General features: G+C 40.6%; 1 protein-coding gene, 1 long non-coding RNA gene and 1 other non-coding gene across 3 annotated transcripts; all 3 read left to right on the top strand.

The window, feature by feature from the left end:
- The first annotated feature begins 9,241 nt into the window (after positions 1-9,241).
- LOC111221461 lies at positions 9,242-9,986 on the top strand. The gene is made up of 3 exons (XR_002665093.1): positions 9,242-9,277; positions 9,484-9,519; positions 9,935-9,986. It is a non-coding gene; the product is annotated as an uncharacterized LOC111221461 (long non-coding RNA).
- A 36,591-nt stretch (positions 9,987-46,577) lies between these two features.
- LOC111221629 (probable G-protein coupled receptor 22) lies at positions 46,578-48,272 on the top strand. The gene is made up of 2 exons (XM_022745083.1): positions 46,578-47,664; positions 47,755-48,272. The coding sequence occupies exons 1-2, from the start codon at positions 46,578-46,580 to the stop codon at positions 48,270-48,272; spliced, it is 1,605 nt and encodes a 534-aa protein (XP_022600804.1).
- Positions 48,273-53,121: 4,849 nt separating this feature from the next.
- trnaf-gaa lies at positions 53,122-53,194 on the top strand. The gene has a single exon. It is a non-coding gene; the product is annotated as a tRNA-Phe (tRNA).
- Positions 53,195-72,089: the final 18,895 nt, after the last annotated feature.

Raw genomic sequence — 72,089 nt, 5'->3', positions numbered from 1 at the left:
GTTATACTTCTGAAGGTGAAACTGATATTGATGATACTGTGTTTTCAAATTTTTAATTTTCGTAGAGCACAATATAGTGCTGAATTTCTTGTGTACACATGCAGTGAATATTTCTTTCAACAGCCTTGGTAAGTGTGTTTTTTTCTTATGAAAGCAACTGTATACTGTATAGTTGTAGTAAATAATATAGTACTGTTCTACTCATTAACTTACAATGTGGCGCTATTTAAGCGTAAGAGTGTTAATACATACAAAAAATACCCTGCTCCTGCTTACATTTTAAAAAATATGAAACCAGCAGGATTCCAGTTCCCATCAATGGACATGTTAAGGTTTCATCTTGTCCCTGACCATACCATTCACAGTAATTATTAAAAGCCCAAACACACTGTCGGGAAATGATGTGAGTCATAATTGTTTGTGTGGACGCATGAATAAATATGAAGAGAAAAAAGGGGAGATATTAGACACTTCCTCACATTTCTCGTTTTCCTTCCCTCCATGTTGGAGTAGGGCCCAACAGGGCCCGCTGGTCCTCGAGGGCAACCAGTGAGTAACCAGTAACCCAGCTAAGGGGCCTTCTCTTAGGCTTGACCTGCAGAGTAAAACCATTGGGTTGGCTGCAAGCACGAAGCCGATGGAGCTCTCTTTTCCCCTCCTTGGGCTGAGGCGTCATAGACCTTTAGACAGTAACCTTTTGCAGCTGTGCAGCTAACGCCTCACTCTCTAACTTTCTCTCTCTCCTCATCTCTGTCCATTTCCTTTCCTGTGTTGTTTGTTTCCCCTCTTCAGGTTCTCTGCTGCTGGCTGGCATGCTTGAACTCTGGAGAAAGGAGGGTTGGGAGAACCTGTCCATGTGGTATCAGATACAAGTGGGTCTGGACCAAAGATGAGGAGATACATATGTGTTTTAGCTCAGACAACTAGTAGCATGAAAGATGTATCTGCATTTAGCACCAGGAGACTTGAGCAACCTATCATCAGAATGCTCACACCGTCATGAACCTTCCACCATTTAAATCTTAATTCATTTGTATTGGAAACATCCCTCTGGGAGCTGGGGACTTGGGATAAGAGTTAGAAATTGATCGTTCCTCATCATAAATATTGATCAAGGCCACCTGTCCCAAAAGCATCTGTGTCAAACTCGAGTTGAATTTTGAAGTTGAATTATAAATGTGTAAAACACCACAGATTTTGAGGATATGAAAGGAAGTCAGCTGACATCCTGAGATCAAGCTCTGGCCAGGATCCAATGTACAATAGTAGGGGGAATACTAACCCCAAAAAATACTGTGTTGTCAGTTCGTTTGAGTCTGCTTATGGTGCATGCAGCTGTGCCTGCTGTCTGTTGTGTGTTTATCCCTTGCATCGCACTGATTTTCAGTTTATCATGTGTGTGTCTCTTTGTGTTTGTATTGTCCTACCTGTTGTGATGCGTCAGTCAGATGTTTGTGTTTGTATACAGTATTTGTGTCAACTAGAGAGAAGCTCATGCCAATCAGTCTCTGTGTATTACTTATGTTATAGTTCCATGTTGTCCATATTGAGTCCATAAATGTTTGAACTCTTTGATCAATTTTCTAAACATATTTATGAAATATGTCACTTAAAGGAATATTTTGACATTTTAGGAAATACAGTTATTGGTGTTCTTGCCAAGAGTTCAATAAGAACATTGACGTCACCCTCATGTCTGTTCATTAAATATGAAGCTACTGACAGCAGCCAATGAGTTTAGCTAAGATAGCATAAAGTAACTGGGAAACAGCTAGCCCCACCTAAAGCACTTCCAATGCTCACAAATGAACACATTATATCTGTTTGTTTAATCTGTACAATATAGTGTAAAAACAACTTGTTGCAGTCATATTTAATGACAAATATAAGTGGTATTAACTCTTAGCAAGAAAGCAAATAAGTTTTTTCAAGATGTAAAAATATACCTTTAAAATATGGCCTGTGTGTATTTTATGTGTGAATGTACAGTATATGTTTCACTCATAGGGAAACCCAGGAGAGCTTGGCATAAGAGGGCCAACAGTAAGTATCACACATGATGAAGCATGCATACATATTCACAAACTATTATTTACAATTACAACAGCAGTTTACATGTTGAGTTGTGTTTTAATTAGGGCCCCATGGGTCCCAATGGGCCTCCAGGTCCACCGGGTGTGAAGGTGAGTTCCCTACAGTTTTAACATTTCAGTGGGCTACCTGTTACTGCATGTTTGAATTGTTTTGTTTGTTACTTGCTGGCCAAAGTCATGAAACATTTGCTTTTCACAGGGTAATCAAGGAGAACCAGGTGTTGGTGTCCAGGTAAAACAGCTACAGCAGTCTTTTACATGTTTTAGAGAAGAGATTCCTAGTACCCAGTCATATAACCATCTAGACAGCGCAGTTGTTCAACAAATCAGCAGTGTGTGAGCTTGTTTCCCCTCTCTGCAGGGTCCTCCTGGTGCACAGGGGAGCACAGGTCTGCCAGGACCAGCAGGTCCTCCAGGAGCTATAGTACGTGTTTTCATAAATCACAGCTTCTCTTCAGGAAAAACTGCTTTCATGTTTTCTCATAAAATTCACTGGATACCTCATGGTGTGTATCACATTGTGTTCCTTGATACCACTGTATTTGTTTCTCCCTTCAGGGTCCACAAGGCCCTCCTGGACTGTCAGGGCAGGTGGTGAGTATGCAATCCCATGTGAAGTGTAAATTTACTCCTAAACTCGTGTGAAATCTTCATAATCCATCATTTTATAGTGTCAAAGGTGAATTGGACAAAGAAGTGAAGACAAAGATTTTGAAAAATTTGAAACCCCTTTAGTACACCCAAATGTAAATGTGACTGCACATGTTTGTTATGAAATACATATTACATATAATGAAGTGCATCCTGCTCCTCAGGGTGAATCAGGTAAACCTGGAGTTCCTGGTAGAGATGGGGTGCCTGGCAAAGAAGGAATACCAGGATTACCAGGAAAGCAGGTGTGTGTGTGTGTGTGTGCCTCAGTATGTGTCAGTGTTTGTGTTGCATCTTGTGTATATGTGGTGTGTACTGTGTATCAGGTCATCCTCAGTATCATTGTAAAATTTGTTTCTCAGGGTATTATTGGACCTCCAGGCCAGTCAGGCTTAAAGGGGGAGCAGGGAGACAGCGGCCCTCCAGGAAAGGTGAGAACATGATGTACCTACTGAGCAGCTCCTGGAGAAAAGGACAGTCAATGAAATTGTTTTTTGGTTGCTTTTATTGGATATGATCCAGGCTACAGAACAATTTGCCGCCTGAAGCAATAAAAAAATATATGTAGTATTATTAGCTTCCTACTGTGAGAGTTTTCATCTGATGCACAGCACTAGGTGTCCACCTGGGGCTGGAGCTGCCTGTACAGCAAATGGTGTGCTGTCAGGAGCCCCATTGTTAGTGATTTATGTGCTACATCTAGCTGTCACTATAAACTCTGATATTTTAACTTAGATATCCATGTTCAAAACACTCTGTGGTAATACAGCTTTCTCTGCTATCTGGGCTGTTGAAAGAGAAAACATATTTGGATAAGACCCTGTCTGAATATTTGATTTTAATTCATTTGCCTCAGTGTTCATGTAGCCAAACACACGAGAGACATTTCTTCAAACAGCTAGTGTTAAATTTATTTATGTCTATCAGTGAGCCACCTACAGTAATATTAGATATCCTGCATAAGCACTCCCTCCCATTTGGTGAGCTTTCTTGTGCTGGGATTAGGCAGTAATATAAGAATTTAATCTTTCCATGCAAGCTGTCTCAGTGGGATATCTCTGTTATGTGACTGTTATTGATTGACATTCAAAGAGCATATTCTTTGGCACTTGGTGACCCAGTGAAATGAGTTTTCACATGACTGAAACAGATTTAGTCACTCTTTCCTGCGCTCACACATGCTCACATGTAAATATTAACTGGTATAGTACATCCCTGAAGTTTGTTTTTTTGCAGAATTTTGGCAATATCTGCAAAGCCGTGTAGTGCCTCCCTCTAAAAATAACATGAATATGAATTTTAGCTTAATCCTTTTATAAATGTTTGTGTAATATTTAAGCACTCTACCAGGCCGTAGTGTGGCATGAGCTGGTTTGGATTGTCTTATGCCTTTCAAATCATCTGTAAGATATAATGGTTGTAAATTACAGCTGTGGTTTGTCAGAACGTTATTTTGGACTCTGTCCCTAGATATAACAAGAAAGAGAGCCTGGAGAGCACTCTTGACATGTGTCATTGTGCCGTGCTCGTTCGGGGTATTGTGTGGTGGAGTCTGTCACAGTCAGCACAAAGGAATAACTCTGTACTCTTAGGACCCATCATTTTATCAAGCATAATAAAACTGGTAGGAACTGTCAAATCATAAAGAGCGGGCTGTTCCAGTGTAGCTGCTCCCATCTTCAGGTCAGCAGAACCATCAACTGAATTTCAATGAATTATTTTTTGGTTAAACATTTATCCTGACAAAGTCACAGACATCAATATTTTACTGTTTCTCAGAGCAACAGGCACCTTAGTAGACTGTGCTCAACCTCCAAATATGAAATACCTTAACACTGACACTGAAGTATTTTTGCCTGCCAGTTGTCTGTGTCTGAATGACTGCAAACATCTGTTAATAGGGATCGGCTTGGCTTGACAAAGCCTGTGCCTGTTCTTTGGATCTCAGTTAAGTCAAATTTCAGCTCAGTGAGACTGAAAATGACAGAGATGGTCACAACATCATATAGAGTCTAAATTAATTTGTTCTTCCCACTTTACTAGACATACTGTAGATAAATACAACTTTTTTATTTTCAATATGTATATCATTATACTGCAGATATGAACACTAAACTGACTAATCATAGCCTGTTAACTTTTATTAAACTGCTGCCAAACTATTAGTTAACTATGCATGTACTGGACTTTCTCTTATAAAATGATATGCTCTGTAATATAATTTGCTGTTGCTGTGCTGGTACAACAGATCTCCCCTTGTCTGAGCCACAAGCCATCAAGCTTTTTAGCCTGGAGCATCGCTTTTTGTAATGCAGAACTTGAATTTATCAGGTTACTGCCAGACTTCATGATGTCATTAATAGCACATACATTTATTATAACTGCAGCGTTTTCTGAGCCTTTCAAAAGGAATTCAGAGATGTGCTCATACAGATGTGGGACAACTTCTACAGAGATAAAATGCTAGTTTGGCAGCATGTAGACAAGCTGAAGCTGTGCATTTAAGCACCTGTTTTTTCAGTTGTGGAAGTAAGTAGCTCATCCACACCAACAAAACATCCCACTATTTTCTCTGTTATCTTTGGTTTATTGTCATGTGGTAAGAGTTTCTTTCATTTTTTATTGTTTACAGTAGTGTTTGTTTGTCCATAGCACCTTTTTTCTTGGCACTTATTGCTTGTGATACTTTATTTTAATCTTTTGGATAATACTTTCGCATGTCTTTTATCACGTTTGTGATAGCACCAGACATTAGACTGACTTTACCCTGTCAGCTACCTAGAATAAAGTCTTTGTAATGTCTATTGATACATGAATAGAGCAGGTCATTGTTCAGCAAGCGAGCGGGCATGTTGTTGACATTACAGTACAGGTTATGGTAAGTGTCTTAACCACTAAGCCACCATATATCCCATCCTGTTATTTTTTAAACTCATCACTGCCAACAGTGGCAAGCGCCACTGATGGAGCTTGCTTGTCTGGCTCTCAGTATTCACTGCCATCCCTGCTCTTTGTAAAGCTGACACAAATTGCTTTGAGCATCTCAAACAGCTCCCTCACTGCTGACAGCCTAAGGTTCAGCACCTTGGACAGAGCCACAGTGACACTGTCAGTGAGTTCACCAGTTTGATAAATAACCAGGTAACATATGTCCATCTGCTCAGCAGCTCCACCATTTGCTCATACACACATGCACACAAAAACAAAGACAAAGATGATGAGGTGTTGCGCTGGGCTTCACAAAAAGACATTAAACCTCTTTATCTTTGAGAGCTGGAAAAGCTAATAGTTGGGCTGATGTGATATTTGAATTAGCAAGGCTTTTAAATACATATTTGCATCCTTTAATGAAAAAGAAGCCATACTATGCTGTACTAGTAATTTCTAGTATTTCTCAATGTTTCTGTATTCTTACAGGCAGTGACTGGACCCCCTGGACCCAAAGGAGAAAAGGTAAGTCACTGTAAATGACAATGGCAACATGGATGTAGCTACATCAACCTTTTTTAATGTAATCTTAATGCAGCCTAGTCCAGCAATGAAAGACTAAAAACTTATATATGAGGAACTAGAACAGAGAAGCTGAGTGCAGCTGACAGTACTTTCCTGGTTCTGATTGATGCAGGGTCTTCCTGGTCAAACACTACCAGGCACAACAGGAGAGAGAGGTCTAGCTGGGGAAAAGGTGAGTCTGACCAAACCATTAGCACTGAAGGTTCACTCTCAGCAAGGGACACAAGACGGTGTGAAAATGTGAAGTGCTCTGTCATTAAACCTGTATGGTAACTACTGTCATTCAGGGTAACAGAGGAGACAAAGGTGCTGCTGGCATCAAAGGAGAAAGAGTGAGTATAATCAAGCAGGTCAACACACGTACTTAATGGTAACACAACAACATGTTCATAATCTGTTATCTGTCGTCATACTAGGGAGTGGCTGGTGAACCAGGAAAGCCTGGAGTAGATGTGAGTAACCTTTTCATGGTCTGGTTTTAGACTGGTGTGCTAAATGTTCTCTCACATTTTATATGATTTTGTCATTTATATCTGTGCATTGGTCTGAAAAGTATAATACTGCTTTATCATCTAGCAGAAAAGGTTTAAGGTAAACATTACAGTATAATTACTAACATGGTTTGCTTGTCTTTGCATATGCAGGAGCTGTTATTTAACAGTGATTAAGCCAGTATATTATTCTGTTTAAGTACCTGTTTCTTTTACTTTTTTATTAACTTTTGACAGAATTGAAACAAGCGTGTTAAAAGTCTTTTTCACACCCCCAAATTTGTTCCATTTGTTGCCAGGGGGCACTGGGATCTTCAGGGCCAAAAGGAGATAAGGTGAGGTTTTGCTGTGTGTTTCATTTATTAACCTGAAATGAAACAAAAGCCATGTGACACTTATCACAAAATATGTGTTGCAGGGAGAGAAGGGCATAGGAATGGCAGGTTCTCCTGGTGAGGTTGGGCCTCAAGGTTTAAAAGTGAGTAACAGCGTGTGGTGCAGCAGAGGATAATTTATGTATTTACCTCTGTAATCAGTCAGTGTGGTTTACATGCCACAGTCTAACTGTGACTGCATTTCAGGGGGATCCAGGCCTTCCTGGTCCAGCTGGTCCTCCAGGGCCACAGGGGAAGTCTGGTGATGCTGGGCAGCGTGGTCTGAGAGGAGAAACTGGACAACCAGGACCTCCAGGACCACAGGGGGAGAGGGTCAGTGGAGCTGCTGATCACACAGTGCTGTATGCTTTTAGCCTTAATCTCTTTGGTGTGATTTTCAACTAGTGAGTTTCATTTTCAGGGTCTCCAAGGCGTTGCAGGCCGTGCAGGAAATGTTGGAGCTCCTGGTCCTCCTGGTCCTCCTGGACAAGCAGTGAGTTTAAGTCATGGTTTTATTACACTGTGAGAAGTAGCTAGGTTCAGCCAAGAGTTGCTATATTTAGCACTGAATTTTGATCTTGTTGGACCTGTGGATATTTGTTTGACGACTGCTTTTAGGTAGTTTTCTGAGTTGGGATATGTAGTTAGGTTGAAAGAGTGATCTCTCTTATACTTGGGACACCCCTGGGCAAATTACAAATTTTGTTGGTTATTGAGTAAATACAATCCCTGCATCAAAGTTACCTTTCTTTAAATGTTAATGCACTATTTGTTTATATTTCATGAACTTAAAAAACACAAAAAATGTGAATGTGCAAATGTTTTTGCAGTGCAGTACTAAGCCAGAACTTACTTACAAAGAGCTTTTGCATACAACTACAAAAAAAGATTTGTATTTCCAATAGGTTTTCTTGGTTAAATCAAGTTGTTAAGAAGTTATCTGAGAGAGAATAAGAGAAAAAAGAGGAAGAGCAGAAACAGATGTATTTTATTATTTTATATGATCAATATCTTGTTTTCTAGGGCTCTCCTGGTACCAACGGGGTAAAAGGGGACAAGGTGACTATCTAAGCCAACGTGTTTCTGTCTACCTGCTCAAATGTTAATGGATTTTTTTCCTGAACGGTATATATACGATTCGTGTTGCCAGGGGGAAGTTGGAGTTGGTGTCCCTGGTCCCAGAGGAGAGAAGGGAGATTCAGGGCCCAGAGTAAGACGCCAGTTGCACTGTTATATCATTGAAATTATCACCCAAGAATTCATATATTGACTTGATTTTGATCCAGCTGGACTTGTGGATATTTGTTTGATGACTGCTTTTACCGAGTTTTCTGAGTTTGGATATGTAGTTATATTTAGTTTTCGGTAAATTACATATTTTGTTGATTTTTGAAACTAAAATGAGTAACTACAACCCCTGCAGCAAGAGGCATTAAAATTACTCTTTCTTCAAATGTTAATGTACTGTTATTTTTTATTCCATGAACTTAAAGAACAGAAAAGCATGTACAAAAGTTTTGACACCTCACAAAATCAGCACTTGCTTAATAAGAATTTTTGCATACAACTGTCAAGGGAATGAGACAGAAGAACAGAAGGAGATTTTATATGATCAATATCTTGTTTTCTAGGGCTCTCCTGGTACCAACGGGGTAAAAGGTGACTATTCCAGCCAACGTGTTTCTGTCTACCTGCTCAAATGTTAATGGGTTTTTTTCCTGAAGGGTATATATATGATTTCTGTTGCCAGGGGGAAGTGGCCCAGAGTAAGACACCAGTTGCACTGTAATACTGTATCATTGAAATTATGATCTAACATGGACATGTCTCTGGAGGATAGAAACTAAGTCCGTCATGTTTGTGTATCTTCTTTTGTCTGTCATGTCGTAGGGCGAGGAGGGTCGTGCTGGACTGAAAGGGGAGAAAGGGCCAACAGTAAATATCAAGTGTTATCCATCACTCAGGAACACAACATACATCAACAGAGCCTTTCAACCAAAGCTTTCAGGATCTCTTTCAAGACTCAAAGGAAAACTTGCTTAGGGGTAGAAACATGCATGTTTTTTCTTTTATTGTGAAGTCATATATAATGGAGCATGTGTGTGTCTTTTTTCTTCAGGGACCACCAGGGATTCATGGTGCTCAAGGAGAGAAGGTGAATACTACCAGTCCTTTTCCTTTTATATGTGTGATTGTTCTTGTGTTTCAAATACATGGAGCACCCATGGTCATCAAACAGGCTGTGGGGTGTGGCACCCTGTAGGTCCTAGAGCAGCTGCTGGTTGCAGCATCCTCTGAGCTTTGAGCTCATTTAAAGTATCTAAATGAAATGTATTGCTCTCAATGTTTGTTTTATTTCAGGGAGATGTTGGACTGCAAGGTGACAAAGGAGAAAAGGTGTGTGCATTTTAATATCTAATAAGCTCCACTACTGCTCACTCTCTTTCTCTCTCCCTCTCTTGCTTGTCTATTTGTTCATATTGGTAAAGACGACAGTGAGACAAAAATGAAGGAGAACGAAAGTAAGACATGCTGTGTTGGCAGTGGCTGTTTTGAGAGAGCTCTTTTAAGAGATTTATTGTGTTGGGAGCAGGAGGAATATATGACTATATAGTTTTCAGTACATCTGTCCCATTTCCATGAGCGCAAGAATTCAGTAACACCAGAGGAATATATGAATATGCACCATGTAAATGAACTGTGATACTACAAGTGACACAGCTTAAGAAAAGGCAACATGGTGAAACATTGTGTGTTGATGTTTTGGCTTTGTGGTGAAGCCAGATGTTTACAGCTGTGCTGTCACTCACAGGGGGACACTGTGCTGGTTGAAGGGCCTTCTGGAGAAAAGGGCAACAAAGGAGAAACAGTCAGTGAACACTTGGATGTGCCAAACTGTTTATATAGTAAAATGTCCACTCACGTTCTACTTATATATTCTTGTTCTTAAATGTTTGGTTTCTGTTTCAGGGTGACAGAGGGCCCCAAGGTGTTCAGGGAGAAAAAGGAGTGAAGGGTCAAGAGGGACCTCCAGGGGAGCAGGTAAATTAGTTTGGTCTTGTTGGAACAGATGTGATAGTTTTAGAGGTGCTACTTATCATTTAAATTTTTCAGTTATCTGTTAATTATTTGTCTGAGGAATTGAGTAATTGTTTGGTGAAGAAAGTGTCTGAAAATAATGTAGAATTTTCCAGCATATAATGTAGTAGCTTTAAATCTGAAATAGCAAATAGTGAATATTTTTTCTTTAATTGAGTTAAACCGTAATCTTATTGAGTTAAACAGTAAAGTAAAGTTATTGTCTTCTGACAAGTAATCTGAGGCATTCATTGGCTGTTTAACACTGTAATGCAAGCAGGAAAAGATGACATTTAGGCGATATTGTGATTTTGCAATGACCAAAACCCTTGATGAAATGTCATTGTATTGATATTATAACATCAGTGGCCCTGGTGGACAGAAGGCGAGTGATACTTTGCATTTTATTGTGATTAAATCATTATCATAATTAAAAGCAAAGACAGTGCAGGGAATAATTTCACTGCTACAATCATTGGAATTCTTTTTCCTTGCTACAGGGAGAAGTGGGTCAACCTGGAGTACCGGGTGAATCGGTCTGTGATTTTACTTCCATCCAAATACAGCTTCTTTGTTTTCTCTGTGTGGTTGTCCCCCTATAGTGCACAGAAGTGGAGGATTTTTGTCTTTTCTTCCAGGGTTCACCAGGAAAAGATGGACTGGTAGGGCAGAAGGGGGAGAAGGGAGAGATTGGTATCACAGGAATAAAAGGAAGCAAGGTATTCACAACGCACTTAAACTGTTCTAGTGGTATAACATTTCTGTTATTCAGAATTCCTACAAAAGTAAAGTAAATGTATAATAATACAGGTAAATATATTTAGTTTTTTGCCTTTTTACTATGCATTTTAAACTAGGATTTTTTGGCTCTCACTTTAAAGCCAGTCTAATTATTTAATCTTACCTTAATCAACGACTTTTCAGTCAAAGTGTGATTAAAGTCTTTACACCTTCTATCTAAAAGTGTCAACTGTAATTGAGCCCAATCTCCTCTGAGGCTGGAGTTTTTACCATTTGTCGTCCTTGAGGTTGATGAGGCATGTTAACTGTGATTTCACCGGAGGCACTGACAGTATACACCAGTACTGATGGAACATGCCTTCACCAGCATAATAATGAATGCCAAACTGATATTTGGGGGACATGTAAAAATTTGCCTTGCTATTTAAATAAATTGAATAATCTGCATTTTATTATATATATTAATAAAAGAGCAGCAATTAATGTTTAAAAAAAAAAAATTCAATAATGTTTTATTGGGGTCTTAAAATAAAATCCAAAAACAGTAAATCCTTTCACACGCCCTTATTTGTTTTTCATGCAGGGGGCACAGGGATCTCCTGGGCCAAAAGGAGATAAGGTGAGCTTTTGCTGTGTGTTTTATTGATTTACCTGAAATGCAACAAAATCCATGTGACAGTTGTGTCAAAATGTGTGTTGCAGGGAGATAAGGGCATCGGACCGGCAGGTCCTCCTGGTGAGGTTGGGCTTCAAGGTTTAAAAGTGAGTAAAAGCGTGTGGTGCAACAGTGGATGATTTATGTATTTACCTCTGTAATCAGTTAAATTTTGATCTGTAGCATGTCTGGTAAACCACACTAACTGTGACTGCATTTCAGGGGGAACCAGGCCCTCATGGTCTAGCTGGTCCTCCAGGGCCACAGGGGAAGTCTGGTGATATTGGGCAGCGTGGTCTGAGAGGAGAAACTGGACAACCAGGACCTCTAGGACCACAGGGGGAGAAGGTCGGTGGAGCTGCTGATCACACAGTGCTGTATGCTTTTAGCCTTAATCTCTTTGGTGTGATTTTCAACTAGTGAGTTTCATTTTCAGGGTCTCCAAGGCGTTGCAGGCCGTGCAGGAAATGCTGGAGCTCCTGGTCCTCCTGGAAAATCAGTGAGTGTAAATTGTGATTTTATTATACTATGAAAAGTAGCTAGGTTCAGCCAAGAGTTACTATATTTAGACTTGACTTTTGATCCTGCTGTAGGTTGATTGTTGTTTGATGACAGCTTTTAGGTAGTTTTCTAAATTTGAATATGTAGTTAGGTTTAAGGTTTGAGCTCTCTTATAGTTCGGGCACTCCTAGGCAGATTACATAGTTTGTCAATTTTTCAAACTTCCCTCCACTGTCCCAAACATTTTTCTCTGACAACCTGGAAGTATGGATTATTACTTATGGATTGGGGATGTTTAATCTGCGATCTGATTGCGTTGGTGTGAAGCAGCGTAGCAACACACACAAAGATATAAATGCCTAAGTATTTGTCAATATTGATATCCTATATCTCATTAGTTCAGATAAATTAGCCACAGTTTAACCATTCAGTTCATTTTTCTGTAACAACGGACACAAAAGTATAATTAATTCAGATTCACCAGCATCATAAACCTGCAAGATGGCGATGCAGGGACAACTCCCTACCTACCTTTGAAGCAGTTGTAAAGTCTGATTGTCTGTCCATTCCTAGATTATTTATATTCCTTTAGTCCGTAAGGGTCCAGAGATGAAAAAAATAAAAATGTTTTTTTTTTGGTCAATAGATTACAGTGTAAGATGTAGAGTTTAAGAAAAATAATGTATTTTTCAAACACTGAAGCATGTAAATCTATTTTACTAGACACCATGAATAAAATGATGAACACTAAAAATGGCCATAATATATCCTTAAGTCAAATGAGAGTCAGTGTTTCCCACAGGTTAAGAATTTACTTGATGGTTGCAACAAGACTGTCAGCATCAGGTTAGCACTGCTGCTACCTGGAACCTCTTCTCTGCAGGCCTGCTCACAGCAGACTGCTGCACAACACTAAATTTCTCAAGCAACGAGCTACAAATCAGACTTGGCATTGAACAGCTAACTCTGTAAGAGGAACAAAGGAGCAACCAGCGACCTCCTCAGCAACACAGACGCCACACAGCCAGACAGGACTTATCTCCACCAGGCAGCTGCACAAACTCACATGACACAAACTCACTGCACTTTACAAGCAGAACACTGGAAAGAACTTCTCTTTTGCTCCAAGGACTGGCTAATGTTGACTAGGTCTAATTTCTGTGTTTACTGCCATCTTGTTTATAGTCTTTCTTAAGTAGGCTGTGTGGTCCAAGTGACTATTTTGAATCAGCCATCTTGTCTTTGTTTGTGTCCCCACAGGTGCATGTACACACACACACCTGTATATACTCACTAGACGTTAAACATGAATAGATTAAATGAGTCAGACTTTTATGAGTCATATTATATGGTATGTAAAATGAAAGTAATGAATGCTGATATTCATGGTTGATCATGTCTACCAGTCAATTCAGTTTTTATTTATATGGCACCAAATCACAACAGAAGTTATCTCAGGGCACTTTTCACATAGATGAGGTCTAAACCATACTCTTTATATTACTTATTGAGACACAATAATTCCCACCATGAGCAAGCATTTGGCAAATCGTGGCAAGGAAAACCTTCCTTTTAAGAGGCGGAAACCTTGAGCAGAACCAAGGTCAGGGTGGCCGGCCATCTGCCTCGAACAATTAGATTGACAGAGAAAGAGGGAGAGAGAGATAATAATAATAATAAGCTGGAAGAAAAGGATAAGAGGTATGACTTATATCTGTAGAAAAAACAAAATTAGAAAAAATATATGTCTTTGTGTGTTTCTTAAAGATTGTTTGTCCTCAAATATGCTCTCTGTGTTTTCCAGGGGAATGCCGGACATCCTGGGGCTCCAGGGACCCCTGGAAAAGAGGGGCTTGTTGGTCCCAAGGTATGTACTGTATTATAAAAAAAACTTTGTACAATAACTGTCTCTGAATGTGAAATCTAACTTATTTTCTTTGTGTAGGGTGCCCGTGGTTCTAACGGGGTTGCAGGACTTAAAGGAGTTCAGGGAGAGAAAGGTGAAAGGGTGAGTTTCTAACTTTAACTTGTCTAGCACCGTATACAGGTCAAAAAGTAACCTCTTTATAATCAGACTATAAACTTCATATTCTGTATGTGCTTTCAAAAGCACAGCATCACTTACTCATCTTCAAAACCACACAAAACCTTGAGATACGTAATTAACAGTGTCTGTTTCATGTAGAGTCAGCCTGGTGTACCTGGTCCTTGCGGTCCCCCAGGAGTGGATGGGTCCCCTGGCTCATCTGGCCCTCAGGGACCAGCTGGTACTAAAGGCCCGGAGGGAATCCAGGGACAGAAGGTGGTTATTCATACTTGATGGTGGATAATTCTGTACTTTGGTCATGTTTTATCAATGGGGATAGAGGTCTATTGCAGGGAAGATAAGATAGTATATAATAACATCTAGGGCTGCCCCCGGCCAAAGATTTTCCTAGTTGGCTGGTAGTTGTTAGTTCAAGCCATTAGTTTAGTCAGGATCAACAGGTATAATCGGTTGTTGTGTGTATAGCAGTAATATAAGAAGCTATACTAGCTGATAATTGGACCCAAGGAAGTGGTTTATATTGCAAAGAGAATGGGTCTCACTACCAATCCTTGGGGCACTCCAGTGGGGAGGGAACGGGATAAAGACATTTGTCCTTGCCATGGTACACTGAAGGAGTGCCCAGTGAGATAGAATTCAAACCAAGAAAGCGCTTCGCCTAAGATGCCCAAGTCAGAGAGTACAGAAAGGAAGATGCAGTGATTCACTATATCAAAGGCTGCTTATAGATTCAGCAAGATAAGAACCAAAGCAAGATAACCCACTAGCATTTGGTCGACCATTAGGGGCAGCACTAACATAGTTTCAACAATGCCTTGTTACACCAGCAAATGGATACTGCGTCAGTTATGACTGTGTACAGATTTAATGGTGTTCTAGCAAAGAAAAATACAGTATAATAGAAGCAAGATTAGACAAAAGTATGAATAATGTCACTAAGTGAGTGCACAAAATAGCAGCTGTCAGGTTTCTCAGCAGTAAAATGGCAACAAAGATAAAAGTTTTTTTTGACATAAAAGTATGATGTAAGACTGATAGGAAAAGAATACAGTCTTTTTGTATTTCTCCTTAGTTTATTCTCCTCTTTCTTCTTCACCTGACTGGCAGTTGTGTTTGATTACTGTGTATTGCTTCATGATGATTGACAGTTTGATGGGCCCTGCATTTGACTGACTTCTCTGCTTCATCATCAAGTAAATAAAAAAGTGGGTGACATGTGAGCAGGGTCTTTCACATCAGTGCACCTTCTTTTAGACACGGTGTTGATTTAACCTAGTTCCATTATTTTCAGAAACTATTATTTTACTTTGGTAGAGCATGGAGAGAAGGCAGAGCATCTGATCTACTTATACAGTGGTATGGAAGAGCAATAAATAAAATAAGATAAAAACTGTTAATATACAATGATACAGTATATAAGGATATAAAAGAAAATGTAAAATTTACAGCATACTCCATGTACAGGCTGTGCAAATATTCCCATTACCCAGTTTACAAAGGACTATGTGTACTGGATGTACTTTGTAGTAAAAAATAAGTATTCGTACATATAACTGATATTTTTAATACTGTATGTACCAAAACTGCATTACAACAGTATGAAATCTGTATTCTCTGTAGCCTTGATGTCTGCATCATAATAAAATCACATTTGGATACTATGTGTGTGGACTGAAGCAGCATTAGGACAATGCATAGCAACATGTTTGGAGGAAAGATTCCAATGGAAATAGTGTAACATACTTTTATGTAGGTTTGACTATGTATGCAATGAACATTGTTGCTGTGTGAAAACCTTGTGCCCAACATTTTACTATTTTAACTTTTTTATTTACGTGTAGTGGAAGTGTTATGCTACATGTGTCTACTGTAGATGTGTTGTATGTCATTTGGTTTTGTTTGTTCTTCAGGGAGAGAGAGGGCCATTTGGTCCCTCCTTGGTCGGTCCACGCGGTATCCCAGGTATCCCGGGAGAGAGAGGAGAGCAGGTTAGTATAACACCTTTATCCTTCTGTCTTTTGGTTGCATGCAAAGACACAAACATGCTGCAGATTCAGAAAACATATTCATCAATTTGACAATACATGCACTGCAAAAACTCGCAACACGTGCAATTACACAAACACACTGTAAATTCAGTCCTACAACACAACGGATGTGTTTCCAGGGGAGACTAAAAGGGGATGAACCTGGCTGGGACTTGTTCAATGCCCAATTGTGACTTTTGAAGTTAAAAGCACTGGATAAGAAGTGCGTCACAGCTGGGTTCATCACTTTTTTTCTCTTTAAGTTATTTTTTTTACCTTTATTCCGATAGAGAGAGTGACTCACTACATACTTTTGCTGATTTAACCTTTCACTTTTACTTTGTATTTAGTTCACGTGCTGCACCTACTCCCAGCCTAATGAATGAATGTGCTCTGCCTCTCTGTGGGTTGTGTGTGTCCTAATACCTGTCTGTGTTGCAGGGAGAGATGGGCCCAGATGGAACCAAGGGAGACAGAGGAGAGCCAGGCATGACGGTCAGTGCTTGATCCTTACTGCAGGGCTCAATCTGAAGACGCTGACACCAAACGGCAAACACATATACAGAGTTGTTATTTGGGTCGTGTTTCTAAGTGCGTTTTGTTTCCATCATTCAGGAGGATGAGATCAGAGATTTCATTCACTCAGAGATGAGTAAGCACTGTGGTAAGTCTTTCATGCCGCCTGCATTGTTAATTTATAGTTAATATGTAGTTTAGTGTTGTAATACAAAAAAAGCTGTAGAGAACTACTGTATTGCCATGACTCTTTAAAATAACCATTATTATTCCCTCTCTTTCTGCTTCCTTCCGGTCCATCTGTCTATGCTCAGCATGTGGAGGTGAGTGAGCCATTCGACTGCAGCAGAACAGAGAAAGGAAGGGCTGTGAATTAGCATGAGTCACAGCAGTATACTGTACCACATACTGTATGCTGCTGTGTTCAGATGTATGATCATTAAAACTCATGCACACAATAATGACGTACAATAAGTCATGTTGTTGGCATTTATTTGAATTGTAAAACATAACAGTGTGAAATGTTTGTCCAGCTTCTTTTTCAGATAACTCTTGAATAATCTTAACACAATCTTAAAATTGGCCTGAAATATCTGCCACTGTGTGTGGGTTTTTTGTGGTGTTTTTAATTTTGTCTTTTTGTGTTGCTTCATTTGACTTTTGCAAGCTGTCATCTTGTCTCAGTCCATAAACACAAGTCTGAGTTGTTTTTGGGGGCCAAGCAGCAAAGCTGCGTAGGCACCCATTGTGTTTCTACCTTTTCTTCTTTTTTAAACTTCTTCTTCTGTCATGTTAGTGTATGGCAGTACATCGAAGCATATGGTAAAAATTTAGCACACTTACTGGTGACACTCATACAATGCTTTTCACAAAGTTCCATGACTGCCTCAAACACTCCAGTGCCACCAACAGGTCAAAGTTGAAGGTGTGTTTAGTTATGTAACTTTTGAACAATTTTCTCAATTTTCAGAAAAGGTACCATTTAATTCCTAGAATCAAGCCAAGTTCAATGCACGTTATGTCATCAATTTCCACCATATTGGATTTTATGTGGAAGTGTTTTTTTTTTCTGTTACATTCTTCACTAAAATTGGAACAGATGATCTTCAGACCAAGCCTCGTAAAAGTTATCACACAAAATTTTCGTAAGCGCTTGTTTATCACAGCCATAGAAACATTTGTGGCAATGCACCAAACAGGACGTGAGATCATATTTCAGCTTGTATGTATCCAGACCAAACTTGATAGAAGGTCTTGGTAACCCATTTCGGGGAATGCCAAAATCATTCGCCTCAACTGGCCTCTATGGGGTGCTGCAATAAGTAAAAAATGCATTTTGGCTAATGATCATTGATCTGGTTTCCTTAAAAACACAATTTCTGGTAATACCTTCAAAAGTCAAGAAAGGCAACTTGTCATGTCGTCATAATTGATGTAGCTGCCTCTTTGGATTTTAACCAGAATGGCTTTAGAAAGATTTTTATGCTGCTCCTTGGATAACCTTTGTCCAATCTTTACCGAAGTTGGCACAGATGATCTTCAGACGAAGACTCACAAAAGTGAAAGCATTCAACCATAACAGCCTATTAAAATTTGCGGGAAAGGTGCCAAACAAGAAATCAAGCCATATCTCAGCCAATCTTTAATCAACTGACAACTGCGTGCTTACAATAATGCCTTTGACATAATGACATCATGTTTCCATGGCAATTCTGGCCTGCTGGGCTGCTAGCCCCCACATTGCTCTTTGCAGCTATATTAATGAGTAGTGTTGTTGTTTCAATAATAAAGTGATCTTTGGATACAGTAAATGTATTCATGATAAAAAACAATGGAATATGTTAACGTAAATTAATGTTAATGAAAACCTCAAAATGATGAACTTTCTAAGATGTTTTAACCAATCAATCAAGCAAGTCAATGCAAGCAGTGACTTGAGTCCTTAAAGGATTATAACCAGTTTTTGGAAGATACCTCATGTTAACCAGTGTTGCAAAAACTTGGTAAATCCTTTTAGTTGATGTGCAAGTTGGAATGGTGGAAGGAGTTTTTTAACTTTGCCTTTCTGGTCCTCCTTTTGTTCCCTCCTGTGTAACACTCACCTGGTCCCTCTTTCTCCCCAAAATCTGTCTCTGCTCCCTTGTTGTCCATGTTCACTCCTCCTTGTCCTATCTGGCTCTCTCAGGTTCAGGTTCAGGCCCGGGCACTCGGTCACAGCCTAAGGCCAGGGTTTGGCGTGCACCGGAGCAGCAACTGGTCCTGAAAGGCGAGGAGGGTGGGTGTGTCCGTCCATTGCTCTGCCTGCCTATGTCTGGAGACCTCTGAATACTGGGTGGTTTTCACATCAGAAAACAGAGGACTCCATTCGTTTGTTTTGTGTGTCTGACTGATGCGTCACATATTCTATATCTCTGCATCAAAAACAAATACAAATATTAGGGTATGCTGTAGGTTCTATTTGACTGATAGTACTGTAACTGATAAGGGGCTTTTTGTGTTGAGTTAATGTGGCCCAGAGCCCTCCCTCTATCTGAGGCTTGGAGGCTGGAAGGCTGAGGTGAGACATCTCTGACCTGTGTGGTGCTGCTCTTCTTACAGGCCATGAGGTGCGTGTGGTGGTGGACACCAATGACCCAGACTACGAGCACGTTTACTCCATCGAGGCCTACGATGACCCATTGGATGAACTTCTCTACTTCACTCCTTCTGCCAATCATAGTGACGGTACTGTGCGTTTCATACTGTGTCCATTGCTATCATGCATTAAAGCCACACTTTCTGATGCACTGAGCACTATCTAAGCCAGTCTGGTCTCACAAATGTTTGTGAAATTAGAATTAGATTAGAAATTAGAATATTAGAATATTAACCACCTGTGTCTGTTTTCTGCTCCCAAAATAAAAGTCATAGTTACCTTGTGGAGTTTTTGTAACCAAACAAAGCCATGTTTACATTCACTGTTCCTCACTAAAATGCTTCATATATATCCCTTAAGGGTCGGGTTATGCTGAAGCAGAACCACCTTGTACGTTTTCCAAATCTCTACAACAAAATAAAATGTTATTATGAGCACACATCACAATGGACAAAAATATGAGAATAAGAATCAAGTTGACAAATACCAGGATTTCCCTTTAACCAAATACTTTTATTCACATAACAATGACCCTGAAATTAACTAAATTCATTCATATGCTATAACAACTTATCTGTTTCATGTGGTAAACAGAAAATGGCATGTCAGATTTGTGCTCATGCACATAATATGGTAAAGAAGCATATCTCATATTGTGTGTTTGCATTTCACTTTGTGCTCATTCCATAACATTATGAGACTGTATTGATCTTGCATGTTTCTCACACAATCTGCTACAAGCACACACCATCCTTAGTCTGTGAGCTTTTATGTTGATAGTATAGATTGTGACACTGTCATAATATTAACGTCTTTTTCTATTTCTCCTGTCTGTGTGTGTGTGTGTGTGTGTGGCTAGATGAGGCTGTCAAAGAGGAATCAGAGAAAACAGTAAAAGTGGAACCAAACAAATCAGCCAATGCCGACTTTCAGAAAGCAGTCAGAGTTGCACCTCTGAAAGCAGTCAAGTCCAGATCAGTCAGGTCCAAGAGAAGAGTCAAGGGGGAAGGTAAACCACCGTCCTGATTTGGGATTTATAAAGGTTTAATTCTGCCCTCCTGCCTTCCTGGTGTCTGGCCCTCTCTGTATGTCTCAGGCTGTCGGCTGTTCTGTTGATTTAGAGGCATATATGCTTCCAGTAAAATAACATACAAAGAATAAGGTATCACTGCTAATGTTTTCCTTTTCATTAAAAAAAATACATAAAATAACTGAGTAACAGGTTGGTTTTGATTGAGTTTTAACCTCAGTGGTCATGAGTGCTTGTTTTGGGTCCCCTGTTGGGGACACTCTTTGTGTGTTTCTGCTCTGCAGCTCCAGCAGACCTGTGCCAGGTCTGGAAGAGAGGAGCTGTGGACATTACACTCTGCGCTGGTACTATAACAGTCAGGCTCAGGCCTGCGAGGAGGTCTGCCTTGGGGAGACTGAAGGTACTTAATCACACACACTCTAGTTTAAGTCGGATATTCAATGTATGCTCTCTAACAAATGATCTGTTGTGCAGGTTCTCGTCCCTTGAAGGCAGCACGATGATTGTGGCCAGTTCTTCCTCAGCCACAGGAATGTTCGCCTTCATATCTTTTATACATCATTATTTTGTCAAATGTCAGTGGTCAAGATTTGCTTTTGTTTATTTATTGTTTCTTTAATCCAACCAAATTGTACCCCAGGTTGAGAGCGGATACCAGAGGCCTCCTTGGTTTATGTTCTTAAAACTATGCAAAAAAATCTAGAAAACAATCTGCCTGTTTCTACCACTGTTTCTTGTTGCCTTAAAAATCACCAATAGAAATGGTGATGATCAGACATCTGTTAAAGCTGACACATACTGTTAATTATAATTGAACTTACTATGACTCAGTTGTGTAGTTGTCTTTGTAATCATGATTTTAAATACATGTAGCTGTTGTCTGAATTGTAACGTGTCGGAGAGGAACGAGAAAATGTAAAAATATAAAAAAAAAAATAATGACAACTAAACACACATATATACATATATAACAGGACATTTTGTTCAATAACAGGACAAACTACACCCTTTATGAACTTACCAAACTGGTACGTACTACAAGGATGTTGTATAATAAGGTTCTTTAATTATTCTTGGTCACTCCTTGTAGCAGAATAGGCTGAGTTGTGGGTTCTGGAAGTATGTTCTCCTTTGTAAATGGGCATTTTTAAGTTTTCTTGTAATGTTCCTCAACCTAGAAACACGTGAGCTACCTGGATAACAACAATATTTCAGCTTCAACGTTGTAAGAAATCATGTCTCTTCAGTCAGTTTGGTGAGAAAATGCCTCTAAAGTATTTAGTAGAAACCTCCACAGCCATTCCTGTAGAGAAGACAGAACCCAGAAGTGTAAATTAGAGCTTCAGTAAAGAATTGATACTGAAGCCAAAAATTAATCAATTTAAACTGCTATATGTATTAACAGGTTGCATGTTAACAGTGCAGAATAATTGAATTATTTATACAACTAGGCTTCAGCCCTTAGCAACACACACAACACACAAATTTTAAGTTCTTTGATGGTTTCTTACTGCAGTGCACCTTGGGAGTTGAAATTGACGTCTCTCCCAAAATGTTTATGTGAACAGGTTTTATGAAATAGGCAGATTTTTCTAATGCAACTCAAATGAATTAATCCAACTTGATGACCCCATGCCTTGAAAGTGCTCTAACTATAAGTCATCAAATGTTATCTATGCAGAAACTTTTATTCCTAGAGCCTGAGATGCTGGAAATAACTCCTCATACCTTGCCACCCAATAATAACTATGCAAGCACAAATATATTGGGTTATTATTATGGATATAGGTGGGTCTATGAATTGTATTAAGTATGAAGAATCAAGCAAAATATTCTGAAAATGTTTTGCACCTAATGTTTTTGTTATTTGGGGGAAGTTGTGTATCATGACTGCATGTTTATCTACCTGAGAAAAGGTGCTGTTCTTACACTGTTGATTGAAGGTGCAAGCTTGTGTTTTTGTGTGGTACAAACCATTTTGTTTCTATAGCATTATAGGAAATTTTAATAAGCATTTCTGAAAAAAAAAAAAATGTTTGAGGGGAAAAAAAGGTATAATCTCTCATTTAAGTCATTAATCATTAGTGTACACTTAACTACACAATTCAAAACAGGGTTTTGACAAACCTAATTGACAACTAAAATTAAATGATTAGGTCTTGGTTTGAATTAAATAATGCCGACTTTCTCTTTCTTGATGAGATCTGATGTTCATGTGCACACAAGAGTGGAATATCTCCAGTCATGGAAATTTATTACATAATTTTTCAATTTAGGGGTTAATGGAGATGATAAGGAGATAAGAAACTGTCAAGTGTATGAGCTTGTGTGTGCGTGGGTGTGACTGGTCTAGATGTTCTAATTTCATCAGCAGGTTTTATTGAAAGGATTTTCTGCTTGTTGGCCATGACTCCTCCTCCCTCTCAGTTGATTTGCCCTGGTGGGACACACACTCACTCCATCTATCCAATTCAGCAGGCCTCACACAGCTTCATGGACACCTCATTCCTCTCCCTCTACTTGACTTAATATGAAAAGTTATCTCAGTCAGCATCTTATCATGGTGTAGACTTGCACGTGTTGGCAGAGGCTGTGTGACAGCTTTAACAAATTATGCACATTGTGGAAAGGACAAGATCATGACACACTGACTGATTGTGGATGTAAAGATAGATTGATGGAAGTGGCTCAGGTGATGGACAGAGACAGGCCGTTGTGCAAACTGCAACAATGTCCCCTAGACTGAATAATAATGTTGGCACTAGTATTTTTTAATATTCAGGTTTTCAGTATGGAAATTAGTTGAAGAATGGTATCAGAGTTACTTTGCAATTGGTGCTTGCTCCCATTCAGCCACCAGGGCATTAGTTAGGTGGGGCACTGATGACTGGTAATATAGCCTGATTCGCTCACTCCGCCTCACTCAGGCCAGTCAAGTTCTTCCACACCAAAGTCAGAAAACCCTTTATTATAAGGACTTTGCTTTGTGTACATATTCATTGTCACACTGTAACAGGAAGGGGCCTTCCACAACTGTTGACACAAAGCTGGAAGCAAACTGCTTGAGTTGTTTAAATATTTCATATACATTTTGGTTAGTTTAATCTATAACAGCGCATCATATTTTGAAATCTGGTTCTATATTTTTTTGTCAAAATTTTAATTTGAAGTGTTGTAACTAGTCAATAAAGTTGCCAAATAAATGTGGTGGAATAAAATGTATCATATTTTCAATTGAAATGTATTATTGTATAATATTAAGTAGCAAAATGGAAACACAAGTAAATCACAACTACCTCAAAATTGTACTGAAAGATAACACGAGTAAATTTATTCATTTTCAACTACCAGCAGTAGAATCAAGGTTTCCCGATAAAAAAAAAACAACCTGAGGCTCATAGTACATTCAAGTAAGACTGTAAATAAATTCATTGACGTAAGACTGTGTGCATAGTGGATCAGAAAACCTAACAACGTAAGAGAAGTGTAACTGTCTCACAACAGTTTGTGAATGTTTTGTGATCATATGTACTTAAAAAACACTTTCAAAGCATCAGCATTCTGTGATACCACAGCGTGAGGCTGCTCTATCTCAGCAGCAGTTACCTGTGCTGGGCCTGAAGCAGTGACGCTTCACCATCCAGCCCGACCTACGTAATGAACTGTTTTTAAGACTCGATCAGCTTGTAACTCATTTAAGTGTTGAGGATGAAGACAGAGGAAATTTTTCTGAAATGCTTTGTTTTACACAAACGCTGATGTATAACATAATATACATAACACACAACACATAGTTGTGGTTGTGCCCAAGATACATAGGCTATGTATGAATTTACGTTTCGCACTCTCTGCTGCCTGCTTTTCCTCTTATCTGTTACGTGTATATTTGTCTGTGGGTGTGTGCGTATTCCATCATGATTCGTGCGGTAGAGATACATTTCACATAATTCTATGTAAGAGACTGACTGCAAACTTAGGTCTCTGACACAAGGGGAGCTTTAATAACCTTAACTAATTTGATATTCACTCTGCTACATCTGGGGCTCCTAAGGGCTCGCTCACTGAACACAGACACATAGACACTATGATTTTGTGACTCAAGGTTGTCCTTCACAGACCTATGCTAATGTGTGTTTGATTGTTGGATACAACTGAATTTTAATTTAATATGAACTCAGCGCCTGCCTCCCTGCTTTCATGCACTGAACTATATCAATGTTATTGTAATTCCCACCATCAGAGCGGTACTGCAGGCATGTATGTTTAACCCAGGATGGACTATTAGAATACAAAATAAGAGGCATGTTAAGAGATGTTTCAATCACAATTTTTCAAATGTGAAAAAATGGATATTAGGTTATATTGTTCTTCCTATAAAACTGAGAATGTGCAAGATATAGCTCTGCAAATGGAGTACAATAAGGATTAAATCCCCCTTTTTTTATCCATGACCCTTCAAGGGTATTTCTGAGCCAACATGAGCCTTTTGCCAGTAAGTACTGGGTTTGTGTATAGGACAATCATGATCATGTTGTGAGCATGATGATGGCTCCCTCTGTCTGTGTGAGCCAGAACTGCTCCTCCTCCCCTCTCTTGGATGTGGGCTATGCAGGAACACGTTGAGGAGTTGTTCATTTTTCCTCTTCAGTGACCTTGACTGTTTAAAGCCGCGGGGCCTTAGGGTTGGCAGAGAGCTGGATTGGAGGAGCCTTGCCAAGAGAGAGGAGCAAGCCAAAGTCTCTCTCTCTCTCTCTCTCTCTCTCTCTCTCTCTCTCTCTCTCTCTCTCTCTCTCTCTCTCTCTCTCCGTCACTCCTCTCATTCTAACTCTTGCTCTTTTTTTTTCTGCCACCCACTTCCCTTTGCAAGTACAAAGGCTGTTGCTATAGCAATGAAACATGCTAGAAATGTGCTCAATCTCACTTTTAGCCTCTCAGCCATATTAGCATATGATCTGTATGACTTGCTTGCACATATTGCTCATCAAGCAAAACATAGGAACCGTTTGTGTGTTGGTCCTGTTGAGGTAAATATATACACTTGCTCATCTTCATGCACGTGTGTGTTTGTGTGTCAGGGGAAAAAAAGTATTGCAGGATTACTGTAAAGCTTGTGTGTGCTGTCCACAGCAGATTCCCCTGATGCCTTGACCCCATGTTTTATCTATTTCATCTCCTGGAGTTTGTCAGTGTGGACGGGGCATCAGAAGTTCTTTCTGTCCTATAAGTCTTTCACTTGAGTACTCAAAGTTGTGCCAGTCTAAGCATTTATTCAGCCTATTGATCTGAGCGTTTGGGTTAACCTCTCTGCACTCCTGGCTGTATTGAGCACTTTCACACACGATCCTGTCTCCGCTCACTCCATATTTTACTGACTTTAAGTCCAGATTTTTATGCATGGCATATTTGAGCTTAATAATCTGTTTTGAAAAATTTTCAAGACCTTTAAAATGCAAGATAAAGGTCAGAGAGGCATTAGCTGTACATTAACTGTGAATTCTAATGTCAGGCAGCACCTCCACTCTCTCTTTCTGTCTCTCTCTCTCTCTGCCCCTTCCTCACTTTGTCTCCCCTCCTGTCCATCTCTGCCATGAACTAACAGAGAGCAGCAAAGGTGTTGTTTACTTAGTTAAATTTTTCCTCCAGCAGATGAGTCAGCTATTAGCATATTCTCTTCATCACAGCAGTGATGAGCACGGGCCACCTGAGTGTCACAATGCCTCAGCCTTATTAAAAGACTCTCGTGGGATATCTCAGGCGCATAAACCCAAATTAGCATATGCCATTTCTCATCTCTCCCTTCTGTCATTCAGCAGCCCATGGTCGAAATCAGTGTATGCTCAAACTACTGATGGCCTGAGATTTTTTTAGTTTCTCAGCTCTCCCCATCCATTACTCTCTCCCTCCCATCTTTTGCCACTTTCCTTCAATCTTTCTCCCCTCCAGTGATCCACTTCCCTCTCTTGACTGTTAGCAAATCTGTAATCTGTAATTTTGCAGCTGACTAGGAAGCAGAGAGTGGTGGAAATTGTTAGTTATTACTCAAAAAGAGGGGGAGATGGCAATAAGATAGGATCCTGTAAGGCACTTCCTGCTCATTGGAACTAGTGCAACACCTTGACATATTCCTGATAGTGTGGTGTTACATGGTGGCAAGATGGACCTATGGTTTGACCCTGCAGCATCAGCATCCTAAGTTTTCATATGGCTACCATTTCAGTCAGAGACACTGACGTCAACAAATTAACCATTTACAGTAAATGTTAGACAGTTAAGAGTTTGTTAGAAAACTTTCTGTCCTTTGAGGAAGCTCTCAAAGAATCAGAAAAGGGAAGCTAAAGCAGCTAAACAAAGTTATACTGTGACCAGCGGCATTCACACAGCATAAACAATAACCTCAGAGTGTTGCTAACATGGCTCACTCACATTTATGATACTCTTACTTTCACAAACCTTACCTTCATCAGTTTGTTTGTGTTACCAGCAATGTCACCCTGCTCTCTCAGAGATGGTGCACAGCACAGTCTGTTGACCTCTGACCCCACTTAGCCACTAGCCTGAGCTGCCAGACATCCCTGTCAGTGAGATCCTGCCGCAGCTTCCAGCTCACATTTCAGTCTTGATTCTTCTTCACTTATCCATTTGTGGAAATTGCTTTGAAACAATCTCCAATTTAACTATTCATTCCCTTAATGGCTTGGATTGTGCTGTTGCTTAAGATCCAAGGGATCGTTACCTGAATGACTTTTCTGGTCTCTGGTCCCTAACTGATCAAAGTAATTGCCTATTGATTAATTAAAAATTGTCTGAAGTAGGTTCCTTTGTCTGAAAATTGCTACGTTACAACACCTCAGCTTTAGATCACAGAGAGAAAGGAATGACACCAATGTAGAGAAACTGTCATTTAGTGGAGATGGAAGAAGACAACAAGGTAAGACAGAGATTATTTCCTCCTCGTCTCTGTAGATGGATGTATGGCAGCTGTCTGTGAGGATGTATCAGCTTGGATTAGTGGGCTCCAGGGCTCCATCTCTCTTATTCAGCATATCATCTCTGGCAAGCTTCAAGTTATATCTTCATTCTGAATCAAATGGCACCCTAAGGCTCCGGTGTAATAAAAAAAGAAAAAAAAGAAAGACAGCACAGATACCAGTTTGTAATAGTATTGGCTCGTTTTAAACTGTTTGAGGATTATGGCCACAAGTCTTTATCGTGTTTATGCATTCAGGTGGGGTTCAGGAGGGGCTGGTGTTGCTGTGCTGGAGAAGTCATGTGTAGCTGAGTGGGGAAGCGAAGGAAGTGACAGTCTTGTACATGTGGCTGAAGAACAGGAGGGCTGGGCTTGAGACAGGACCGTAGATGTCAGATGCAACCATGAGAGAGCAGACTGCACAGGCAGGGGTCAGGACGGAAGGGGCTGGGGGTGGAGGTAGAGGGGGAGGTTAAAGTGACAGGTCAGTGCTCGTCTCATCTTCCATCCATCATACAGTCCCTCTGTGGTTCAATCAAAGTGGAAAAGGCTTGACTGACTTTGACTGCAGCACTGCAGGTGAATGCATAGTCATGCAGACACCTGTGTCCACTTGTGCATAACAGACAAAAATATCATCAAAACAAATGAGAAGAGGCATTTCTCTCTCATTGAATCCTATACATGCTGGCCAATTGTGTTATTTCTTTACTGAATCATGTATATGTAAAAAATTGAGGGTCTAAGCAATTTTGTAATGGCTACACTTTATGTAATTTAGAGTGAAAATGCATTTTCCAAACCCAGCCTTTAGGGAGACCTGATAGTCCTGAATTGTTCTGTAGCTATATTGTGTGTGCAGAGATAAAACTAATTTCACAGCCCATTAGACTTATTTGAACAGCAGCAGCCAGTGGACTCACAGTGGGCATACAGCATCAAGAAAATTATGGTTTACAGTCGCCACCAAATACCAGCTGATGGTGATTGGCCAGCCGCCGCAGGTCACACAGTCATAGTGACACAGTCAATATTAGGCCCACTGTGCAGGTCCACGGCTACTTCCTGGGCACACTAATGAGAGGATAAACTGAGCTGTCAGTCTACCCCCTTCTTAGGCAGGGCACCATGAGCTTATACAAATATACTTCAGAGGTGGCATTTAGTGCGCTGCCCTGCTCCCCTTTCCTCATGCTGGTAAAAGGTAAATTTGTTTCACCTCATTCATAATGCAGGGTTCTAATTGGCTGGACTCTTACCAAACAGCTTCTACAGATCTTTCTTTTGTCGTTTTCTGCTCTCTCTCTCTTTCCTTTTCTTTCTTTCTTTCTCTCTCTCCAGCTCTCTCCACTCAGCTGGATCAGTCGAAATCTGGTATGTGTGAACTCCTTTTTTCAGATTGGTCTTATTGCTTCCTCTCCTCTCCGGTCCATCCGATCAATTCTGCCTCTTATGTTGGTCTTTCATTTGAATAGGAAGTGTAGCTGTAGTCAGTGGGTATCACTGTGAGGCATCGTGACATTTTAATTTGCACTGTCTCAGTTTTACGGGACACTCCAGCTGGCCATCTTTCTGTTTACAACTGTAATGAGGTCAGATTCAAGGATGTGTCCACAGCATGTTGCTGTCAGATTCAAGGACACACCTAACTATGTCTAAGTGTAAATCAGTGCTTAAACTTATCACAATTATATTCTCAATATATTTAATACAAAATTCAGTTTTCAGGCCTTGGGGAAGTAAAGGCTGTTATCCTTAGAAGCAGCTCACTGGTCTGTGGTAGTTCTTTGGATTTTTGATGACAATAAAGGATGAGGTTCAGGATTGTCTTATCTGCTGTGCGGAAGCTCCCATAGGAAACATCTGAGAAGTTCACACCAACACATCGAGTACCCGTGGGCCTCTGGCTTCATGGAGCAGTGATGAGCCTGTTACAGTTTAGTAGAAAACTTACTTTATTGCAAGTTTTGAAACTGTATTTTTTGGTTTTATGACAGAAAAGAAGCCAAATTTAATTTTATTAAAATAACGTGATGAAGAACACAAAAAGCTGTCTCTTGTCACAAATGTTACCAAATTTCTGGTGTGCTTGATGAACATCTGTAGTTTTAACCATGCTATAGTGGTTTGGCTCTAAGGATGGCAATGTTGGTCTGTTGGTCGGTCAGTCCACCACTTTGATCCAGACTGAAATATCTAGAAAACTATAGGATAGATTGCCACCAAATTTTGTTAAAATATGCATGGTCCCCAGAGGGGGAACCACACTGACTTTGCTGATTAGTCCACCATTCTCTATAACACCACCATGAGATTGACAATTGTGGTTCAAAAGCAATATCTCGACAACTTTTGGATGGATCGGTATAAAAGTTGATACAAACATTCATGGTCATCAGATGACGAATTGTGAACAACCTGATTTTTCATCTAGTGCTACCATCTGGTCTTTTAGTTATCCAAACCTTTATTTTATGCTCAAATACCTGAAAAACTATTGTGACATTTACATGAGCCTCAGCTGTTCTTTGTGTTTACTGCTAATTAGCACGCAAAACACAAAACTGAGATGGTAGACATTATACCTGCTACACATCTACATGCTAGCATTAACATTGTGAGCATCTGAAGTCACTGCTGTGCTTTAAGGTCCCATACTTTTCTTGTGTTTTATTTAAAGTTTTGTTATCCAAAAGAAGATAAATTGGTGGTTTTAAGTACCAAAAACCATCTCAATGTAGTTTTACATTCCCTCTTTCAAGCTTCTCTCTGGAGCTCTAGTAACAACAGGTTGGTGAGCCAATCAGAGCAGAGACTCAGCACCTGTGACATCACAAAGTTATGGAAGTCCTAATGGCTCGTTTTAAGGCACAGTTTCTGAATATGGGCTGTGTGCATTTCTCTGTGGACTGAACAGCGCTTTGATACTTTCACAGTATTAATATAGAACCTGCGTTACAATCAAAAAGACATGGCAATCGCACTCATTATATAATATAATATATAATATATACAATTTTTCTTTCAGTGGGGTTTTGCTTTCTGTATAAATTTTGTTGACTTGATTGTTGAGAGAACTCTCCTCTCTATATCATTCCCAAATGAGTCAGATTCATGGACCTTTTTCACATGTTTTGACTTGTCATAGCCAAAAAAGCACAGGTGTAACTAATCATGTAACTCACTGGCCAGTGGATCTGATGCCAGACTGGGCCCCAGGTCTTGACTTGTGTCCAGGTTTACCAGAGGTTCTGCCGAGGTCTTTGATGCTGCACCCAACAGACGGAGATACAGACCCCCTCACTGCCAGGCCTGCTGTCAGACAGGACACAGGGGATGGACTCAATATCCCACACCAAAGAGGCTACAGTAAGTGCACAAGCCAATGCATATTATCACTCCAACAAATCTTTCATTTCGGCATTGTTCTGAAAACGTGACCACAGCCTGTTTACATTCACTACCTTGTACAAAAATAACTAGAAGGAGGAGGAGAAAACTGATCTGCTGCTTTATTGATGTCTGTAGAGAAAATCACTCTCAAGGGATGAAACCAGGAGGTCACTGTACATTATTAGCTACAGAACAACATCCTTGGATCAGGGATTCAGTTTACAGACTAAAGACAAAAGTTAACAAGCATCTTGTGGCTTGGTGGTATGTTTTTTTCCTTCCGGTGAAAAATTAGACAAATGTAGACAACCTGAGATGTTTCCAGCGCAACTACAATGAGGCTTGACAGAAAACTTCTCACTGCTCTGACACATCAGAGAAAAATATTACATTTTGATATCACACCTTAAAATCAAAGAGCAAGGGGTTTCTTTTTTCTTTTTCTTTTTTTTTGCCTTAGCATTTTGTATTGACATTTAACAACCATAAGGGGGGGAAGAAATCTGAATCTCTGTAGAAGGAGCGATATGTTATTCTCCATAGACTCAGTCACAGGTTGCATATTGAGTTTCTCGACTGGAATACCTTGTGCTCTACTGTTGCTACTGCTCCTTAACCCACAGATGCATGCGGCAAGTTCATGCTGCTTGTTTTGTTTCCTGCAAGGCATTCTAGGAAATATGGGAAATCAGTAAAATAGCTGAGGTGGTAGAGTACACAGGGTGACATTACAGTATTTAAGATGAGAAGTGCAGGATTATGTTGAAAACCATGATGATATATTTTCCTTACGCATGCATTTTTCTTTCACTTGCTGCATATAAACTGCAGAATGAGTATCAGCACAGAAGTGTTGACTGTATGAATTTTGTGAGTGTTTTAGCATTTGCACATACTGTATCTCATTCTGAGCCTTTCTGTTGACATTATGTCAATGTGTGTATTTTTATTTGCTTTCTAGTATTTTGTGCATGTTTAGATTTTTTTCTGTATTTTCCCTTGGCTGAATGACACAGACATATGGTATGTGGGTGTTTGGCAGATGCTCCTAATCACTAGCTAGCTTTGCATTTGCGTGTGATTATTTTCACAAGGGATTTAGATCAGTAGCAAGGGCAATTCACTGTGTTTTTGTGTTTGTCGAAAAAAGAGGTGGGTGCAGGTTCACAGTGGGGGTGGGGGGTCCTTGGTGTGCTGTAAAATGTGTGATGCAGTGGAAGGAAAAGGTGGGCTACAGAGAAAATATGTTGATGCAGAGGGTGGTGGGTGGGTTGAGGGGGGCGACAAATATGTTAAAAAAAAAAAAAACTGCTAAAATCTATCAAGAGGAACCATGAGGTGATTAGTGCAATCTGGGATCGATCACACAAAATCAGTGTGCTCCACTGTCTTTTCCTCCCAAGACCTGAGTACTTACAGTCCCTTTACTCACATTTCTTTGTTCCACCCAGACATGAAACTTCGGATTGATGCACAGCAAATGTATATATTTGCTTTTTTGTTGCGAGTGAGATGAGGAAATACATACCACTCTCATGTCTGTATGGAGCTACAGCCAACAGCCGGTTAGCTTAGCTTAAAGATTTGAAACAGGGAAAGTCAAAGGTGATTAAATCATCCTACCAGCAAATTAGCTGACCAATGTTAAATCACTCTCTCAAAATGCAAAAATGACAAGGTGCAGTTTAATCTTATATCTGTATAGTATTGTAGTCTTGAAGTTGCAAGGCAAGAGTTACTGCTTCCAGCCAAGAAATAGATCATCACATACCTCCTGTAAACCGCAATCTGTTGTTTTTAAGGTTTTTGTACAGATAAAAAAACAAACAAACAAAAGAATCAGGTGTCACATGTTAATGAGTGAGCTTTAGATGTGTTGCTAGGCAGATTTTCTAATTGCTGGACAGAGCCAGGCTAGCTGTTCCCCCTTGTTTTCAGTCTTTATGCTAAACTAAACTAGCCAGCTGCTGTAGCAGTATAATTGCTGGACAGATACAAAAGTTCTATTGATCTTCTCATTGAACTCTGGGCAAGAAAGTAAATAAGTGTATTAAGACTAAAACTATTGCTTTAAACATAACACAATATGGAGAGGTAAAACTGGAGGAAAATTAAATCACAATGATGTTGACACTGATGCCACAAAGAAAAATGCACAAGATTAAAATGGAAAATAAATGCTTCCGGGCTGGATGGAGGTGCAGGACAGTCTCCACTGATTTAATTTAGTTTCAGAGGCATGAAATGTTTCTTGTTCAAGGTTACATAAACCGCAATTAGATCACCATCTGTTTATTAGCATACTGGGGTCAAACAAATAAATTTCAGATGCAGGTGTACAGGAGCCATTTTCAAATTCAAAATAAATTCAATATCCAGAGGTTTTCTAATACATCCAATTGATAAAAACAAATATATAAATCCTTAATAGTCGATTTTTCTAATTTTAGCACACATTCCACCATGGGAGTTTATAAACAGCTGACATCAACGGCTCTGGCTGTCTTCAGAGACCACAGGTGTTCACACCTTTTATCTAAATCTCCCTCTGTGCAGTTTATCTCACATATTCATCTGCAAAGTAATCTAGCCCACACCTCTTGTTAAAACAACTGTCTGCGAATCAGCGTGAGAACTGCAGTGACAGGGACCTTATATTTATCCAAGGTCATATTTTCAACATCATTGACCTTGATCAATGCACACCGCTCATGCTGACAGAGTGCTCATATTATAGCAGATGGAAGGCTGCACCTTACAATGAGTTGATAATTCCAGGTGAAATATGGCTTCAAGCCTCATGAAGCTCAAGCTCATCCTCCACTGGAAATTTGGAGTCTGACATGAATGGGCCAGACAGTCACTGTACAGCCCCCAGTGAGCAGCAAAACATAGACAGAAGCCTCCAAAAGCCTCCTCCACAATGAGGAGAAACTGATATTATCAACTCATGCCTGAATGCAGTCATTTTCCTTGGAGGGAGATCAGGTGAAGTGTGTGTAATATGTTTTGAAAAAGGGAGGCAGAGGGAAACGCAAGTAATTGGGAAATCACGTTGAATTACTACAGAGAAACGTTCACCCTTGAGGAATCTCAGGTCGTCCTTGTGAAAGACTACCCCCCCACCCCCCCGCATCCCTGTCTCCTCCTCCTTCCAGCAACCCCCCCTACTCCCCACACCACCCTCCCCTCCCCTCCCTTCCACCCTCCCTCCCTCCCTCCGCTTGCAGATCACCGTATTGGTCGCAGGGATGGAGTCACTGCGCTCCAGCGAGCGGTTAGCGCATTGTCATGCGTGTGGCCGGTCCGTGTTTGGGATGCTGTATGAGCCCGCTGCATAGAGGTGGACAGGTGTAGCGCGCCGTGCTGAGTGAGGAATTAGAACAAAAACGCCAAAACACTTTGATATTAGCTGGTTTGTGAGCGGGCACCAGCCACTGGCGCGCTTCTGTTGACTGCACCGCTGGACCCGCGCCCCCCTCCCCCCTTCCCCACCTCTTCGGTCCACCCCTCCCCTCCCGCTGTAATATTTATGACAAAACGGAGGCAAATTATTCCGGTCACGTTTTTTGGCTGACAGCCAGCTGTCCCGGAGAGCGCTGGAGTGAATCGGGGTCCAGTGCTGGAGATAGCGCAGCGCGCCGACACCTGCAGTAGGATGTAAAGGGAATTCCCACTCACCAAACTGGTAAGTTCAACACTCAACGACAGCACTTCTTCTAATAACACTGGTTTTATAATTTCAAGTAAATATCTTCGGTGTCACCAAGATCACAGAAGTGTTTAGAGACAATTGGACTTATAAGGAATATTGGTTTTCAAATGAATAGACTGCATATCATCTGCAAAATGAAATAAATGCTGGGCTGTCTAGTGGAGGGACAGGACAGTCCAAACCCGTTTTGATTCCGGAGGGACAATAACACATCACCTCATTGTCAGACTATATGAGGGGCCTGAAAACAGCCTCCGGACTTGTCACTGGCTGATGTTCACCGCTTTTTTGCATTTTCGGACATGAAGTGACTGATCTGTGGGACACACATCTTTCAGCAGGTCATGATCATTCTGGCTTTCTTGTCATGTGCAGTAACAATCAGATGACACTTGTACTAGAGAGAAAAAGAAAATCTCTGTTAAAGACCTAAACAAGCTGGGCTATATTTTTTTTAGAAATTACAGGCTACTACACTATAAAACGATTATGATCAGTCGTCGTCCTGTAGATTTTGTAGTAATTTTGATACTCCAAGCCATTTTCCAGGGACCCACAGTGGTTGTTGATATGCTTCAGTCACATGGATGCGCCACGGAAGGTGTCCCGTTTGATCATTTTTAAGAGCTATGGCTCAGTTCACCAGCTATTTTTTTTCTTTGACATGTCATGTTTTAATTAGATAAATTAATTCCACCATGCACATGATGAGTTGGCCTTGAACTGTCTTAACGATCTGGATTTCAAAGGACTGTTTATCTGGGCTCCTCTGGATTTATTTAGCCTATACTTTCAGAGGGAAACTGTCTCTGTATCTTCTTGCCTGATAGAAAATTTGCATTTTATACACCTAACTCTCGCTTTTATGTAATTATTAAATCTGAAATATGGTTCCCAATTTGAAATTAGTGTCACTGTGCAACACAGTTTTTTTTAAACCTCCAATAAGTAGCGATTTTGAAGGCTGCAAATACTACTGTATATTTCCTCATGCAATCTCTAACCCTGGCTCTTCTCTTTCTCGAATGCGGAACAGTGACAAATATTGTATTGAACATTGCTCACTCATGAGATGTGAAGTGGGAACACGTGGGATTGGAAGTGATGGGTTTCCTCCTGCTCAACACTGGTGCAACATTAGTTAAAGTTATGGCTCCTGATGGATTAGTTGATCAGTATCATATGAATGGTGAGGCAGGGCTTTTCATTAAAAAAAAGAAATCAAATTCTTGGGATTGGGTGCAGCAAAATGTTTTGCTTCCTATATAATTGTTTTGCCATGTGATTTCCTCTGTTTAAGTTGTAAAAAAAAAAAAAAAAAATACGTTTTTCCATCAAAGACCTTTAATAATAACTTATATTTTCTCACTTTACTTTTGTGTTACCAATGTGTTCACCTGTGACACTTGCTATATTCTTTCACATGACTGAATTTCCACTGTCACACCTTATGAATTCACTAATCCATTATTGCATTCATTGTTGTGTTATTGCTTACTAAGCGTGAAATTTGTGAACTACTGGCAGATAAAGGTTTCCTAAAATAGCCTATAGGAATGCTGTAGAGGAAGTCAGTTTGTCGGTTTCATTTTTAAGGAACTATGGTAAAAACTAAATGTTGAGAATGCAGCTTGAAAAGCGCACAGTATTGCAAAGTAATGAAACCCTATTTTACAAGAAAGTTTTTCCATTTTATTCCTGACTATATCCTCAATCTTACTTTCACTGTGATTTTTACCAGAATCTGCAGTTAATTATACACATCTGAAAATGTGTCTCGACAAGCTACTTAAAGGCACTGACTACCTCCTCCTGATATTAGGTATAATTAAGTGGCCTATATTAGGGCTGTTCGCCTCCAAATGAACTTTTTTGCTGAGTATAAACATGCAGCAGATTGAAAACAGATTGTTAATTCCCACCTTTTCTGTAATGTTTCCTGCTTGCAGTTTATTTTTATGCACGTGTGTTTGTGTCTGTTTCTTTCTCTTTCTCACATAAATCCCAGCTATGAATCCCAAAGGGACAATTGTTTTAGTGTATTCACATTTCCATCCCCCTGTGTGTTTGCTTTGCATTGTGTACTTGTGTTGGTGCAATGTGTTTATAGAGAAGCTTTGATGCTGGTGGGGAAATATTCCCACCACACGTGTCACTCTCCAGCTAGCTGCTGCAGCGTGGTTGAGGTACGCTGTCATATTTTGTTTCAGCACGATGTGCTAAGGAGTACTCTACCTCTGATCTCATGTTGATTGAGAGGAGATAGCGATGGTGTTGTTGTGGGTATTGCAGGACAACAACAGTGTGAGAAAAGCACACAAGATTTATGTAAGAGCAGCTCCATTGTCGTGCAAAGTTCCCAGAAAGCTTCTGTAGTGTGTTAGGTTTACAGTGCATATCAACGATGGCACAGCTGGAAAAAAGTTTGCTTTCCACAGGCAATTCAAAATCTTCAAGCTGTTATGTTAATACATCATAACTGTGTCTGTAATTTTGTCTTGTAAACAAATGGCTGGATTGTTTACTAGCGTGGCAGATGTCGAATGTGTACAAAATCCCACGGTAGTTGCAAGAAACAATTATATTTACTGCTGTAAAAGCCTCTGGCGACATTATTTTCTTTATTTAGAGCACCATTTTGACTGGACTGGACACACTCTTACTAATCAGCGTAGTTGACCCAAGCCAAAGTCATCTCACAAACCTTGGTGTTCCTTTTAGCATTAAAAATACAAGTTCACATGTCCTTGCATAAAAGGTACAAAACAAGAAGCAGCCTCTGAACAGGTATAACAACAGAAAAAAAAAGCAAAACATGATAAACACCAGTGACTGACTTCCACCCAGACGCATTGATAACTGACAGCTTAGACTGCTCATCCTTCTTGCCAGCTCACTCATGTTCACCACGTGAAATTAAAAGCACACTACACTTTAATTCCTATCCTAATATAGTAAGTAACAAGGTCCCTTGAAGTGTGTGAGTGCGTGGCGAGATAGAGATGAAGGAGATCTCAGCACCAGATAGAACTAAAGCAGGAGGGCGACAGTGAAAAAGCAAATCATGACGAGCAAACAGAGAAGAGATGGAACTATAAATCATCAGAAGAGCAGAGTGGAGTGACCACGGTGAAATAGACAATCAAGAGGAGGGATACAGATGCAACGTGGAAGAGAAGACCCATATACCAAGACTTTATACACTCACTGTGGCCACAGTAACACAGCTGCTTCCTCGCTTATGTCTTACATGACATAATTAGGAATGTTTTTAAATATAATTAAATGTGTATTTTCATGATGCTGCTGCATCTGCTATATTAGCTGGAAGCTGACAGACATATGATGTAAGTGTGAATGAGGTTTGATTGACACCACAAGTATTTAGTATTTACTTTGCCCCTCTTAATGGTTTTCTCATGAAACCTCCCCATGTGGGAATACAAAATGAATCCATGATTTTTTGGTTGCGTGTATGTGTGTATATATGTGTGTGTTGGTCTTCCCGTCCCTCAGGTACGACCTCTTTCTGTCATTATGGTGATAGTACAGATGCCTCTTGGCCAAAGATATCCTGTCTGCGGGAGATAAATGGCTTTAATTGAGCTCTAATTGCCCTCTGGAGTGAAAAACTTTAATCATTTTAACCGGAAGCAGAAAACTTCAGTCTCTCTTTTTCTAGCACTCCATCAGTTCCACTTATTCCATTGCTCAGTCCATTGTCTTCAAATCTATTTTTGAAGTTCTCTGACCTCCTCCTCTGCTCTCTACTTCTCATGATATTTTGGTGCAAAGAGATTTCTCTCTCTGCAGGCACTGATCTGCTGAAGCAAGGTTTGATGAAACAAAGAAATACAAGAGTACAAAATTGTCAAAAAATATTTTCTCTGCTGGGTTTCAATTGGTTTCACTGGGATGCCTTGTTTAAGGTACCCTTTGGACTTTCTGACCCATAATAGTGATATGGAGCAGTGTTTGAATATGAGTAGTCCCCCCCCCCGCCGTTTTGTGCAACACCATACACATTCCTGTCTATGGTTTCATGCTACTTCACTGATATACAAGTGTAATGCAACAAGGAAAGCAGCAATGTACCAACAAAAGGCACGGAAGAAAAAGACTGCTGATGGTAAAAGTAATCAAAGAATGCACCATCCAATTTCTTATCCAGTTGTCTACACACTCAGTCATATAGACCATTGCTGCATCATTGATGGAAAGTTTATATATTTGATCTGTTCAACTGGAACAAGTGTGGGGATTCTTTGAATTTCTTTTAATTTACACTGTTTCTTTTTACATTCTGCAGCATTTAGATTTATGGTGCAGTAACTCTTTAAATTATCTTTCAAATGAAAGAGCTGGAAAAAACAAATTAATGTGCTAGTTGAAGCATGGCTACTACTTCAAAACCATGTGGCATGCCTCACCAGAAAGGGATACTCCAGCAATATAGAATCACACTCCCCTAAAGATAGAATAAAATAAAATAAAATAAAATGATGACATTATCTGGGTTATGTTATTCAGACTTTGATGAGGCTCCCCCCCGAGCCACAGTAGACACGATACGACTGTGTCCACGGTCTGTGTAGTACTTCTGTGACAGGTAATTAATTTTCATGTGTAAAATCTGCAAAAAAAAAAAAACAAAAGAAAGAAAGAAAAGAAAAGAAACTCTACAATTCTGGGTGAGCATCTTCTATAAGTGTGTGTACGATTACATTCAGGGCCTCAATCTAGCCATGTGCACATCAGTAAGGGTCAAAGTAGCGAGTTAGGCCTGTTATCATACAAACAGCGGCTGGTGCTTTTTCACGAGGGCAACATTAAAGCGACCACAGACCCCACACCCCACACTGTGACTTGACTTTTTATCCACAACACTCCAACACACGCATCGTCACAGGTTTGTACAGCACAGGGGCTACTTCAGTTTGACGACTGCATTCGGACAATCCATTAACTCCCGATCAGGAGTGCTATTGAAATGCTGTTCTGTTGAGAGATTGGAGGGAGACATTGCTTATTGTAAGCAATCTCTTAAGAGCACATAAGGAATGTAGGCGCAATTACTGGTATAATAGAAATATAATGAACACTGTTATAATTCTCCATTTTATCCTGTTTTATCGTCTTACCATCATTATTACTAATCATAGCTATTCTGTTCAATGGGCCAGTGAACAGCCTTGCAAAGCGCTGATTTACGTAACAGTCTCCACTTTTACTTCATTTCGCCAGCTTTCACACTTGATTTTGATTTCTTCTTGTTTTAAAGAACTGTGATTGCATGGCAGCCTTGATTACGGCTTATTGATGGGTAGCGCCCGTAATAGCAAAATTACAGGCTTGGGATGTCATAGCTGGATATAGGGTACAGAGGAGTGTCCTTAATGAATGGTGAAGCCAAATGAAATCCATCAAACATGCTGTCAAGTGGTAATGCTCCAGAGCTGTCTGTAGACCAAGGCCTTCTTTCTATTCAGAGCTGTTCCTATGGATTACAGGCTGTGATAATTAACCTGCCCACTATAGCTTCCTTATTGATGTACCTGTAACAGCCTGTCAGAGTTGAGGGATATGAAGTGACTGGACGTATGAGTTTTTATTTTACTTACAAGGTCTCTGATGTAATGACATCAATCTGTGAGAAGCTACTTGTACGGCTGCATTATGAAAAACTACTTTAATATTCAGAATCACAGAATAGTCTATCCCGGCAATCTGAGGGGGCTCACACCAGGATATCGTACAGTTAAGAGCCATGTGCTGGTTGTAAGATGGATGGTGGGGGGAGGAGGCGAGGCGGCACAACTGGGACTATTCAAAAGAGAGATGGATAGAGGTAGTGAACAGGGAACAAACATTCCCCTCCAGCGAGCACACGACTCAGCATCCATCTGCACACCCCTAAGCCTCCTTCTCATCCATCACTCCTTCACTGCACCTACACCCATTTTCATCTTACCTCCCGTTACCTCCATCCCTTTCTCCCAAACTTGTCTCAGACATAAGTGCAGATGGGATTCAGCAGTTTCTTAAGCACACAAGATGTCATTCACCTCCGATAGCAATCCATCTTCCACTGTATCTGTGGAGAGCATATGGGCAGGGAGCGTGTGCACAGACGTGGGCTGGCAGTGGGTGGCTGTGTGGGAAGGCGGCAGTTAGTGATGCATTGTGAACTACATGGTGTGCTCGTGTGTCTTCGGCAAGCTTGGCAGGAGTTATGATAACCCATTTTTAAATGTTACAGTGTTAAGTGTTGCCTGGCCTTACCTACAGTGTAGCAGTGTTGGTTTTAACACTTCCAGAGTTACACACCCACCTGTAATAAACATACAGTATTCAGCTTGTTGTGTGTTCTCAAATTCAAGCTGCATTTCACCTGAAGTTGATCAGAAACACATTAGATAGGCTGGGATGTTGTTGCTCTCCAACTGAGCGGGTTGTGTTGTTGGCCTGTCCAGGCTGGTTTGTTGGTAGCCTGCCAGGGATGCTGCTGCCCAGCTGGTGGCTGCTTGCTGTTAGCGCTGCTGGGTGAATTGAGTGGGAAAATTAAGCCTTTGATCGATTGTCTCACTGCAGACATTAGGAACACCTAAGACAGCCATGAGTCAGCGTGCTGCATGCACCATCATCCTCTTTGCTTTCTGTCTTTTTCCTCTTTTTCTCCTTCACTCCCCCATTCTTTTCTGCCTCTGTCTTCTGTCCCTTTCTTCCCTAAATGTCAGCTTTTGGTGTCAGTCCAATAGAATTAAAGAGCAAAGGCAAAGTCTCACCATTTTTACTGACATTTTACAATTTTACAAGTAAAAAAATTAACCAATCAACCATAACAGCAGCTACAGTGCCATTTTTGTGCATCTGTAGTCAGATCTTTGTTTTTTGTTATCAGAACAACCAGAGACTGATTACCAGCCAAGCATTTTTTTCCAAATCTGATTTTTGGGGAAAAAGTTATAAACATCTACTTTAGTTATTGTTGTCCTCATGTAAACAGCACTGATGATCCCCCTCCCTGAGGTGGACCCAAGCGCAGGCATTCATGGAGGAGCTGGATGATTTCCAGCATCTGAATATAAACAGCAGCAGGTATGCAGATTGAAAATAAGGACTCGTGGCAACAGAACAGACTAACAAGACTAACTTGAAGCAATCTATTGTGGAGCTTATTCAAACCTGAAGCGAGGTGTGGTCTACCAAACAAGACTTTTCAGATAAACATTATATGGCCTAGACAGCAGTGCTGTTCATCATTTTACACCCTCAGAAATAAGAAAACTGAGTGCATAAAGTTTTATCGAGGGCACGGGCGGTGCTTACATTTAAATAATTAGCTAACTACAGCCTCACGTGTACCAACCACATTGTCACAGTGAGTTGAAAGGGGGAGAGTGCCCTCAGGCTTGGTGCAGGATCAGCACTTTCAGCAACAGCAGGTTGAGACCTCGGCACGCAGCAGCACGATGGACAACAGTCATGGCACAAAGGACCAGATTTAATAAACTGTTTCTGCCTCAATTCAGACGCGCCCAGAAACGTGTGTGTGTATTATTTATCAGACAGGTTCACTGGCATGGAAGTGCCGTTTCCCTGTCATCTGAGGTGCATCTTGTGTGAAACGAAGTGAAGTGTGTCTCTATCCATTAAAGGGAGGATCACGCAAATGCTGTTTTAGTGTATTTACTAGTTGATGTGATTTGAGAGAGTGGGTGCGAAACAGTCTGAGGGAAAAAGTAGGCAGACGTAATATAAAAACAAAACACAATGTGTGACTAAACATGGAGGACAAAGAGTTGTGTCATTAAATTTAAGCTTGAATATGACCTTGGCATCCACTGAGCTGCTGCATCACTATGCTGACGGCAAAGAGTGTTTTGCTGCAGTTATCTTGGGAGTCTAGGGAAGACATCACCCGTATCACTTCCATCTACATCCTCCACCCTGCTCTGGTTTGAGCATCTGCTTGGCCAGTTGCTCTGTCTGTGTCAGCCTCCCCTACAATGGTGGGGAAAATTTTATCACTAGTATTTCCTCAGAGGCCAAATCTGTGCACCTATATAACCACGTCACTGTTAGTTGGAGCCTTCTTCATGACCTGGACATTATCCATTCTGTTCTTCTGACATATCCTCTCTGTGTGCTGGTGATGTGTGTTATTTTACTAAGACATACCAAACAAACAGGCCAGGAGAATGAAATGCTTCACACTGGATGTTGTCTGGGCTAAAAGAATGCCTGCTGTTTGTCTTTGTGTTGGGCAGAAGTAATTTAGCCTCTGGCAGGACATGCGTCATCAGGGGAAAAACTAAAAAGATGGATATCTTAGAGTGTGTGTGCAAAGTGTATGCAAGATTGCAAAAGAAAAGAAAAAATTAGAAAAGAGAGAGAAGCTCAAAGTCTCACACTGACAACAGAATCTGCTCTAGCATTTACCCTCTGATATTGTGAAAAGGAGCTTGACAACCTGTCATCTCCTACCCGACACGTATAATAACCCTGACAGCTGCGTCCGGGAAGTTGTGCAGTCTAGGATACTGTCAGTTTGTTGTGGTTGTTTTGGAGCAGAGCACAGAATCCACAGTAATTGAGACACCAGATTTGATGAAAACACAAAGCCAAAGTAAAATCTGTGGATATAGTCAATCATTTGATTCCATACTGAACCAACCAGCCACATTATGTAGCTTTCATGCTGTTGATTGATGAGTAAGGAGGGGCAACATGAGTTTTCCAAAACCGTTTTAAGGCTGTGACTGAAATTAAGTCGTCCCCTATGACGCTCACAACAGTATTCAATAGACCTGTTGGTATAAAAAGATTTTTTTGTCTTCAGATTAACTACCAAAGCAGAGCTGTCAGAAAGCTTGTCAGACTTTTTTTAGATTTGAATGTTTGTTTGTTTGGGTCATTTCCTAATATAGCATGTTTTGTAGTCCATGCCTTGAGCTCCCTCTCTGCCTTTCCCTTCTGTCTGACTTGTCAGTCACAGGATGCAATTCATGGTGCCAAAGTTTCACCTTGTTTCCAGCTATTTTCTTTTGCCACAACTTCCTCAGCCAACTTGCACAGAAATACACACATACAGTACATACACTCGGGTGGGTTGCAACGGTACAATTATTAGAACCAAAACATTATTACAGCAGACAGCAGTGCACTGACATGGACCTCTCTGTAGCTTGTTGTTGCTCTGAGTTACCAGGACCACAAACCGAGTAAGATCTGTAACCTCAAATGAACCTGACTTTTATTGATTTCCCACTAAAACACACTAACACTGGTGATCATTATCCAAAGTTCAGCACCCAGTCTCCACATTTTAATTTTCCTTGTCCCTCTCTTGCTGTAAAAACTAGAATATCGTGACTTTTCCTGCCCGCAGGTCAGAGTCACAGCTGCTCATATAAAGAGCTTCTGACATTTTGTCTTGCCCCCAAACCACATGCAGACAGACACTTTCTACTCTTTTGTCTGTGGTTCTTTGCGTCTCTTACCAGTTCATCACAGGACTGATTGTGGCTCATTGTTTCTCTTCAGCATGAATGACTTTTGCTGAAAGCTTCTGAGTCTGCTCATTTCACCAGTACACAATCATCCCCTTCTAATTAATGGCAGGACTTTTAAGAGAAACGGATGATGGGCTAATGATTGATGAGGCTGATCAAATCAGTGACTGCAGAACAATTTACTCTTGTCAAGAAGTACTGAACATGTCTCTGTTTTGTTTTTCACATTATCTGCGAATAATGAAATTTAGATCATAGTTGATTGTGTTATATCATCCCATTATTCTGCTCTGGAGTTTTCAAAGCTATTTATTTAGCACACATCTTTCCCTGATATTCATTTACTGCAGTGTTTTAGACAACCTGCACATGAGCTGGAAGACACTGCTTGGTCAATGTGGTATTGACATGTATGTTGCCTCTGTGATCGGTATAAGTGACTAATTGTCTAATATATCCGAAGTGTTCCTTTGTTTGCTCCATGATCCTCTGTTGCACCATCTTGTCCGCCATACTGAACAAAAAGAGTAAACACAATTGATTCTGATGGCATTATACAGTCAGGGCGCACTGAATATTCTTGTGTTAGATGCTCAGTGTCTTAGTCTTAAACACATGGGTGGATCTAGATGAAGAAAATTTTACAACCTGGACACTGTCTGTGAAATCAGATGATATTGCTGTAGTTTCGTAGTTTTAGAGTCAAAATTTCCATTGTCAGTTCAATACTTTCTTGACTGTTTTGGGCAAAGGGGAAATATTACAAATACTGAAGCTGCCTCCAACATTTTTTAAAAACGCTACTTTTGTTCACTTAAGCCACATACTTTGTGATACTGTGATCAAACAATTAAGAACCCTTTTTTTTAACGGCAGCAGGTGTTAAAGGGAGGGAATAGAACAAATTCACTCGCAACTGTTTTATGCAGTGCTCAAAATGAGACCACAGGTACCCGTGAGAGGATGAGATAGCAAGCGCGTTTGTGTGCTCCCTTGCCTCAGGCTTGTTAAATTGGCAGATCGATGACGCTTTAAATCAATGTTCCAGCAATACTGCAAACCCCATGGAACCCATTAGTGGATTAAGATAGACCACTGTTCCACACTGAGTCCTGTTCTGCCTGCAGGTCCTTTCCACATGACAAATGGGAGGAAAAACTGTGAAATGAAACAAAGGGAAAAGGGCAAACAAGAGGGTGAGAACAAAAGCTGTGGCAGGGGAAAGGTTGACAGCAAAGGCTGGGGTCAAAGCTGCCAGTAAGGACACACCTGAAGCTCTTCTTCATTCAGAGGGCCAGGGAGGGAATAGCTTTCTTTCTCACTATATACAGACAAAGGATCTTCTCTTGAATCAACCAGCACTTTAGGAGCTTTATATGGTTCCTTCCGAGGCACAGGAGATCATCCAGCCGGCCATGAATAACATGCTCTACATGCAAAGCAGCTTGTCTCAGCCAGGAAACTGAAAAGGGAACGGGGAGTAGGAAGGGATGTGAGGGATGTAGCAGAGCACAGGAGAAAGGGGGTGTTGAGAGAGGATGCCAGGGGAGCTGGTCTTCCTCTGCTAGCATTGTTTATGTGCCACTGTCTGTGGATCATTGATCCATTCGTCTTCATTATGTCTCCCTGTGAGAACTATTAACTGCTGCCACCCTCAGTTGGGTGCCTGCTATGTTGACACGCACTACACGGTCTCTCTATCAGCGTACCAATGTCCCTGCCACCTCTCGTCTCGGAGGTAAAAGCTGACAGTTTTATACCGCTTGTGAAAAAAAAAAAAAAAAAAAGATTTAACAGGAGGGATGTATATTGCCATTTACTGGATTTGTACAGGTATTAATTGTCTTCACAAGACAGCATGTAATATGTCACTGCCATCTTAACAGTACAGGTGGGGCTGATTCTTGTATATTTGTGTTATCCTGCAAGCTTCCTCTCTGACCCATATAATATATGTTGCATAAGAATGAGTCAAACATCCGCCCACTCATGCTCATGAGAAGCATGGCTACGTCTTTGTAACAGAATTCAACATAGTATAAGAACTGTAAGCATAGCCAGGAAATAAATCCCCATTGGTTTATTAAAATCTGTCGACCTTTTAGGGATCCTCTGCTGAGTCCCTGCTTAATGCATTCACACCTTCAAATGTCAACCAAGAGAGATCCTGCTACAATTCCTCTCCTCTCAACTGTCACCATTGTCTATGCGAAGCATGTTGTTGTCAAACTGCCTGAGCCCAGTGAGACATCATGGGTCATCAGCAGCAGCTTGAACGGCACCCCATGATTCCAGTCGACTGCCAAGATCGCTTTCACCTCGCTGTGTCAATTCGTAGCTTCTCTTCCCTTGTGAAATTTGACACGTTTGACTTGTACTTGTTGTACAGGGTTATTTCTGAGTAAATATGAGACAAGCTGACTGCTAATCTGCCTGATCTTTCTCTGTCCTCCCTCTGTCTGTCTCTTCCTCTTCTTCTTTCTGTATCTTTTTTTAAATTTTTTTTATAGAATCAACCACAGATCTGGCCAACATCCTCACTGCTGTCTCATTTGACCCAGGGGAAAAGGAGAGACAGAGCATGGTCTGGTGTGGCGGCCACTGTTGCTATGTGTGAAGGAGTGCTGTGGCGTCAATGGAGACCGAAGGCTATCGTGATCTCCTGGAGACCAGCGATGGTCAGGGGGTAGGCCTGCTGGATGGAGGGGGTGAGGTTGGGGTGGAGGAGGGCTGGAGCACGCCCTACCCTCTGGGCTTCCAGGTGTCTTTGACCACTGTGCTGATGCTGGAGCTAGTGTTGGGCTTCAGCAGCAACCTGACCGTACTTGTGCTCTACTGTGCTCAGTCCAACCTGGTGGATTCAGTCAGCAACCTAGTCACGGTCAATCTCCATGTGCTGGACATACTGGTCTGTGTGCTGTGTCTGCCACTAACTGTGGCTGTGATCCTGCTACCAGCTAATGGAAGTGGAGTCGGCAGCCTGGCCACTCTGTGCTGCTTTCATGAGGCCTGTGTCACGTTCACTAGTGTCGCCACAGCGGTCAATGTACTCGTGATCAGTTTGGACCGATATGACATCTCAGTGCGTCCAGCCAGTCGCCTGCTGACCCCCAGGCGTGCTGCTCTGCTCCTGGCAGCAGTGTGGGCTGTGTCTCTGGCTGTTTTCTTCCTGCCCTTCCTAGAGGGGGACTTCTTCTCTTCGAGGGCTGAGGACGGTGACGATGAGGAGCCGGAAAGGCAGAACAATGTCTCTGAGTTCACCACTGGACAGACGCCCATTTTTTCCTCCATTTCTCCTTCTTCGTTACCCTCCACTCACCCCTCCTCCTCTTCACATCACCTGCCTCCAGTATGGCAGAACAGGACACTGCTGTGTGTCGGAGGGCAGGGTTATTACACAGGCCTCGCTATGTATTACCACTTGTTACTCCAAGTGCCATGCTTCTTCATCGCTGTGGCCGTCATGTTGTTCACCTACTCCAGGATCCTACAGGCCCTCAACATCCGCATTGGCTCTCACATGATGAGGGGTACACGTACAAAGGACTCCACCTGCAGGATACGCTGCAGGAGGCAGAGGAAGAAGGACCTGAGTCTGCCCACAGAGGTGGTGTCCTCCAACCAGAACCAGAACCTCAGCCATCCTCCCCTCATCCCATCTCCCACCCCTACACCCACATCACCCCCACCGCTCTCCTCTATTCCCCAAGGGATGTCTGACAGTGGAGCAACAGTCACTACTGTCAGTACTGCTGCTACCACCCCCATCGCGACTACACCAGCCACCCCTGCTTCTCCAACCCCAGCTTCAGCTTCAGCCTCAACGCAGACCCACGCCACCTCACCACTGCCTGCCTCCTCCATGGGTGTCCAGGCCTCGGTTTCTGCCATCATCGCCTTGAGACGTGCAGTGCGCAGACACAGAGACCGCCGAGAACGTCAACGCCGCGTCCTAAAAATGTCCCTAATCATCATATCCACCTTCCTGGGCTGCTGGGCCCCTCTGTCTGCAGTCAATGTTCTGATCCTGTGTCTGGGTCCCAGCGACAGTCTGGTGCGGCTCCGACTGTGCTTCATAGCGATGGCTTATGGAACCACTATCTTTCATCCTCTGCTCTATGCTTTCACCAGACAGAAGCTACGCCGTGCCCTCAAAACACGTGTCAAGAAAAGGGTAGTGTCCCTTCTTCAGGTGGACCCAGCTCTCAGCGGGGGCACAGTTATTCATAACTCCTGGGTGGAGGGGGGAGGCCAGAGGAAGAGTCGCAAGCCACGGGTGGAGGCCAGTGATGGCACTGATCGATGTCTCACAGAGGCAGTGAGGGAATGATGCTGGTCTTCGGCGTGCACATGTGTGTTTGCATGTGTGAGAGTGTGTGTGTATGTGTGTGTGTGTGTGAATTTGAAGAATTGTATGTATCGTACTAATTTGCGGGAGATGGATCCTGTGTATATTCATGCATGGGTGTGAGAGAAATAAGAGAGCCAGTTTGTTTACAAAGGTCAGGAGAAAATCCCATGACCTCTGGTTCCATGCAGATGTGGAAACAGGTGAGTCCTGAGCTCTAATTAGAGGCAGCTTTCTGCTCTTCTTACACTCACCTTCATTAGTCCACATCCTGACCGACAAGGTGGCCACTGTTTCACCATGGCAACAAAGGCCAAGCATTATAACACCATAACCATTGCTACTGAAAATACTAGTGTGCACCCCACGTGTAGGGTAAGGGGTAGATTACAGCAAATGCATACATTATTGCTCCTACTTGCACTTTCAACTTGCATGTGCATGTGTATATGCACAGATAGAGACACACACACACACACACACACACAGACACACACACACACACACACACACACACACACACACACACACACACGCAATTAATGCACACTGATCTATTTTTAGTCATTATCTGTGAAAGCACACCAATAACTACCTGCACAGATATTCTCAGTGAGAAAAATGTAAATGTAAGTCTATATTTCTCTTTCTTTCCCTTTTTTTCATACCTTAATTGAGTTATTAATATATTCTCATGGTGCTGAATGTCCGGCTGTATGTTTACAACAATGTGTCAGAGCGAAAGAGTTTGCACATACTTTATATGGTATAGCAAATTAATGGCAGGTAAATGCAAGCAAATCAGATTCAAAGTTTACAGGCTCACATGAAACTACTGGGAAACTGCAAAAAAACTGATTCAGATTTCATTTCCAATAAGCACCATATTTTAGAGGAATGTGTGCAAGTTAAAGCTAAAAGGCATGACCTTTTTCTTTAAAAATAAACTTCAATGGTCACGATGACGTAGGCAAGGATATTTGTGTGATTGTGTTTGTATGTTTACATTTGTGCATGCATGTGTGTTGTGCGTGTGTAACAAGTGTGTGTAAATGAATAAACGAGCGTGTGCGTCCATGATTATGTGCAATAAATCGCGAGAAAAGCAATGACCCCTAGGATGTGAACAAAGAGAATGTGAACACAGAATTGTTGGTTTTCTATTTACGCTTTAGATAACAGGGGGAAGGGAGAAGAAAGAGGACTTTATCTTCTGAGTGACAGCAGAAGGCCACTGGGGACAATATAAAAACAAACTATATGGAGCAATTGTAACTATGTGTATATGACAGGCCACTGTAATATTACTGAAATTGTATCAAAGTTTTAAAGTGGGAATCAAAGGGCAATATTTTGTGAAAACTTCATTAAAACTGTCACTGTAGTCACTGCAGGTTAACTAGCATCTTAAACCAGAGAAATCCAAACATGGAAAAACAACCACTGACATGGTAGGACGTCTCCTCATGTCAGCTGTTTGTTGCTCTGGAGGGCAGAGTCACTGCTTCTGGACTGCACTTTGAATGACTGCAGAAACAGACGCATCTCCGTCAGCTTCTGGACTGAGTCCTGGACACGTTACACTATATCTGTATCTCTCTTTCTCCTCAGGGCTTCATGTCTCTTATCCAGACATGCTGGACATAAAACAATAAACCAGTCCTCAATCAGCTCTTGTATTATGGGTGTTACAGTAGGTAAACATTAATGTCAGTTAGTAGATAGAATACACTTTAAACTTTATATGGGCTCAAGTCTTGGAGAGCTCCTTGGGCTTTGGGCTATCTCCTCTTTCATCCTCACCTCTTTTACACTATTTGTGAGCCAGACAGAAGACAGTAATTCTTGTGTATTCATGTACATTTTTCAGGGATGTAAATATTTAAGTGTCTGTTTTGGGTTTTAGTAAAACTTGATCACAATCATCTGCCGGACAGAAAATCAGCCATTGTGATAAACTCTGAGTGAGTTGGAGTGAGTTACTGTAAAGAGAAATCCATGTAAGCGTATTTGTGTTAATACTGTATGTGTGTACACTGTACTGTACATTTATGACCATGTGTATAGAAATATTAGTATTGTATAAGATTTATATTATGTGTTATTGTATAGAACAGAACCGAATCTGTATTAAAAAGGTGATCTATCTAAGAATTGATCTATCTCTGTTTCAATGTGTTAATTCACACATGTTTCATGTTCATGTTTTTACTCACAAGGAAATTTAATTCCAGAGGAAAAGCAATTGTACAGTGTTTATATTTCATACAGATGCATTTTATCTGTTATAATATTTAAAATAAGAAAAGTGAGTGTCTCCTTTTTCTGTTTTACACATTTAACACAATGGAAATGAAAAAGGAAAGGAAATATGATATAAATCATGAAGAAATGGCACCTTGTTTTCTAATTTAATAACCTGGAAGACCTTCATAACATGTTTTAATTATAGACTTAATAATTCAAATCATTTACAGTATAATTGTGCAGACCAACTTTCAACCAAACAACCTTTTTGAATACAGTGATGTCTCTGAAATCATTAGAGAAGGATATGATCTGTAAATGAAAGAATATGCCAATTTTGTCACTCTTTTATTATCAGTAGGAGGCTTTTTAAAAATAAAGTTTCATCACAAGCCTTCCATCACAATTGCCACTATATATTTTCCAAAGGGAACTGCTTGGATTCATCCTCGTGACTTGGGATGTCCTTCATCTCTCATCCTCTGCAACATACTGTCCGAATCTGTCTTTTTTTGCAGCTGTCCCTCGCTTTCTACATTTCCTGTTTCCACTCCCCATTTCTCTGATCCCTAAATTTAGAAACTCTGTCCCAGATAGTTGCAGTATTTAGTGCTGACTGTAGTGAACCCTCAGTATGCTTGTGTGCCTGTGATGTGGCAACTGTGCTCATCACCAGTACTAATGAAGATGAAACTTGTTAGTCAGGTAAGCATCTGTCGGGGAATCTCAGCCTCTTGATGTTGACACTTCAATTTTTTTATTTTTTACCAGAACAAATCTGTCCGTACATGTGGTGTGTGTGAGAATTTGTTGCCTTACTGATTTGTGCAGTGAATCAACACTGAAGATTCCTCCATCCTGCTTGATAATCTCATCAGTCCTCTTTCACACCCACGTTTCCTCCCTTGGTTCTCCTTCTCTTTATTCCGCCGGTCTGCATCTCTCTCATCTCTTATCCACACTCACTCCTTCCAGAACAAAGCGAAGAACAGCTGCAGTGACGGTGAAGGAAGGAAAGTCACCTTGGGGGTGACAGAGGAACAAAAACATGAGACAGAGATGGAGGGAGAGAAAGAGAGGGGGGGGGAATTAGAGGCAGTGTGGAGGGGAGATTAGGGGGAAAAGAGGGAAGGGAAGGGAGGCATAGAAGCTGGCATTGATCATCATATGACTAATAAAAGGACAGCACTGCATCACTGCAGAACCCTGTTAGAAAAAAGAAAAACAAATGCTAATGGTAAGTGCAGAATGATAAGATTAGAGAGCTACACTGTTTTCTACCACTGATGGCTCAGGAGTCTTATATATTGCTCCTGCCTATCATACTGTGAAAATATCTTCACATTTGGGTGTCATCCAAAAAACCCACAAGTCAATAGCGAACAAGTATTTAAAGTCTCTACCCTCTTTTATGATTTATGGCAAATAATTCAACCAGTAGTTTTGGCCATTGTCTGAGCTCAGTAATGGATGGACTGTAGAACAATAGACTGGCAGCACTTTATCAGGCCTTTATGTAACTGTTGGTCCCAGTTCTTGCAGTTCTCATTTCTTGCAGTTGATGCCATATTTAATGAGCACTAAGTGACATGCTGATTTTTCACAGACCCAAATAAGAGAAAAGTAATTCAATATAGAGTACATGTACACTGTAAGTTTGCCAAATACATAGAATATTCTAAAATACACTGCACTTAATGTAATTAAACCTACGAGGATGCAGATGCATGCTTTCCATATCTGTTATTTAAATAAATGTATATTAAAGACAATAAGTAATGGTATATTTACTTTTTGTATCGATTTAGATTTTGCAAAATGTTTGTTCCTACAAACATACAGTGGCCCCGAGAGCTCAACACAATGCCAATTAAGAAAACACATGCAAACATTAAAACCCAAATGACTTCATAAAACATCTTTATCAATTTGACAACATGTTCTGCAAATACTGACAACAAAACCAAATACACGAACATGCTTCAAGTACTCCCAACACAACGGAAGTGTTTCCGGGGGACTCTAAAAGTGATGAACCTGGCTGGTATGCACTTGTTCAATACCTAATTGAGACTGTTGAAGATAAAAGCATTGGACATGCGTTGAGCTCTCAGGGCCACCATAAAGTGCATCCCAGCCAGATTCATCGCTTTTTTCGTATTAAGTTTTTCTCCATGTTTTTTCTGCCTTAATTCCGATAGCGAGAGAGAGAGAGAGATGATATGCAGCAAAGGGCTACGTGTTGGACTCGAACCCGCACCGCCACGATTAGGACTACGCCTTCATGGTAAGCTCTACCATCTTTTCAAGGGACAGAGGTTCACAGTGAATAGTATGGCGACCAGCGTTTTATGGTCACTAGTGGCGCCATCTTGTGTTCAAACGTATGAATAACTGCAGCTGAACATGGATAAAATGTAAGACTTGTAGTTCTTTGCCCTTACTTCCTTACTGTGGTGTTGCCAGAGTTGGATTGGTAGCTAGGTACGACTAGCTTTGACCGATATCTACCACCATATCGCATAAACAACGACATATCAAAGCATTTACATAAAAAACTTTCTACCTATATAGTATGTATCGCGCCGAAATAGCTCAGTTGGGAGAGCGTTAGACTGAAGATCTAAAGGTCCCTGGTTCGATCCCGGGTTTCGGCAGCAGATGTGGTCATCCTTTTCCCAGGCTTTTTGTGACGCCTTTTCAACATGCAATATCGCCAATTAGCACAACTAAGGACAATACGTTAAACAAAGACATTTTAATATGCCACTAAAAAGACTTTTGCAGAAAGATACATATATTATAGAAACTTCATTACTCCATAACACGCGTACCTAAGTACTTAGTTAAGTACAAATCGGCAGCAAATTTGGCAACCTAACGTTGAATGTTTAGGCGATGGGAGTGCAGCAGGAGCTGTGAAATAAGCTGTAGCTGTGTACTTTTACGGCACTGTTCACCTTTACTTAACAGAAAGTGCGATGTACTCCGATAACCTGCAATACTACAACTAGTAAACAATTATAGTAGTAGATAGTAAGTCATAATCACGAGATAAGGTCTATAAGTCTCTTTTTTTTAAGCTTCCGTAGAGTGCTGTAGCCTATATTTGGGGACAAAATTAGAATTATATTTAATTTTTCACAAAGATGTTTTTATATTGTGGTTAGGTTTTAGTTTTCTTTTTTTGTTTGTTTGTATTTTTAACTTTTTTTTTTTTTTGAAGTGCCGATTTTTTTTTTTTAACTAACAGAACTACAACTGAAACGGTGAGGAAAACAACAGCATTTCCCTCTGAAATATAGTTGAGTAAAGGTATTAAGAAGAAAAAGAAGTAAATAAAAATAGTAAACGTACTTCAGGCATGTACTAGAATACTTTCCTTGATATTTTACTCCTCAGTCAAAGATTTGGGTTATAATTCAAAGTTTCCTGTGTTCAGTGTACAATTAGAGAACATTCAAAGCCCACACACCAAGCATGGATGTAAATCACCTAAGTGTTTACAACCAAAAGGAAACCAGTTCACATGAATTTTCACCAGTGGGCGATCTTGTCCAATAAATCCTTGAACAGCACAGCCTCATGAGAGATTCAGAACAAGTCTGCTTTCACGTCATCTCAGGGCAGTTAACTATGTTAGTTTAGCAAGTTTACACAGATATTGAACATTAGAAATTAGTTGTAGATATATATTATATTTCATATATTAGGGGTGACACTCTTGACTCACTTGGTAGAATTTACACCTACATAATATTTTTTATATAGAAGCAAACCCTCTGAATTTGAAAATTTATGAGTGTTTATTCTAAGCTTGACCATTGTCCTTTTTATTATTCTATGATATTCACATCCACAATTTACAGATAAATACATCAACAAGAACAGAACATCTCAACAACTATGAATGTATTAACTAAAGAAACATAGTTTCAGAGTCAGTTTTCTGAATTTACTTCCAGGGGCTCATTTGTTCCTTGATTGTGCTGTAAGTTGTTTAAAAGGCCTACTACATTGCACATTGATTGCATGAAGCAGGGCGGCATATTAACCACTACATATTACAATTACACGTGGGGACCGTGACAATTTATCTTCTCCATACAGCATAATGATTTTAGTTGAGACTAGTTTATTAGCATATCACCTTTCATCAAGAAAGCAGTTCACAGTGCTTTACATAAGACAAAAAATGCATTAAGACAAGATATGGAAGATAGAATGAAAAGGCACTTTATATTTTGCAGACATGCCAGCTTATTCTTCTTCAGCCTGAGAGAGGTGTAACCCTTGGAACACCGCTGGGGTTTCATCATTAGTGTTGGCTAATTTAACGATCAAGTAGAATATCCTCTAGCATGTATGATGTGTTGCATGGTGCTAACTAATTATTTACCTCATGAACAATTATTTTTCCTTCCATAACTTTCCAGAGTTGTACAATCCCATACTGCGTTTTAGTCTTCAAATTGGATCCCCTGGGTTATATCTCATCTCCTGCTCTTTAGTGGCTAGTTGTTGTCGTCTTGTTGTTGGTTTAAAAGCACTCTCATGCCAAATTCAGCGATTCACCTGGTACCATTCAGTGACTCCTGTGTGACATCATTTAACAAAGACTAAATGTTCATAATTCATGATCACTCACTGCTACTGTGGACTCAGTATAGATCAGATAAGTTGCAACATTTTTTGAATCTTACATTATCAGTATGGAGTTTGGTCTATTGTTTGGACTGTTTCTGGTTCTGGATATTTCAAAAGGGTTTAAGCAAACACTTCTAGTCCTCTCTCTCTGTGTGTGTGTGTGTGTGTGTGTGTGTGTGTGTGTGTGTGTGTGTGTGTGTCAGTATACAGACCTCAAATGAAGGTAGAAGCATTCCTAAATGGCTACACAAAGACTGTGATATCTGTATTATTGAACTTGCGACTGAAATCCCTCAGTTCACACATATTTCATATTATGTATTGCTTGTCAGCAGCAACCTGACACTCCTCCTACACTCAGAATCTCTCTCTCTTTATTTACTGCAGTGGCTCTCTCTCATTACTTACTCACGTGTTGATTTTACGTGATGACTTTTACTAGTTGTCTTATAAGTCTTGTAAACTCATCAAAGACAACGCCTTAGCACAAGGTCATTTGTCTACCTTTAGCAGTATGTCTTTAATCACAAAATAAATAGAAGTTTCAATGGAAATACTCTTCCAGGACCGCCTCACTCTCTCCCTGTCTGCTTGCCAACTACCACGTGTGTCTATGTATTTTGACCTTTGTACAGTAAATTTTATCTATCTATCTATTCGCCTTCACTTTTGTTTCGGTATTTCAGTACTTCCTAGACCTGTTTCTTTGCCTGCAGAAGTCCGCCGATTAAGACATTCGTTGGTTTATTTATACACACCTTTCTCAGGGGAGATTGAACCCAGTGCACTCTGAACATGACACGTGACATGTTTTTTATGTGTGTGTTGGTGTGTTTGTGAGGCAGAGGTAGTGTTTGAACGTGTCTTCGATTTGCAGAAATTGTTTACATAGATTCTTCTATATTTAACACAATTTACTCAAAAGAAAATAGTTAAGGAAAATCCATTAAAAAGATTTTGTTTCTTTGTGATTGTGAATGTGTAGTATGATGTGTCTTTGTTTAATGCAGCTTGAATGTTGACTAGTATTAATAACTTGATGACATACTGATGTCAGCTTCACATGAATGATGTAGAAAAAGCTTGAGGAGTAGACCATCTGTGTAAAGCATATTTGCTATTAGCTCCTAACATGTAACTGAAGTGTTGTTATGTAACAGACTGTGACCATGGTACAAGGCAGTGGTTGTGAAAGTCTGGCAGTTTCCCCAAACCGTGATATTTTTTTCTTTAACAACATGTTGTTTTGTGATATTGTCACCCATAACTATGTAACTGTTGCATTGACAATGCAGGCTAAGATCATGCAACTGGTCTGGCAACTGCGTCACATGGGTATAGTTGCAAAATTGACTCTGAATTGATGATTCAGATACAACTCACTTGCTTCACATCATTTTGACACTTTGTGGTTATGTGGAGATTTTGAAGAGACACACTGCGGTGTTGTGTGTTACAGTAATCCGTGTGTTTGTGATTGTGTAAAATAATGAAAAAATGAATTGTGATCTACTATTATTTTTAGGACTTACATGGTTTCTAATCTATAGTCGTGTAAAATTTATATTTTGGGGCATTTGCGAGCTAAGACTTTACACTCACACTACACAGGTGGATATTTATTCATACAACTGAACTAAAATTGATGTTATGTCTGTAGAACTTGAGGAATAGCAGTGAGTATGAAATCCCTACCTATTTACTAAAACAAAAATCCGAAAGTAAAATCTAACTTTGGCGCTATAGAAAACTACCAAAACACCTAATCTGAATACAGGCCATTGTTAACTAACGCTGTTAATTGCACCTGTGTCTTTCCTTCTGTGACACAGTCAAAACCTCTGCTGCACAAAAGGCCCATTGTGTTCTCTTGTCTCAGCCATTGTGTCTTGTGTTTGTCCAGTAGTGTGACTAAGACACGAGAAGACTCAGATATCTTAGACTCAGCAGTTATGTTGAGTTTGTACGTCAGCACTACAGAGGGAGAGGAAAGCACGAACGCTTTGTTTCGCTGTGCTGATGCCCAGAACAAGCCCACTTCCTGTATTTAGCGAGCCCACCCCAAAAATTTACTTCCTCTTTTGAGACCTCAGGTTGAAAAGAGGAAGCCCTCAGTGCACTGGCCTAAAGAAGCTATTGAACCTGAGGAGGAAACAGGATGACTGGCGCCCCAGAGTAACACATGAACTGAAGTCAGTGAAGGTTAGAGACAGGCACACAAAAAGAGCCAGAGACAGATATTGTTGCATTCAAATGTGCTGTCATCAGGTACAGACTGTAGCTGCTCTGTTACATCACAGGCATGGTGCCAAACACACAAAGATCAGCCTGATTACTTGATGTCAGGAAGGAATGAGGCCTCTCTACCTGTTCTAGTCCCACCTGTCCTGGACAGCTAACATTTAGCAGCTGCCGTGATACCTCAAATGTAAAATCACCATTGTCAGCCACAGAGAGTAAAACTTAAGGGCTGGCTAATGTGCTTATCTATCCAGGCCAGAAGCCAAAATGTGTTTATCCATATTTTCTGAACTTGATTAGACTCTAATAGTAATATATATATTCGGTATAACTACAGACTCAGTCACTTTTATTTATTTATTTATTGGCCCAGTAAGTTGTGTACGTTACTTGAGACAAAACATAGGCCTCTAAGTTTGAGTTGAAGACTTCATAATAAAAAAAGAGGAGCATCAAGGTGTTTATGTGCTATTTATGCACAAATTGAGCATATCTAATTTGCTCACATATCTGCATTCAACAGCTCCCCTCCACTCTGTGTGTGTGTATTATTATTGTTATTAGCCCATTTGAAAAACCATTCCCCCATTTTCCCTGAATATGTGAACAGTTAAAATCTATAGAGATGTTTTCAGTAATTTTGTTTTATTTTAATCTTTTATCCATCTTTGAAAATCGTGTATTTCTGGTTGTCAGACACGTTTTATTAGATTTGTTTTGCTTATGCTGTTTGATCTGAAGAACAAAATGATTATCGGCATGGCTGCTGTCGTATTCACGTTATGCATATGTGTATCATGATGACCAAATGTGGTCCTGGAGACACCTACTGTAACAGACACTAACACAGAGATTGGTTCAGCGTACTTTGGCAGGTGTTCATACAGTGTGATCCAAAAATCAGAGAAAGTGGTCTCACTGTCTGTCTATGGACAAATTTTGCCCTCAATTTGAAATCCTTAACTCGGGAATTTAGTCAGCGTCATCGTTTCATAGATGAAAAAAAGACAATTTGGTTTGTTTAGAAACCAAAGGTACTTTCAGCAATATTATCTGTGCTCTCAGGGCTGATGTGAAAATGTACAGTGGTTACATTTGGTCCATTGTTGAAAAAAAAAAGTTTCTTTCTCACGTATGTGGTAAATAAAAAAAAGGCAGGTGATGTAATGGGAGATCTTGGTGTCCTCCAACCATTCCACTCTCTTGTACTCAACTCTTCCCAGATAGCCACAGTTTCCCATCAGGTATATCAGCACAGAACTACCTCAGTAAAACTTCCCTTTTCATTTCTCTTTCACTTTAATTTCCCAGGGAGTAACTCATTTTTGTTTTAAGTTTAGTGTTGTTCTTTCTCTTATTTCACCATTACACCTGGGTCTTTGGAAACATGCCCAAAATTTTCGAGCATATAACCTTTGAGGAAGCCAGCAGGAAGTTCAGCGCATTCCGGACGGCAAATACAGAGTAGCTCAAATGTTTCCTGTCGGCAACAAACAATGAAGTGAAACCTGTAGTTAAGAATAGCCGCAGCTCCTATTCTTCTGTTATTTCAAGATAAAACGGACAGTATGAATATCAGATCAGGTGTTCCTAAGTAAAAAGGGTTGGGGTGGATGACAGCAGTGTTATCTGGGTATTTAGATTGCATTTTGTAATTATAGGTAATATTCTTAATCAACAGATTGTCAGAAGATCACTTAAACCAAAGGAATGTGGAGCTTTTGTCATTTGTAATGTTTTTAGAGAGCGTGTGCAAATAAGCGTTTTTTTTTCCAGTCCAGACAAGGATTCAGTTTAAGAACGATTAATATCCTTTTGGAATATAACGTTCAAACCACACCCTGCAGAAACACCTCTGGAAAGCTGGGAAGATGCCAGGACGTTTAGTCTGAACCTTCTCTTGTATGTTATCTTGCAAACCAAGCAACTGATCTAGTGCCAGAATCTGTCGCGCCCCTGGCAGGAAATGTGACTGTACGAGTACAGAGATGTCCTTTGGTAGAAAGGATTTAATGTCTTGTCTAGGAGTGATCTCTGGTCATGTACATATGTCCCCTCTCCTCTTTCTTTCCAGCTGTTGATGGGCAGTGGTGTAATGTGATCCAGTTAGACGCATGCCACAGTGGTACAGGCTATTTACTGAGAGGGACTTGCAGTACTAGGCCTTCTATATGGGGTAAGAATTCCCATTGACGAGTGCATTGGAAAGTCTTTATTTATAGCATGGGAATGAATCTTAAAAGAGTGCTGGCATGAGTGGCTGCTGATGTGTGTCGGGTGGTGGTGGTGGGGTTACTGTTGCTGTGACCCCTGGATCGATGTGTTCCTCTCATAACTGTGTCCTGTTACGTAGACCACGAGGATACACAACGAGGGTGTTGTCAGGGTGCATGCGCACATTTTTATGAGACGGCCAGAGTCTTACTCAGCACTGACTCCAGCAAAAAGAAAATTATTTGCAAAGCCCTCACAGTTCTGCGAATCGTTTGACAGAACATAGATAAACGGTTGAGGATTCCTGTAAGTCCTTTGATGACAGGGGACCTGGTGCAGCCAAATCCCAATGATACTCCAACTCTGATGTTTCAGGGATTCACAGAGACAGCAGTGTCATCTGTTAAACACCTGTGGCCAGGGAGTCATTGGCAGCGTTTGGAATTGCAGGTGACATCAAGTGTGGTAGGACTGTCAACTCAGCAGATATGAGGTTTTTATAAACACCAGGTGACGCAACCGCATCTTTGCAAGCCTACCAATCATCCTCCTACCTCTGTGTGTTTATGTAGTCCTAATGTCATGTATTCAGTGGCGCTGGCTGCTGTTTACACAGATCAGACAGTTTCTTGAGCCAGAGAACGGAGGAGAGAGCTGGCTGAGAGCTCAGTTATGTTTGGTTAAGTTTGCCAAAAAGTCTGGGACAACACTGCTAGATCAGACAGTAATGCATTGTCTCATGAAACACACGTTTGTAATATTAGATTAAGCTTAAACATTTCATCAATATTTCAGCAAACGTTAGATTTTATGCTTCTGTTTTTAAGGTGGGAAATCTTCAGCTCCAGTCAGTGATATTCCTGCAGCATTTTATTTCTATTAACATTTGAATGTGGACTAGATCTTGATCTGTCCTCTTTAAAATTATCCTTGGCTAAGATCACTAACTGACAGCAGTGATGCCCCAATTATCAGGATAATTGTCATACCCTCAAGCAGCTCTCGTCTTTCGCATGTTTTGGAACAGAGCTGAGGTCAGGGTGAGATGAGCTCATTTTACACTTTTCTTACCGTTTCTCTTGGGGGCCTCAAAAAAGAGCCTATTGGGTCGGTATAATTATCACTATGAACTCATTCTTTCTTTCTCTCACTGACTGGAGCATGTGCACACAATAGTACGCCGGCATATTGATCGTATGAGGTGCTCTGTAGTGTTAAGTGGCCCGCTGAATCCATTGAACCATCTCAGATCAGAAGGTACCTGGTGTTAGATTTCCACATCCCTGAGTCTCAGAACACAAGCCGAGGAGGTTAAGATGAATAAGTGAAGCACTCAGGGCCCGAGGAGACGCACACTATCATGTAACACCTGCAGAAATCCTTTTACACGTCAATAAAGCCTTTGTGCCGTATAAATCCTGTTGTGATTCTAATTTTACATAAACAGTAAGCATATTACATATCCAGATTTATAGTTCTAGGTAAATTAGCTCTGAAATTTGTTTAAATTAACTTTAAACATCTGTTAAATGTACTAATGGACAAAATATATTTGCAGGAACTAGTTGCAGACATGCAGAATGAGCATACTCAGACGCACAGGGAGCAGTATACAACATCTTCAATGCAAACATATGTACCAAAACAGTTTATCTTATTCATGGAAACATCATTGCCCCCCTTGTTGTTGGGAACATCTTATATTAGCCACAGTGTTAAAGGGAACTCTAATGTTCTCATACTATGAATAAAAACTCTTAATGAGGATATTCAGAAGATTCTCTGCTCCTTCATAGAAATCAAAAACATGTATTCTTGTGATCCCAAACTGCATTCATTCAGACATCTGAAGTAATCAGATGATATACATCTATCTCCTGGTCAGATTTTCATTAGTGTAATTTTTACACCATTACAGCGTGAGCACATATGGTCTGAATCACAACTTTACATGCAGACCCCAAGGCAGAGTTAAAAAAAATTTAAATTTACATAATTGCGTAAATTACCTTACATGTATAGTGCATGCTTGAAACAAACCAAACCACAAAAACAATTTACATCCCCTTTCATTTTGCATGTTTTAGAGAATAATATCTCACTCAGTAGCACCATTATAAATGTGTTGTCCCATGATGAATATGCTGTCACAGAGGAGATGAATTTTAATAGGAAAAAAACCCTGTGCTGTCAGAGTACGTCCCTGAACACATCTATCGTTATTATTGAGCTCTCAGTGAAGACAGTGAGGAGGGAGTGTCAGGCTGAATTGAAACCCAGGTGTATAATGGGATGGACGTTTAAAAAGCTCTTGTCTTTGCATGCTACTGAAATACAATTGGAGTTTTTATTATAACTATCTTGTAAGTCTAGCCCAGTTCATAATCATTATCTTCAGGCATTTCAGCATTAGGCAGTCTTACATGTCTTACATATAATTATCCCATTCAAAGAATCTCTCATCCTCCGCTGTAGAAAGAATAAATATTACTCATAGCTCTGTCTACATGCTTCTTTCTTTATTCAACTTCGTAAAGAATCCGCGGTTTCCCTTTGCTGCGTGCTCGTAAGACATAGATCAGTTTCCCTGAATCTTATGTCGGCACAAGATCTCTGTGCTGCAAATCTCAGCACTGCCGCTGACCCTTTGCTTGTGCTTATATTTGCTCCTTCCTGGTGATGCTTGAAGGGGTTCACAGGTCAACCAAGCTCTGCTGACAGACCGGCTGGCCATGCACACACACACACACACACACACACACACGCACACACACACACACACACACACACACACACACACACACAATGTATTCATGCTCATTTTCCTTTTTTTTTTTTTGCATTTATTGAGATCAAGTGAAACATGCAACATACATCATTAGTGTCCTGCTGTTGCCAAAGTAAGAGGAGGTTGAGTGTTGAGTTTGTCTGGTGACAGGATATCTGACATCTCAGGTTTCATCTCTGTCTTATGCAAGAGGGATTTTCTGTGGGCCTCTGCGGGACTGAGCGTGCTCTTTGGGAGAAGGTGTGGCATGAAGAGAACGAAGAAGGAAGGGATACAGCCGTAAAGACTGGAAAGATGAGATGGAGCCATGCATGTGCAAATACCCCAACTGATCACTGATCACTCTCACTTATGCTTGAAAAAGTGGTTTCAGATGCTGGTTGATGAATTGACAAGCACTTCTGTTGGAGTATACTGTTGCCTTCATACTATAAGGTGGCCCACTTGCTGTTTTTCTATATTTAATATACAAATACACTATATTACTTGTTTCCAATCTTTGCCTAGAGATAAGGACCATAGTACGCTAGCAGAGATTTTATAATGTACAAGTGGATGTTATTCCACTAGATCATTGCTTGCGTTCACAGTATCGTTCACACTACGATCCCAATGGCCCGTTTCAAGTGTTTCCATCAGGGTATAGGTGTATGTGTAAGGTCACTGACATAGGATATGTATCTCTGTATCTTACTTGGGAGCAAGGGTGAAAAATGTTCTAAGAGATGATCGAGAAAGTGATTGCAAAGTCTGTGTCAACTCCCCCTTCCTCTCTGGCTACACCGAAGATGTTCTTGCTTCTAATCCTCTGGTACAGGCTGTAATTTACCTCTTTCTCTCTCCTTCTAAAGAGCTGTGCTGTTTTTAGCATCATCTCTGAAGGTTACTTCCACTATCCCTCCCTCCATGTTGCAAGACCTAAGAAGATTTCTGGGTTACTAACTTCACACAGATAGTTTACCTTATGCCCAGGGAGGCCTGTCCCAGTTCCCAGCTTCTTTTTATGCATCTGCACCGGTGACAGTCAAGGCCAGAGGCATTATGTTTTCGGGTTGTTCTTCTCTCAATCCATCCCATTCTTGAGAACGCGATATCTCAGTAACACATGGAGGGAATTTCTTCAAATTTGGCACAAACATTCACTTGGATTCAAGGATGAACTGATTTAGATTTTGGTAGTCAAGGGTCAAAGATCAAGTTCAAGGTCACTGTGACCTCGCCAGACACAGATTTGTCCTATTTTGGCCAAATTTTGGCACAAATATCCATTTAAACTGATTAGATTTTTGGTGGTCAAAGGTTAAGGTCACCTCACATTCTTGTGAATGCGAATACCACAAATGCCCAGAAGAAATTGCATTACATCTGGCAGAAACATTCACTTGGACTCAAGGAGTTTTGGCAGAGCTTCTGTCTGAAGACTTTGTGTCCCATCAGTGAGAAAAGGTTGGAAATGCGGATTAGCTAAGAAAATCTTCTGACTTCTCGTCTGCCTCATTTCATTATCTCATGCAAGTGCAGCTCCTGCTGGCATAATTAACTCTTCACTGGACTTGTTTGCTGAAGCCCCGCCACCTTCGTGTTCCTCATAGCACAAGGCAAATGGACACGCCATTCATTGGAAGTTGGTGTTCTGTTTTCACAGCGCAAGCCACTCTTTTCTGGCAGTGTCCTCTGTCTGCTGCCACAGTGTTCTCACCCAGTCTGTGTTCTCAGAGGAGAGGGCCAAATGCCCTTTGCTGCCTGCCAGTCAAACAGCTTTACATCCACAGCCCCTCCTATTTCATCCTGTCTCTTCATTGTTCTTTCTGTCCTCCTTTTGTCTGATCCCTTTCTTGATCTCTGGGATTTACCGCGGGTAGTCATGATGGTGGGCTCGGGGGTCAGGGTTATGCAACCCTGGGATTATTCCATGGGACAAATTGAGTCAGACAGGCTGAAGCTACAGTACATAGGCCAGTGGTTCAGACACATTCCTATAGAGCTGGTCAGAAGAAATAATGCATTTTTATTTTTACACATTTTTATATGAAAAGCTGAAAGATGAATGCTGTGTTTAGAGGAATGTCTGATGTAAGGTTTCTTTATTTGTTTCTTGTTGAGGATTTACCTAATATGCATGTGTTAAGATTGTTACCTAACTATGACCTTTTTCAACCTTCTTCCTCTTCTCCTTTGGTTGCTTTGTCAGTCTCCCTGAGCTTGTGCATACAAGGACAGATGACCTGGCACCTGTGGCAGTGGCCTACCCTGGCCCAGGTCCCAGGCCCCTCGGGACTCCAATAAAACCTCTCCTGTCACTGAGGCTCACTGGGTCTAGTTTCCTTTGGCACCAGAAAGTGACAGAAAGAGAGCAACGAATGATAGGGGGATTCAAGGAGGAGTGGCTGAGGTTTCTCACACGCACATCCATCCTGGTTGGTGTTTGTTACCCTGGAAATATCTCATTTATGTCAAACCTTCTCAATTAATGTTTTGTCAACTTGCTGCCAATTGTTCCACTCATCTGTAGTGTTGGCCAGCATAGCAACCTCTGTCACAAGCTTGACTGGGTGCCAAATAATTACGCTAACATTTCCAATCCAGTTTTGAACGAGTTACACGGTTTCAGATGTTGCAGAGTTCACAAAGTACGGTTACTGTCATTGACTCCCAAATTAGCAGTGTCCAATACAAGTTAATTTTAAGTTAAGACATTTTCCAGAATCACCTACCAATCTATGTAGCGTAATCCTCCCATCATGAAGGTTATAATATCCAGTTTTTGTTGAAACTGATGTAGAGAGTTGTTGATTCAGTTGTATTGGGTAGTATTGATAAGTATTTCCATTATTTTGTCCACCCCATTTATATCAATGAGTGTTGGCTAAATAACATCTCTCTGTATAACACAATACAGTTCAACAGCATCACAAACTACAGCCTCCAAAATGACAATACAGTTGAATCAACGCGTCTTTAACACAGTTTCAACATTATAACCTTCATGAAGGAGGATTTATTTAACTGCAGTTTTAACTAGGTGTTCCTAAAAAACTTGCAACAGTATATACTTTATGTCTGCGTCTCCACTGATGTCTCCACTAACGTTACTGGAGGTGAGGGGTCATGAGCAGTGCCAGTAGCAGGGTGAATGCTGTGTCCCACGCTTCACCGGTAATGTGATCTACGATGTAGTAATGCACACACGCACTTCCAGTCACCCTCTCTCACTACCATTTACAACGTCATCATTCTGACGCTGCAAACTGCAGCAAATACCGGCCACAGTCACTTACCGACCGCAGCCATTACCACGTTACCACAGAAGCCCATTTGCTGCACAGTCATGAGACAGTCACAGAATGTCATTAACACATTTTCCAATCACCTCCTCCACTTTCACACCCAAAAATGCTGCAGTATCTGACTGTGGCATGACTGTTTTCCTGTATGGACATTTGTCAAATCAACTGCTCGGCACCATTCGTCCTTAACAAAAAAATCAATCTTCTACTGAGGATTAACACACATCCATCACTGGCACTTATAGTGATGCTGTATTTTATGATATGACAATACGTAAATGGTGACATTCACTGCACTTACTGAAGAGGAGCATGGTTTTCGTCACAGAGCCTCATCTTTTTGTATTGGCCTTCAGAGACTCCTTACTTTTGCAAATGCATAAAAACTACAGTCACTTTACGGGAAATAGTTTCTTTCTCAGCATCTTTTCTCTGCATTTGGGAAAATGTTGGCTAAGATTAATTTTAGAAAATTATGTCATGAAAGTGAATAAACAAAAATAAGCATTGAGAATATGTCATTGTTCGGAGTGACATAAAGGAGCAATACGATTTCAATACCTAAAGAGAGGAGATGAGAATTGAGAAAAAAGCATATTAAACTGTAACAAAATTAGGGAACTGCTTCAAATGAAATGAACACATCTGTGATTTAAATGGCTCCTGTGCATCTATTTTAAATAAATCCTTTTACCCTGTACATTGTTTATCACACTACTTTCACTAAGATGCTTTATGTAATACTAATAGAAACACTTATATTAATACCTTTTTCTGATTCATATTTATGAATGATCTGGTACTATCCAGTGTAATCTATAAAAAACCCCAGTGTGTTTTGGGGTCTGCCTCTGTATCTAAATGTCTGTCTGGTATTTTTCCACAGAATTTACGGAGGGAGATGAGGCGGTGGGTCCTTCATGACAATGGCCCAGGTTTTTGTTTTTTTTCGTGGTGTGTGTTAAGCAGCGTTCAACCTTCATCCTGTCTCCTTCCTCCTTCCTTGTCATCTTCCTTTACACGATCACTCCGAGCCCCAGCACTGCAGCGCTCGCTGTGCTCGGAAAATTCCACACTGCAGCAAAGAGGGGTGGCAGCGGAGAGAGACGCAGGTGGGATGGAGGAGGGAAGAGATGAGAATATGCTCGCAAGGAGTAATCGATGATGTGAGTTTTTCACTATGTCGTGGGAGGATGAACATGTTAACACTTTGAATGATGCAAATTGTGTAAGTGAGATAGGAGAGACACAGGAAGGCTGTGTGTGTCTCTGCAATAATGAACAAGTGATGAAGGGAAAACATTTCATAGCAAAACTGAGGAAAACTAATGCATTGAAGGATTAAAGTATTTTTGAAGACAAATACAACTTGGAGGAAATATAAATAATTGTGTGATTTATAATATTACAAGCTAGGTAAACATGCTTGAAGAGGAAAGAGGGAGAGCTGTATCTGAAACTGAACAGAAAGACGGAAGCAGATGTAGAGGGAGGGAATGATGGAGGGATGGAGAGGTGCAGCTGTTTGGTCATAGTAACATCAGCAAAAACGTGCGTCCATCGTCACGTGCTCGGAGAATGAGCAGAAAAGCACTGCAGTACCCCAATACCACTGCTTAAAGCTCGCACCCACAAACACTACAGCTCTAATCCACACTCCCACTCCCATATACAAACTGTATGCTAACATTACTCACACATACAGTATTTATGGAAATATATGCCTTTTACTTTCACGGTCTGTTTAAATACAAAATTGCTATTTATTCGTGCAAATTATCAGTGTAATCATCTGACAAAATGCACAAGTCTATCTCTATGCAAGTCTATCAAATCATAACCCACATCTACCAAAGCGCAGGTTGTTTTTCAATGCTCTGAATCCATTGTTGCATTTATGTGAATATAGAAACTAAATTATCCTGTTTTCAAACTAAGTCACAATGTTAAACAATGTCACATTGAAACACACTCAGAACAAAGTGCCACAAAACAGACGTCACAATGTTACAAATCAAATAATCTGCCCTAGGGATCTGTTCCATATAGATTGATTCAAAGCAACTGGCCGGCCGCATTATTGATCCACAACACAGTTTGCACTTGGACTGACAAGTGGCTGGAAAATTAGGGAGGACTGTGACACGTGAATAGAAGATGGATGTGCTACTCGTACTCATTATAGTGTTCATTGTGTTCAGTTCACATTTTTAGACACTTCTATTTATAATGAGGCTAAGTGCCTCTCATTCTACTTTATAGTCATCCTGTTTTAGGCCTGATTTAATTTGCAAAGAGTGACTCGTGCTGCTGTGAGGTGACTGCACAGCACATTCAAGTTTGTTCAGGGAAATTAATAAACTTTTGTGATGCTGCTGCAGGACCAGAGCAGCTCAGATACACACTGAAAATATAAAGTAGGATATCTGCTGAATCAAAAACTCAAGCCTAATGTTTTATATTTACAGGTTTATTATCTGAGGTGTTAATGTTCAGTCAATTTTCTGATTGATTCAGCTTTTTGAAGTGCAAATATAAACCACTTTCAGGTAGTACATTAAAACAAATCCTTCAAATTAAAGAACTGAAACTCAGAGACTGATATTCAAGGAACTAAATCTCAAATTATGCCAGATACATTTTTGTTATTCAGCTTGATTGCTTCCTGAATGTTTTGTATATTGCTCTGCAATGACTAAAACAGAGGCAGGAGATAAAAGTTTTGTAAGGTATGAGCTAATGTTAAAAAGTTGAAACCAGATTCAAAACAGAACTGGCTGTTTTGGTCCTTCATATGCATTTGTATGCTTATTTGCATCATGGAAATGCTGCTCGACCTCTAGTTTACAGCTGTGAATTATTGAAACTTCAGTTGTGCTATGAAATCTAAACAGCCAACTCCTGTTACAGTTGACCTTCACAAACTAGTCTTAGTTTCTGTGTCAGTCTGTCCACCTTCTTAGTGAGTTGCTCAGTCGATTAGGAAAGCAAAATATTTGCATAGATATTGCTATTGCTGTAATGTCTGCAGTCAAGATTGGGCAACACTGCAGGTCTCTGACATTCCTTCCTATTGTAAGTGTATTGAAGTCTAAGCAAATTAGTGTGCAGTTTTGGTTAATGTTTGCCCTCAACTGCTTTAAGCATAGACTGTATATAAAGATGGACGTAACCTCTGTGACATCACCCATAGGTTTTTCAAGAGCGGTTTAGAAGCTCAGAGTGGGCTGTTGCACCGTTGCCATCTTGGCAGTGCCTAATTCTGCCAAACTCATGGCTAATCTCAAAATGGGCAAAGAGGATGGGTGCATGTGGAGCCAAGACTTTGGTGTATGCTGGTTTGTGGCAAGAATAGGCTCACCCACCTGTCTCTCAAAGTGGCAATGCCCTCAATTATGCATAACTTTAAGCCTTTGAAATTTTAACGGGTGAGTTACATGAATATTCAGGATATATTCACCCCCCCACCGTATAGTTCCCATGAAAAGGGGAATTAGTAAAGACAAAAACTATTTATTTGTACTAGGCTGTAAACATGTTTATTGACTCACTTTTGGAGCTCGCCTCAAGGGGCCAATTGGAGAACTACAGTTTTTGACCATGTTGGCTTTCCCTGAGGTTGGTGCTTGACTTTAACCCATTTGCATTTACTGTGATCCCTCATAAACTCTGAGACCCTGAAGTGAAACCAATAAACATGCAGCTCTGGATCACATCCACAAAAGCATTTCTAAGTAATGTCATACCCAGAACTTGACTTTATTTTTTGGATCAGAAATGGTAGTTTGGGGAATGCATGATAGCTCTCAAAGCACTCCACTATAACCCTTACTTGTCAGCAGCCGTGGAAACACATGAACCCAGACCTCTCTTTTCCTCTTAACTCACACCGAAAAACTCTGGGATGGCATTTTCAAATGGATGCTGATGTTAATGACATTGGCAGTGACTCACTCAAAATCAACAATACCATCTGGGCAGTGAATTAAGCAACTCATTAAGGAGCTAGGGAACAGTGGGTGCACATGTTGGCAGGTTTATATACCGCAAGTTAAGAACAAAACTTGTGACCCTGAGCTGCTACATTGACCTGACTCATTGTTGTTGATGAACATCAGCTTGCTTGGCACAGACAGCAGCAGTCTGCAGCAGCAGAGTCAATGGTAGCCTAGTTTAAAGTGTTTCTGACTGGGGGATATTGATGGTTTCTCATTATAATAGCACTAATCATTGGTATTGAAGAACCGACTGGCGAGGGCACTAATTAAAACCATTGAAACTGGTGTGGCGGTTTGATTTTGTCTAAGCTGGTATCGTATTGACAGCTGTGCTCCAAATTAAGGCAGCCACATGGCATGGCAGTGAGTAAAGAGATGAGATGTAGCCTATCCTGTCTGCACAGACCCATGCTTTGTATATGGGAAACATAACGTCTGTCTGGTTGTCTGTCTGTCCGTCCGTCCCATTCTCATGAACGCGGTATCGCAGTAATGCCTTGGGGGAGTTGCATTACATCTGGCACAAACGATCACTTGGACTCAAGGATGAACTGATTATAATTTGGTAGTCAGAGGTCAAAGGTCAAGGTCACTGCACAAAACACATTTTTGGCCATAATTCAAGAATTCATACTAATTAAGTCAAAATGAAACACAATTGTCTAATAAGAAAAAATGATTAAATGGTGAATTTTATATTCAAACAGTAAAAGGTCAGCTTCACTGTGACATCATGATGTTGTGCAAAAATACTTGGCATTTGGCTATTACTCAACGCTGTAACTCAGGAACAGAAGGGGAGATTGTGACCATATTACACATTTGGTTGGCTACTGAACTGGTGACACTAATCTTGAGTGCATATAAACTGCAATTGGGTTGGTTGGTGGAGGCATACAACCGCTAGGAAGTAATTCTGTCTCTTAATAGCAAGTTATCTAATGCATTCAGACATCAAAAATCAGAAATCAAAGCACATTTTGCATTAGCAAGAAATAGACAGCCTGACCTTGTATGTGTTTCTGTGTGTGTGTGTGTGTGTGTGCTCAGCTTCTGACTGAACTCACTACACTTCCTTCTGTTATTTCCCTGTGGTCTCTCTCCTTTAGCCTCTTGTCTCAGTATGTTTATGAAGTAGGTTCATAAAGGAAAAGTGCTAATTTCACTCGAGCTAAAACATTATCAATTTTTGCAATTTCTATAGCAACCCACAAGCTGTTAGCTATCCTCAAAACCTAATGAATACATTGCTGCACTTGCAAGAATTGCATATGAGTGTTTTAGCAGCACTCTCACTGTGCATATTAGTCATTGAACATTACTCAAAAATGTTTCCGGCAAAGTAAAGCTCAGCTACAGTCAAGCACCATTTCTGTCTGGAGAAACAGGTTAATCTGCTCCCCTCAAGCTGTTAACAATTAAGATGCACACTTCAGCTTACTTGAGTTATTCATCAGTGATCCGCAGAATGCAACCTCTGTGCAGAAAGTGTTGTTACAGATAAACACAGGAAGCTACAGTAGTAGTGGCCTAACATAACAAGTGCTTGGAAACATTTTTTGACTGTGAATCTGATTGTGTGAGGCTAACTTTATGCTGGTTATTTCACAGTATAATGGCAATAAACTTTCCGCTCAGCATGCACAGGTCTATAGCTGCCTGCCTGCGAAGAGGTAGTTTTCATACTGGACCCATGAACTCTGTGAAATCCTGGATCCTAACAATGCACAGCACTGAATTTCACAAGACAAAAAGTTAATGTTTTAAGTTCATTCACTACAAATCAAATGTATTCCTGTTCACGCTGCATTACTGCATTGTTTTTGTATTTCCAAGGCACAGAGACTCGGCACTGCATGAGATCGGTAGTCTATAACAGTTAGCATGTAGGATTTCATGAAAATGTATTCAATTATTTAGATCAAAGTTACATTATCATTAAGGTGTTTTGGTAGCCTAGGGAACCAAAAGCAGAACAGCAATGTCTGTAAAGCTAATTTTCCGAGAACACGTGAATACTGTGTGTTTCAGCAACAAAACATTCAGCATTGTCAGATTTATGGCTAAAAGCATGGCTGTGTGTTTGGGTTTGTATTTGCAGGGCCACCACCTCTGGAAAGCCTGCACTCTGTGTCAATGTAAAGTCATGGGGTTTAGATACAAGCAAGATTGGATTCATTGGACTGTTACATAACACAGTGGGAGCACACAGGACCTATATTCCCTCCTCCCTGTCTCTCAAACACATACATCTGCACATACACACCCAGGCCATATGCACACACGCCCAGGCCATATGCACACACACACATACTCACACACACACACACACACACACACACATACTCACACACCACTGACATGTGAGGGAACTGCA

This window comes from Seriola dumerili, unplaced genomic scaffold (assembly GCF_002260705.1).
Source record: "Seriola dumerili isolate Sdu_G_001 unplaced genomic scaffold, Sdu_1.0 BDQW01000088.1, whole genome shotgun sequence".
NCBI classification, from domain to species: Eukaryota; Metazoa; Chordata; class Actinopteri; order Carangiformes; family Carangidae; genus Seriola; species Seriola dumerili.
Note: the sequence above shows the minus strand (reverse complement) of the source record. Positions and strands in the feature narration are given on the sequence as shown.

Coding starts and splice junctions, on each gene's coding strand:
- LOC111221629 (XM_022745083.1), top strand. CDS start 46,578: ATGGAGACCGAAGGCTATCGTGATCTCCTGGAGACCAGCGATGGTCAG. Junction 47,665..47,754: donor TCCCCAAGGGATGTCTGACA/GTGGAGCAACAG, acceptor CCCCAGCTTCAG/CTTCAGCCTCAACGCAGACC.